The sequence below is a fragment of the Strongylocentrotus purpuratus genome, unplaced genomic scaffold (genome assembly GCF_000002235.5).
Source record: "Strongylocentrotus purpuratus isolate Spur 01 unplaced genomic scaffold, Spur_5.0 spur5_scaffold_20, whole genome shotgun sequence".
Lineage (NCBI taxonomy): Eukaryota > Metazoa > Echinodermata > Echinoidea > Camarodonta > Strongylocentrotidae > Strongylocentrotus > Strongylocentrotus purpuratus.
This window is the reverse complement of record NW_022145606.1, coordinates 49,175,407-49,247,495: the sequence shown is the minus strand read 5'-3', so window position 1 is coordinate 49,247,495 and position 72,089 is coordinate 49,175,407. Positions and strand designations below refer to the sequence as shown.

Sequence of the window (72,089 nt, the reverse complement as noted above, 5' to 3'; positions counted from 1 at the left end):
TGCTCAACATGTTAAAGGACATTATGTTTGTCTGAATATAACGTTCTGAGAACAATTTGAAAAAAAATACCTCATAGCCAAGGATCTAGTATTAAAAAGAAACATTTTTCGCATGCGAATGCAGTATCTAATGCTATGGTCACATTACCCAAAAGTAGACTGCTCGGCGGCCGAGCGGCGAGTTTTTAACCAATTCTGCCCGGCGGCTGCCCGGCCACCGAGCGGCGGCCGCCCAGGCACCGCTCGTTTTTAGGGCATCGCTCGGTCGCCGCTGAAGTTTTAGCGCGGAGTTAAAATTTGGGCGGCGCCTGCTCACTTTTCACTCGCCGCCCAAAATACGCTCGGTGCCTGGGCGGTCGCCGCCCGGGCACCGACCTAATCGCTGGGCGATGCCTAATTCCAGCAGCGACCGAGCAGGCTACTGATCGGTCAGTCGCTGCTCTGATTTGTGACCATAGCTTAAATAAACGTACACAATAACTAAAAGGTCATCAAACTTTAAATAATTTACAGGGTCCTGAAAACGAGGACGTTTTGCGAGTGGTCATGTAGATAAATGTATAGATCTTATGAGTGTACTCGGTTTGGTACCGTACACACCCACACACCCTCCCCAAGATTCGGGATAGCTCGTAGAACATTGCACTTACCCTTTCTTGTATAGATCCTAATTGGTTTCCACTCAAATGATTGATGCATGTGTTTAATGAGGGGTAACTTCATTTGAAGGAAAATAAGTTATTATTATAATGCCTCTAACCCATGATTTTAACATGATACCAAGGGATGAAGGTCTACTACCTTGCTTATCTTACGCAAACTACAAAGGTCCTTCAGAAACGATGCGGGATTGCACGAAATGATATTTACATTTATTTTGATATTCTTTATCAGGTATAACGCAAATATAATCTGCAAATATTTGTGATAATTAAATTATTCATGAACTACAGAGTACAATCACCAATTAAAAATAGACTTGTTTGTTGAGGCGGGATGGAATTATATAAAACAAAGTAATCAAGAAGAACAGGGGTTGAAGGAATGAGGAGGGGGACTCAAACTCCCCTAAAAACTTTGCTTGCATGACATCCGAATATATATAAAAGCCTAATGTTACATCTCAAACATAAAGTTGAGTACTGATTAAGAAAATAAGAACTGATGTGTACTGTGAAGTTTTTTAATAATGAAGAAAAGAAATTAGAATCCATCTCGTTGAAGATCACATGCACTGCTCATCGATAGTGGTATATGAGACTACATTACATGTACACAAGCGTGCCAAGTTTGGTGAAAGCTTTTGAGTTTTGTTATGCCTCCGCCCACCGAAGGTGGCACCGAGGGCAATATTTTCTCGGGTTGTCCGTTTGTACGTCTCTCCGTCCGTCCCGCTTTCGTTATCGTTATATCTCAAAACATGAAGAAAAAATCAGAAGAAAACAAAAGGAAGAAAAAACGAACAAATCAAAAGTAAACCTTTTTGTATTGTTTCGTAAAATTAACGTAATTACGGAAAATGGGTGATTTGAAGAAAAAAAAAGTGAATTAAATGACGAAAGTAAGAACTTTTTTAAAAGGATTTTACAAAGATCCAAATATAGGGCTTAAATGATTGAACGCCCTTTCCCATATTCTGCTGTAACCCGATGCAGTATCTGATAGTGCTTTTGATAGCGGCCTCCTCTCTCTTAACAGACGAGGTTTGTTACAGTGATACATCTTTGTACATAAATTAGTGAAAGGAAATTAATAGCAAATTATGTCTTTGGACTTGGGGTTCAACGATTTACCTTGTCCACGCCGTAACCTTTCCTCTCTCTTTCTCTCGCTCTCTCTTTCTCTCTCTCTCTCTCTCTCTCTCTCTTTCTCTGTTCTCTCTATCATTCTTTTTCTCTGTTTTCTCTTTCACTCTTCCTATCCCTCTCTCTCTCTTTCTCCGTTTCTCTCTATCACTCTCTCTTTCTCTGTCTCTCTCTCTCTCTCTACACACACACACACACACGCACGCACACACACACACACACACACACACCCGTTTAATTTGTTCTTCCCTTCTCTCTCTCTCTCTACTTCCTCAATCAATCTATTTCTCTCTCTCTCTCTTTCTCTCTCACTTATTTAATCTCTCTCACACGCAAAGTCACTCCCTCACTCAATAATGTTCGCCTCTCTCTTTCTTTCTTTTATTCATTCTCAGACTCATTTATTCCATCTCTCTCAATTCGCCTGCTTTCCTTAAACTGGAACATCACCGAGTCAAAAAGTGTTTGAAGTTCCAGGGGAAATGATCTACCAAATGTCCGTGGGTCTACCTATCCAGGGCTGTCAACATACATTACCACCCCCCCCCCACACACACACACACACACACACACTAACATACTCTCACATAGTGTCTGGGTTACGATATTTATGACATCATCATCACGTGCAAAACTGAAACCCATCACAAATATTGACTTGATCCTGTTCGGTTGGACTGGCTGACGATGCATGTTATTTCTTCCTCTTGGACTGCTATAACAAGTGTCTCTTTCGAGCTGAGTATCACAATTTGAGAACTTTTCGAGTTTACTTTCATCATTATATCAAGCAGGCTTATTGAGCACACTAGATGATTAAAATGCAAACGAATCCGGACAATCAACAAATTTCAAAAGACAGGAATTGTTTCTTGAGACTCATGCTCAAATAATTCTCATCATCCTCCCAGTTGGTTCTACTTGAGCCGTAAGCACCGCCGTGTTAAGCAGGGATACTTCTACACGGACTGCCATTACGGACTATATCGTTAGACATGATTATCAGTAGTTTATAGTTCATTTTCCCTCCGTTATTATTACATCGAAACAACTCGTCGTTCCTCTAAACTAAATGCAGCGAATGACGTCATTGATCTGCATTTAAAGGCCTGATATACACAGAACGTGAGTAGTTCATTTACTGTTTCATATTTTAGAAAAATAATTATTTGTATTCAGGATTCATAGAATTAGACTACGGTAAAGTATTTACCTGAACTACCTACAAATAGTAATAATAATGATGATGATAATTATTTACTTATTAGTTCATTCATTTATTTATTGGTATATTAAAACTGACCAGCAGCACCGACTGAAGGGGTCAGTGTACAACTAGAATAATATCACATATACAAAGGGATGTCAACAATAACAATTAGCAGCTTGTCTTAAGGCAGTTGTGAAGGAGATATCTCATTTGAAATTTTCTAATGAATTTCTCCTTCCTTTTTTCACAATGTGCTTAAAGAATCTTTGGTGCTTGCAAGAGTGTGTGGAGTTTGTAACTGATAATATCTCCTCTTAGGCGATTCACCTTTTCCAGAGCATCAATGGTACTATGCCATTGGTGCCTAATCAAATATAAGTCATGGGGGTATTTCACAAAGATCTAAGTTGAACTTATCTCTAAGTTGGACTTAAAAATTATGAAAAGCCGTTAGCATCTTTGAAAATATTTTGTAAAAGTTACTTTGAAAGGCATAAGGTGTTGATTCAAAGCATTCATGTTTTCTATCATCAAGGAGATTTCATGTTCTGGATGTGGAGTTTATAAAAAGTCTAAAATAGTTGAATTTCTGCTTTTGAATATATTTCATTTTAAGGCTCCAATGGCTGTCCATAATGTTTAAGTCCAACTTAGTGTTAAGTTCTACTTAGGATCTTTGTGAAACACCCCCCAGGACGTGGACCGCGACTCCGATCGAGGAGTGAAAACTCTGGAACTCTCTGGTTGGTATATAGTCGTCCTGTATTGATCTGACCTTTTGTTTACATCAAATTCCTTGCTAATTTCTTGGTACCTGTCACGGAGTGATTCCATTGCATATTCGACCCTTTTCCTTATAAGCCCCTGATTCTTAACAATCTCTTAAATCGTTTAGACCCCGTCTGTCTTATACAAATTATCAAAATCTCATGTTATTTCACTAATAACTTTGAACCATTTGGTGCCTATTGCTTTGTGCAAATGTCCACGTGTGGTAAACGAGCGACCTTGTAGAGAGGAAAATAAACCAACCAAAGTGTTACGATAACGGTCTGCGTTGCAGAGGGTATAATACACAGGGAGAAGGAGGGGGTGTATAGAGGGGCCCTTTCCGGCCACTTTATGTACACATTCTATGAATGATTGTACGCTTTCATATTTACATCTATTCGCCGGCAATTCACAAAGGGGATTTGTATTGATCCATAGTTTAATAGTAGACCAGCCAAACACACAACAAAAGACTCTAGAAAAAGATTCCATGGCATCCATGCTAAAACTCGTGCAGAAATACTGAAGAATAAGATAGGTGTGGTTGCTGTACATCACCCAATAATGCCCAACAACACAAAATCACTTTTTGTCTGGTCTACTACATTGTATATACCTTTTAGAATTTTATAGGTGGTAGTAATATTCGTTAATTTACTCATTTACGATTTGTTTGGTCCACTATAAAGATTTATAAAGGAATGTAGACCATGGTCTAAATATAACCGCCTTCGTTAGTTTTGACTAAATAATCAGAATTTTGTAGATAACTTCGTTTGCCCCTTTCCAATCCGCGCATAACCACAAACACACAAACACACACATATGCGTTTCTGGCGTAAATAAAGACTCATTATGTACACATCTGTATGTTATTACATGTTGAGGGACATAATGTTAGTCTGAATATAACATTCTGAGAACGATTTGAAAAATTACTCCATAGCCAAGGATCTAGTAATTCTAAAAACATTTTTGCCTGCGAATGGAGCATGTATTAAAATAAACGTACACGATATAAGTATACATTTCCTCTCTCTCATAAACACAACACATAACACGCACTCGCATAATCTATACCTCATCCGCTCACACAACACATACACAATTTTGTTCTCCCCTCCCCTGAATCAATCTTCTCTATCTCCAACTCACTACAACTAAATCTCTTTCTCGTATACACACATATGAAGAGCTTGCAACAAAAAGGCGCTTAATCCACCCCGGTTAATTTCGAGAAAATCAGTGTTTTTTAATTGCACACATTTGTCTCTGTTTATTTATCAAATCTATACTACAGGTGGAAGAGCTAACGGATTTAGCGCCTTTTGGCAGAATTTTTTTTTTACAGTTAATGTTGAGTTGTTCACTGACATTAGTATATCATATCCAATCCAATCTAATCCAGGTATTTGTATAGCGCCAATATCTAGTTGCCTCATCAAAGGCGCTGATGAGACTGAAAAAAATACCAAAACTGCCTGTTCATGATTCTAACCGAGAAAGACAAAAAAGCAGTGACTAATTGTAAACAATCTGAAATAGGTATGTCTTTAGTTGAGTTCTGAAAGTAGATAACTGGTGACAAGAGCGAAGGATTTGGGAAAGACCATTCCACAATCTTGATGCACAGGCAGTAAATGATCAATCCCCTATAAGAGAGCGTGTTCGATGACTCTCAAGCAGGTATTTATCTATATAGAAAGATCCCATTTGTGTGTAAATGCTCAGAATTGTATATTGACTATACTTAACTATACTTGAAGCATGGTGGCCCCCTCCCCCTCCCCCACTAACACACACACACACACACACACACACACACACATACACACATACACACTTTTTCTTCTTTTCCATATTTTTTCAATATGAGATGTCATTCAAAATAAATCATTACATAAAGAATCAATGTAAATAATTTCATACAAATACAAAACTTAATTTCCTTTTTTTAACACAAATAAATTATTCACAAAACAGTGAGCAAAGAAGGAGAATAATAGAATGAATAGATGACTATAATCCGCTATAAAATCATAAGCGTTTGATACACGCAAGAAACTGATGTGGTCGACGGATGCTCCTAACATGATAAAGACAATATTATTTTTTACTTTTAATTTCAATTTCAATTTCTGGTCAAGATTATTTTTGTATATTAACTTTGCAATTTTTTTTTCAAAATGTGATAAGATTTGCTGCGGTAATTTGAATAATAAAAGCACCTTTCTTGTTTCAAGATACCAATACTTGGATCAAGTGACATAAATCTTTGCTCTAGAAAGAAAAGATTATGTATTGCCTGTATACCATTATTATGTACTTCACAGGAAATGGAGTTGATACTACATAATGTATTCTGTCTATATCATTTATTTTCCACAGCATTATGGAGCCTTTGCAGGAAATCGAGCTGATATCACTAGCTGAAGACATAGGTCCGGGCAAATACTCAAAACTGTGCAACGCCCTGGGGTATACCTATGCAGTTAGTCAATCACACATCGTCAAACATCTGAACAACGTCAATGAAGCTCTGGTGGAGCTCCTCATCAAATGGAATAACAATCAAGCAGACAGCACCCAGACTCGATCCATACTAGCAAGCAAACTCCATGAATTACGACTTCGTGATTTAGGTGATAGACTATCAGAAGGTAAAAACTTGTTTGAATTACACTGGGCTCATAGAAATACATGTTTATATATATATATATAAAGGTCCTATAATACGTTTATTTTGATGTTATCAAAATAAACCCAATTGTAATAGAATGCAATAGTGTAGGCCGGAAATATGCGGCAAGCCGGTGACTACACACGATAGCGCGCCTCTTTTGTAAAATGATTTTGAGGTCAATAACCGAATGTTTCCCAGCAGGTCGGCAAATATCAAACATAGGCGCATCTCTTTGTAACCTACATTGAGGTCACAAAGCCGAATCTTTACCACGCGTGTTTTGTAAATATCAATGATAGGCGCGCTTTTGTAATACATATCGGGGTCGCAAGGCAAGTGTTTCCCACGACGTGTATTTTTACTAATCAATGGGTCATTCTCAGCTAATACTTCGTTTGAGTTGGTCGTGTTTTATTGGACTCAGAATTATACATGCTAATTGTACACAGGTTGTCGCTGTTGAACTGACTGCACCGGTTAGTTTCTATTATCACTGGGTTTCACACCAATACGCTGGATATTCGGAATTGAACAGAGAGACAGCTACACGGGATATAAGGATTAAACGGTGGAAAAGTTACACTGGATATCTGGAATTAAACAGAGGAAGAGTTACACTGGATAATTGGATCTAAAAAGAGAAAATGTTACACTAGATATTTGGAATTGAACAGAGGAGTAATTGTATTGGATAGCTGGAATTAAATATTGGAGGAAGTTACATCGGAGCTCGGATTGCGGCATAGTCGTCTAACTAGCTCGTCTGTATTGTGTGGACGACAAGATGGGGAAGTCTAAGGCGTCTACGGGACGAAAGGGCAAAGGAAAGCGGAGAGAGCCAGCGCTTCAAAACAGTGACCCGATCAGGGGGACAACGCCAGCTCCACATTCTCGAGTGACGAGACGCGGCTCGAGGAGTAACCCAGCCGCTTCGGCAGGGCGGGAGCGCCAAGGAGACCAGACTCCGACGGGGGGGCCAACATCACAGAATCCCTAGAAACGGCGAATCAACCGTCTATTGTCCATCCTCCACCCGGTGAGTTACCTAGCCACAGGCTAGTCTCATCTTCTAATTCCGCAAACATATCATTCCCTAAGGAGATGGGGGAGATGGCGCAGTGAGACATATAAACTTTATGTCCGTTAATAGGTTGGACAAGGTCGGGTTGATTGTAGGCAAAGGAGATAGGGGCCTACATATAAGGTGTGGATATAATTATGGAGAGTTAGTACGATTGCTTACTTTGTTTTCAATAAATTTAACCAGCTCAGTGGGATGTTATTCATTTTCGTATAACCACGCACTTATTTGGGGTTAGTCGTGTTTCGACAAGTGATGTTGTACAATATTTAGTATGTTAAACAAGTTCGGTACGATACTAGAAATGCAATCGTGTCAGAACGATGTGCGTGCAATGACGCCTTGTTTTTACATGTCAAACGAAAGAGCATCTCTCGGACTAGTTACGCAGAGTATGAAGTAGCATTTAATGTCATGCTTGACCGATTTTTAAAAAAAAAGTCCGGCTTCTTGATGCTCTGCACTTGGCCACTTAGAATGTGCCTGTAAAATTTCAAGAAAAATAAAGATCGTTCTGGGGTCCAGAAGCGTGAACCCGATTTGCCCCATAGACAATGCGTGTAATGCATGGGCGGAAAACGTACAGGATCTGTATTATGACCGGACTTTAATTGTTTGTTTTTTCTCTCTCTTTATGTCACTTTATCTGACGTATTTGGTATCATGGGAAAGAGAATTTCATGGTTGTTATTGTAAACAATTTTTTTTTTTTGTTCTATGGTAATCCTATCGAAACACGTGATGTAAAATAGATTTATAGGACAAAATTGCGTCTTCAATGACCCCCTTGACCAATTTTAAAAATCCGGCCAAGAGGTGCCCTGCGTATTGCAACTCGGAATGTCACTGCAAAATTTCAAGGAAAAAAAGGGACGTTTAGGGGGTGAAAAGCAGTCTGAAAAAATGACGCCATAGCCGATACGTGTTATATTATTGGGCGGAAACTCGGCGGAATTCGTATAATGACCCTTGTTCAAATGTGATTTACTCAAAATTTTCTGTGTGAACATATACCATACTTGGTATCATTCGAAAGGGCACTTCATTGCGGTCAGTTTGACACCGTTGTCATCTGCGCGCAGTGTACTGCACGCATTAAAGGCGCTATTACGTAACGCATAGTAAATTCATCATTTTTGGCGATAACTTTGCGCTGACGTATTCGAATTTTACCAAACTTGGCAGACAGTTGTCACGTATATGGATACATGTGTCTGCCAAGTTTCATTGATGTAGGTATAAAGATCGTTATTTTAGAGTAAGTTGAAGTTATTTCGGAATTTTCTCGAAAATGGCGAATTTGGAAGGCAATTTTTCTCAAATTTGGTCAGTGTTAGGGTATATAATTTTGTATATGGCTGGAAAGGACATATCTTCAAGTATCTAAATCCAAAAAAGGGTACGGGTTTGCCAAGCCATTATGAAGATACGGCCACAGAGAGAAAGCCAATTCCTAAAACTTTAGAGGGCGCTATTTATGTTGTGCAAAGCCATTGGAGCGTGAAATTTGGCACGGCTATGTGCAATTATGAGATAAAGATACTGTGAGATTTAAAAACAAAACGGAATTTATATGAGAAAGTTATGGCAGTTTTAGATTGTTTAGGGGTCCATTTTTCAAGAACTTGAGATTTATTGGAGGGCGAGGAGTCGGTTTTAGATTTGAAATTCGAGTATGAAGATGGCATTGTGAAGGTCAAGTCATCCGTCGCAGATGAAAGGACATCTCTCAGACTATCTAGAGGAATTTGTTAAAAGTTTGTAGGATCTAGGATAGTGGGGATGGGAAGGAAGATATAACGGCCTTAAAATGGACCAGAAACGGACAAAATGGCGCCTGGACGGTCATGCATGGGTGATTTCCAAAATCGAAGAAAGTAGTGACCTTGATGAGATGTTAGAGACTATGCCTATGAAATTTGAAAGGAAAAAGACATGAGGAAAGCACCTAACTAGGAATCACAAACACTACGTGCAAAACGAATGCGATTTCCTGACGATAAGGATAAGGGAAAGGAGAATATTAATGGGGCAGAATGTGAGCGAAAACAAGGCAGTGACGAAGGTCGTCATTGCGATAATATGCTATATAGAATTGAATTTGCTTCGCTTATGTAATTATGTTAGAAACCTTTGGTTCTATAAGCCCATAAAAGGTACGCCATACTCGGAAGGAATTTGGTTTTTATCTTTCTCCAAATAGGTGCCCAGGCTCACCGGGTTTGGGTGTGCGGAGACATTCTCGTGAGGCGAGCTGGTGAGCGGGCGTTTACCAGAGGCTGTCGAGACCTGGGAATCGCTGGTTGTGAGGTGGCATGGCACGGGCGAGGAGGGGCGTCGCTATACGCGATTTCCCGCGTCAATTACAGGGCCAAGTGAGGTTCGGTCCTTCTCCATCGGAGCTAATCATCCATGCGGGCTCGAACGACTTGGGGCGTTATTTTGCAAAGGACTGTCGACAAGCGGTGGATGAAGCACTGAATACAGCGCGGTCATTGTTGCCGCAATGCTACATTTCATTTTCAAGCATCTTACTCGCCTGTATTACTATGGTCATGATGTACACGTCACGTCGCAGGTCGTCATCAATGATGTGCGGAAAGGTGTCAACAAGTATGCCAGACGGAGGGTCCGGCGTATGTGTAGTGGATCATTCATAGGCCACAATTTCAATGTCCAAGAACACTGGTATTTTCACAGAGATGGCGTGCATCTGTCTGATGAGGGATGTGATCTTCTCATGGAGAACTTTGCGTCAGCGGTTCGATTTGCTCTTAATCTTTGAAACTTTATTTTGTGCATGCCCTTTGTTTTATTGCGGGCAATCAGGAGTATATTGAAATTTAAAGAGTAGATTACGATTTAAAATGGTTTATTGACAGGCTGACAAAATGTAGGTCACGAGGTTGTTTACATTTTTGAGGGAAATTCACGCGCTAGGAAATGTAATACTTTGTATTACATTGGAAGGAAATGTACAAGCGTATGTACGCTTATCAAGCAAGCGCGGAAAATACCGCCAGCAAATTACAAATAGCACGAAGGGGCTTTCATTCTAGTTATGGCTTTCATTTGAATGGACAAGAAGAAAAATGTACGGAGTCTGAAACATTCCCACCACCTCCCCATTATCTCCACCAATAAAAGTATTTTTAGTATATTAGTGGCATAAATTAAATATTGCTTGGTGGTTCGAAGTAGCCAAGGTATACGTATTAGTACGGAAAGGATTTAGGGTTTCAGGTATGAAAGGTACGGATAGGGTTTATGTAATAAATTGGTCAGTGATTTATGAAGTTAATGCAGAGCCGGGGGCATTTGGCCTGGTCGCACATCAAGCGTCGTGCACAAAGACAGTGGGCCGTAGGGGAATTTTCCCATTGGGTTTCGCCCCTACCCGGTTTTGTATGGGTAAATCACTAATCACATGGTACTGATAAGTTTATTGATCAATAATTGTCATCCAATAATTTTCGACCCCACTCAATTTTTACATGCGAGGGGGTTGCCAATGTATATTCAGTCGAATTTGTTCGCATGTCAATTCTTAGTTTTCCGGCCCCCATTCGATTTGAATGCGGGGGGACCTAGTTGTACCTACACATTTTCAAACTCAGGGTGTCACGCTTTAATCTTAGGCATCATCCGATATTACAGGCGGAGAGGCTGGTATATATATACATCTATTTTCTATAACTTTAGGCATCACTCGATTTTATAGGCGGGGGGCTGATATAATGACTTAATGTATATAAGTTTAGCCTTGGCATCACTCGATTTCATAGACGGGGGGCCTAGCATTTGTAAGCATTTTTTATGATTCAATATATCTGTGTTATTTTGTTATGACACCCAGAAAATCAAAATGTGCAAAATAAGCGTCCATCTCAAAATGTTAATAGAGCCACAAAAATAACGCAAAGTTGATTGTTTGTTATTTTTGTTAGCCGTGCATAAATTTTGCCACATGCCCAGGTTCTATTTCGCTAGGCAAAAAAAAAAAAAAAAAAAAAAAAAATTGGGTTGTTGGGATTTGGAGTTTGTTCTTTTGTTTCGTTCCTGAACTATAATCATTTCCAGTATGCCTCAAGGAGAGGAATGGCCAAGAGCGCCATGAACCGACGGTGGGGACAGGCTGCGATTACCAGATCTTGTGTAGGGAACCAATGGCCCAGGAAACTGGGCCTGCTGGGTAGAGCACCGTCTTCCCAGCTGGTCACGTGACCCGTGACCCTCGGGTTCCCATATTTGTGGAATCGCAGTCTGTCGCCTTCCGCCATTGCAAACAAATAATTATGGAAATGGTTTTGTATGATTTTATATCTATGTTAATAGTATGTCAAGTTGGAAATATGCTACCGCTAAAACTCGAACGGAATTATAGAAATGTTTCTATATGATTTCTTATCTATGTTGATAATATGTCAAGTTGGAAATAAGCCAACTCAAACGGAAGAATTAAAAGTTGAGAAAAAGGCAATAACAGCATTTTCATTGTATTTCTTATTGCAATACGTTTATTTTGATGTTATCAAAATAAACCCAATTGTAATAGAATGCAATAGTGTAGGCCGGAAATATGCGGCAAGCCGGTGACTACACACGATAGCGCGCCTCTTTTGTAAAATGATTTTGAGGTCAATAACCGAATGTTTCCCAGCAGGTCGGCAAATATCAAACATAGGCGCATCTCTTTGTAACCTACATTGAGGTCACAAAGCCGAATCTTTACCACGCGTGTTTTGTAAATATCAATGATAGGCGCGCTTTTGTAATACATATCGGGGTCGCAAGGCAAGTGTTTCCCACGACGTGTATTTTTACTAATCAATGGGTCATTCTCAGCTAATACTTCGTTTGAGTTGGTCGTGTTTTTCCCTCCCTCCCTCCCCTCAATTCCTTGCTGACTTGTGGACGGGCAGGATTAGGCTCATGATTATTGGGTAGGAGGTTGTCAGGGGGAGGGGGCGGTCCTTTATTGAGAAAGTGTATATAGGGAGACCGGAGTGGTACTTGCCCGGACTGGTAGTTCTGCGTATGTCATTGCCTTAGAGTTTGGGCTTGAATAAGTGACACGATGGGGCTGTAGTAGTGGACAAGGTTGATGGTTAATTGGGCTTGTTTTATGATATTGACATCATGTTTGTTTGTTTGTTGTTGTTTTTTTGTTTTTGTTTTCTTTTCTTTCTTTTTTTCCTTCGGTTTCTACATCAGATTTGCTAGGTTGCTTTTTGTTGTTTTGTTTTTCTTTTTTTGGGGGGGGGATTGTCAAATTGATTATGTTTCATTATTGTTCTTTTAATGGTACACAATCTGTTAATCACTGTGTGATTTTGTTCTTTTAAGGCTACAACATTATGGAAATCAATGCAGATTGTGGAAAGAAAAAGAAAAAAAGAAGAAAAAAAAGAAAGAAAGAAAGAAATTGGGCTTGTTGTATTGACATGGTTGGTTGGTTGGGCTTGATTATTGACATGGATGGTTGGTTGGGCTTGTTATTGACTTGGATGGTTGGTTGGGCTTGCTTATTGACATGGATGGTTGGTTGGGCTTGCTTATTAACATGGATGGTTGGTTGGGCTTGCTTATTGACATGGATGGTTGGTTGGGCTCGTTTATTGACATGGATGGTTTGTTGGGCTTGATTATTGTGATGGTTGGTTGGACTACATTATTGACAGGGTCGGCCGGTTTTGGCTTATTGGCTGGAGCTTCTGTTCCGGAAGTCTTAGTATTCCGAAATGAGAGGGTTTTGTTCTTTTGTTTCGTTCCTGAACTATAATCATTTCCAGTATGCCTCAAGGAGAGGAATGGCCAAGAGCGCCATGAACCGACGGTGGGGACAGGCTGCGATTACCAGATCTTGTGTAGGGAACCAATGGCCCAGGAAACTGGGCCTGCTGGGTAGAGCACCGTCTTCCCAGCTGGTCACGTGACCCGTGACCCTCGGGTTCCCATATTTGTGGAATCGCAGTCTGTCGCCTTCCGCCATTGCAAACAAATAATTATGGAAATGGTTTTGTATGATTTTATATCTATGTTAATAGTATGTCAAGTTGGAAATATGCTACCGCTAAAACTCGAACGGAATTATAGAAATGTTTCTATATGATTTCTTATCTATGTTGATAATATGTCAAGTTGGAAATAAGCCAACTCAAACGGAAGAATTAAAAGTTGAGAAAAAGGCAATAACAGCATTTTCATTGTATTTCTTATTGCAATACTGCCAATATTATTATGAGAGGAAAAATGAATCGGGAAAAGTTTCATGCATTGAATCAAGTTGTTGATTATCTTGCTCACATGTTTTCAAAGTGAACGTCTTTTACACGTGATTTTCAATAATACACCATTAACAGCATGGTGCGTATAGTTTACGAGTAACATAATGCATCCCATAAACAACAAATCGAGCCCAAATATCGAGTGAGAAAACTCCCTAAACTCTTCATGGATTGTCGGCCCCTAGCCGCATAAGTCGGGGAAATTATTATGTTGACATGCTACATCATTCCGAAACATTATTTTATAGATACATTAATGACCATATAAAAAGGCTGCCATTCTTACTATTATTACCACGCCTGATTGTTACTACTCCTCTAATACTACTACTACTACTACTACTACTACTACTACTACTACTACTATTACTACTACTACTACTATTACTACTTCTACTACTACTAATCTACTTCTTCTACTACTACTATAAATAGTACTACTACCATAGCTACTATACTAGTAATACCAATACTACTACCACTACTACTACTACTACTACAACTATAATAGTTCTACTACTACTACTACTACTACTACTACTAAAACTATTCTACCACTTCTACTGCAATTGAAACTACAACAAATATACCACTACTACTATATTACTGCTAACTCTACTACTAAATATACTCTACTAGTTATACTACTACTACTACTACTACTAATAGTAGTACTACTACTACTACTATACAACTACTACTACTTCAACTCCAGCTAGTACGCCTACTACTAGTAGTAGTACCACTAAACATACTGCTACTACTACAACCTCTACACTTCTATTACTACTGGTTTCACTGTTATGTACGTGAGTTAAACTCGTGCAGCATTTAATTTGGAAATCATGGGTTTGCTTATAATTAGTTTTGATGCTTTAATTACCACTGGGCTTAAATAAATGGCTTTGAACAGGTCATGTCCCACTAGTGGTACATATTATGGCGGCAACCAGTGTGATTAGGGTTATAAAACGATAACTAAAATCAATATAAACTACCCTTTCTTTTAAAGTGATTATCATCTTACTTAACAATCATTATTCATTTGAGTTGCTTGTCTCCTTCATTGTATAATTGGACCCTAATATAAACTAATTCTTATTGCTAGAGTGTTCCAGCCTATGGTAGCAGAAATTAAAGAATACATTGTGAATCTCTTGCAGGTAAATATCTACCTAACCAGCACGACTCACATGAGCACAAGAAGACTCCAGTGCAGACTAGCCCAGGTATGATTATGTTATGGCGCCATATTTATTATAATTTACTATTTACGTTGGTGTGCTCCTTTTTACTTTCTTCTGGATAAGAGTATATAAAAAAGTCGAACTGTACGATTAACACTTTTGTTGCATACTCTAACTTTCTGTACGGTTGCAAAACGAATAATTATAATTGATAAAGCAAGTCAAATTCAAGGATCGCGTGTATACAATTCAAGTTGTCAGAACGACCATAATTGTACCTAACAACAAGCGACCAAAGCAACCTAACACATTTTGAAAATTTCTACCATTAGCGTTCGGGCATATTTTGGAAATGGGGGCTGACACCTCTTGCCCAAAACCTGTAATAAAGTTCGCTCGGTCGTGAGAAGTCAGAAGAGCCACTTCGTATTGAATTTCGTCATGTCATATATACTGGGTTTAATATAAAAAGATTATTAGGGTACCTTACTGCAAGGATTATCTTCCTTCTAAAAGTTATGACCGAGCAAAGGGAACAGGATAAAACACTTCTTTATAGAATGTTATTTAACCATCAAAATACACTTGATAGGAAAATAATCAGAATCGAACCTCATTCCTTAAAGATATTCTGGCACCTTGTTGCCCCAAAATTAAGTTTCGATTTTGGGGAGCGAGTGCCGCATCCGAGCAAAAAACAACATTTATTATTCTTATCTTTTGCCACAGAGAAAGATACCCAAGGTTTGATTTTATAAGATTTTGGAAATTCCTTTTTAATAATAACAGAATGCTGATGCTAGTATAGTGACCCTCTCCAACAAACACAGTTATATCACACAATTTCTCAAAGCACTATTGCCATTAGTTTTCCATGAGTGAAAGCATTGACCAAAACATTGAATATTGTTTTAAATCATGATTTTGTCATGTGTTGCGTTGAATTATGCATCTCATTTGATATCTTATAGCAAGGTGGCTATAGGGAAATTCGATAAAAATATCCTCTCAGTTACTTTAAATAAGGAGGACATTATGTGACGAAGGCTATCATCAATAATTTGTTGTAGGGAGAGGAAGATGAAAACAAAATTTCGTCTCTTTTCATCGCGATTGACATATCAATAGGAACACTATTGATAAGGAAAAAAGGACCCGAGAGAGGGTCACTTGTCAAAATTAAAAGGGGTCCTTCGTATGAAGCAGCATTTATAAGGTACTTGAACAAATACAGTACGCCCCCTCCTCTGGGAGCCCTGCCTCTGGCAATGCATCACGAAAAATGAAATAATTATTACGTGAAAGGCAGCAATTAGGTTTATTGGCCATTGCCCGGACCGTTTTCGAATTCATGAAATGTCTTGTTTTCTTTGGGATTTTTGTATTATTATTTTTTTTTTAATTTGTAATCTTTTTCTCTCAAAATTACCTTTGTTTCGATTGTCAAGATCCTACTTCTCTGCTTAAACACAACAAAAACACTCAACAACTTCGAAGCCCCAACCCCTGCACCCGCTGAGAAAAAAATATTTGCTACATTACCATGGTGACTGCAGACCTGCTAAATTTACTGTCTAACTATAAAGAGGCTATGTTTATGATGAGTTTCTTACTCTTATTTTAATTTTGTTTATTTTCCCCGTAGGTATGGCGGCACATGGTGGTATTGTCGATGATCTTGTCTTCAAGCTGGCTGAAGACATCGAGACGGGTGAGCAGATACAGGCCTTAGGACGAACACTCGGATTCAAGGTCGCAGCAATCAATAGATACACAGAGACCAACAGGATAGAAGGACGGGTGACTTGTAAGGGAACACGTGAGATGTTGTTTGACTGGAGACAGACTGTGGTGCCTTGCGACCAACATGTCAAACTGAAACAAGCTCTCATTGACGCTAAGCTGGTCATGCTTGGTGATAAACACCTCAAGGGGACACCAAGTTATCAAGGTGGGTCTATATCCGTGTTAGAGTGTTACAACTTACAACCAATTCTTTCAACTGTAAATTGTTTTAAGAACGTAAACTTTAACCCTATAAAGCCCGGGCTATTTTGAAACTGCATAGCCGAGGGAGGTGGGGAGGGGGGGGGGGGGGAGGGGGGCTTCTAAGGCCTCCTAATATCTCGCCGCGAAAATTTGCAAGCATGGGTCAAGTGAAGTGTATAGAATGGTACTACAATGGTAATTTCAATTTTTTGAAAAATTCACTCATTTGCATATTTATGGTAATGTATGCAATCACGTCATGAAATTCACATCTTTACCCATAAATCATATATTTTTCATATTATTTAAAATTCGTTTTCACAATATTTATATTCTTTAGACCATTTTAATTAATATTACAACAACATTTGGAAGAGCCAGGTTTGTTATTTATTGTTTTGACAATTTCGTATGTATTTGATTGTTTTTGTTGTTTTATTTCATTAATCACTATAATTCAACTATTTCGACCCCAAAAACAAGCACCTTAAACTATAAACACGACCATTTAACCAATGTTTTATTTCTTTTTTGAGAAAAAAAAAGATATTTCCATATGTTTTGTACACTGGCAAATCACGAAAAAGGGCGATTTTCGGGCTGACATACAAAGACAAAATGTCACGTGACTTAGGTCACGATAGGTCCGATTTTCGAAAAAATTATTTCACAAGATGCGCAAGACTCGAAAGAAAAAAGTCTTGAAATTTCAGCGCAAGATTTGTTAACAAATTATCGTGAAAAATGTAGAAGGGGTGGGGGCTTTTAATAAGAAGCCCCCCCCCCCCCCCCGGGCTATATAGGGTTAAGGCAAATTCCATTTATAAGTGGCATAGAAAGGGTGCAGGAATCGAGGCGGGGGCACTGGCACCAAATTTGACGATGGCATTGAACGGGGTTGTTTTATGTTATGTTCCTTCATCCTGTGTCTCTCTGTCTCTTTATCTTTTGTTTAAATAGAGGTTCGATTAAAAAAAAGGGACACATAAGAATTTCAACTTTCTAACATTTCAATATCGATTTGGAGACGACTTTTTTCCTGACTGTTCTACGGTCTAATCGAGAAAAAAAAACAGCAGCTTTAAGTTTGTGTCCGGACCTTTACTTTTTTGGAGAGAGGCAAATCTTTGGAACAAATAATTTCAACGAGAATTTTAAAATAAATTACCAAATCCTAAATTACGTCGGAGTGGGAGTGGAAAGGGGCTGATAAATCGTGGGAGTGTTTATAAGACATTTAGTGTAATATTTTTGTATCGTTTCAGATATCTACAGTGAGAAGATCTCGGAATCCTTGACTGTTCAGCAATGTCGCGAAAAATTGGAGAGTAGGTACATAAATCAATTGTGCAAAATTCAAATGAAGCCGTGGGATCACAATGATTATGCTGAGTTTGAAGATATGCACACGGTTGTCACAATGGTGCAGAAGGACGCTCACGGAAAAGACAAGAAAAAGAAAGAAATACTCCAGGGTTCTGTTGCTGACATATTTTCAACGAAAGTAAACGGCAGACTGCCAGCTCGAATCCTCATTTCGGCCCCCGCTGGACGAGGGAAGACCACGGCTGTTGCTAAGATGGCTTACGACTGGGTTCACAGAGAAAGGGGGTCAGCATTAAAACACCTGCCACTTCTGTTTGTTGTAAAATTCCGAAACACAAATCAGCTTACATCGATCGGAGAAGCTATCAAATCCCAGCTGCTGAGTGATGTTGATGATCTCACACCAGAGGGTCTGGAGAGTTTCATCAGAAAGAATCAGGGAATCTGTCACATCATACTAGATGGACTAGATGAGTATGCGGGTATTACTTCTTCAAAGCGAAGCTCAGAGAGCAATATTGTAAGTGTCATCCGCTGGGAGGAATTTCCAGACTGTCGGGTCCTTGTAACAACACGCCCTCACCTAGAAAACTTCTTCAATCAAGCGGAACTTCCAAGGGTGTACACAAAGATGTGGATCGAAGGATTCTCGCAAGGAAGCTCACGAGAGTATATCGACAAGTTCTTTGCTTCGACTTCGAATCCATGTGGTGCAAATGGACATGGTCTGAAGGTTTACCTTGATGACCAACCACTGATTAATGAACTTGCTAAAACACCTCTATTTTGTCTCATGGTGTGTCACTTATGGAGCGAGGGGCTTTTAAACACTGAAATTGCAACTCAAACAGAATTATTAGACAGCGTGAATGATTTTCTGATGCACCATGCCAATGCCCGAGCAACAGCAACAGACAACATAACAGAAGAAGAACTAATCAAAATCATTCTTAAACTGGGTAAGGTTGCTCTAGCTGGTCTGATCGATGACTCTAAAAAAATAGTTTTTACGCCCCATGATTTCCGAAGAGTTCCCGCTATCCTTGATAGGGCATGTGAGCTTGGGATATTATCCAACATGACGATTGCAACGACAAGGCTCCCACGATCCCACAAGACTACATCCACGACCATTGAGTTTTATCACAAACTCGTTCAGGAGCACTCGGCTGGGAAATACCTCGCTGCTAAAACGAAGAAATATATGTTACGACTGAAGATTTCTAAGTTGGACAGACTACTGCACAATATCAAGGCAAACATCGGTGACTATGAGAATCTCATCCGATTCGCTGCTGGCACAGATAACGGCCTTTGCATACGAATAATGGAGGCGCTCCTTTCCAACCGCTTTTTGGATGAGAGCGAGCGATATCGCATTCTTCTTGACTGTTCATCAGAGACCAAGAGTACTGGAGGAAACGTGTCTTCATTGGTTCAACGATGTGTAACTGCACAGAGAATTGTTCTTAAGTCACCAACTGTCTACACCGTCGTTGGGATGCAAAATCTTCCAATGGAACTAAAACACAAGGTATGCACATTTTCATTTCACAAAATATGTTTACAATATAAATAATTTCATAAAGATTGATTAAGTTTCTATCCCTCCGCTATAACTATAAGTCAAATGGGTAAGATTATTTTAATAGATTATTGATTAAAATTGACGGCGTATTTATATTAATGCAAGATAAAATCATCAAGACGTATGATTCATTATCCTAATTTTTCCATCTTTGCCCAATTATGGCCTTGATCAGGGTACTGCATTCTAAACAAATAATCCTAGGGCCTATTCTTATAAGGAAAATGATGATATTCAGCCAATAAAAGCAAGTAGCCTATGTAAAACAAAGGATCTCTAGAGTTAACATGGAATAAAATACATCTATAACTTCTGATATAATGATAATAATGACTTAATGATAATAAAAACAAGACATTAGATAGCTCAGAATCTAGCCGATTTCATTGTAAATATCCTCCTTCACCGCGACTCCCCCTCCCCTTCCTGCTGCAAGCCGAAGATGACGTGATCTTTGGACTTCTACCCCCCCCCCCCCCCCTCCCCCGCGAAAAGGCGGGGTGTATGAACTAGAGATGAAATATATATCTTCATCAACTTATCAATGTTCTGACTATTTGTCTCTATTTCTCTTTCTCTTCACCGCAACCCCCCCCCCCCCCGCCTCTCTCTATCTCCCTCTCTCTCTCTGTCTGAACACCAGGTTAGGACAGTAAAGCTTGAGGGGTCTACTCTAACAACCGACGTGACGAGTGGACTATGGTCCTGCCTCAAAGACTTTTTGATGTTCGATACTCTCATCATCTCAGACTCCTCTCTCAGTTTCCCTCCATCTCCTCCAGAGCTTCGATCATTCACACATCTATCAGCCGAGAGAGTGACGTCACAATCCTACGAAGAAGTGCTCTCATCGATACCTGGAATGAGAGATATCGATGTCTCTATCGATGTTGCAGAGACGAGCAACACTTTTCAGATCACCACTGCATCCAGGCCTAAGAATCAGACTAGGGCTATCATCAACATGGATGAACAGTTCTTTGTTCATATCAGACTACACGCCTTGCCAGCACTCACCGCAGACAGGAAGATTGAATCAGGAGAGTCAATTGGAGGGCTTAGTCTTCTATTTGAAGACCAAACCGAAAACCAACAGCGGCTGCATGTGTCCGGTGTGAGGGACAGAGACGAAGAAGCCTTGGTGGACCTGTTTGTCAAGACTAAACAACTAACGTACTTGAATTCGGGGTAGGTAGTCTAGAGCCTGTCTAGACCATAGGGTATAGGTCTAACGTTAGGCCTACTAGGCCTACCATATTATACTAGATTTACTAGGTCTAGATCTAGGTCTAGATTCTACTAGGTAGATCTAGATATAGACCTAGATCTGTATCACGTATGGTTGTGTGACCATAGTTCGCTATCTCAACAAATCGGTAAGATTTCGAAAGTCTGATATCACTTAGATCTATGCCTGTAATGGAAAGAGAAACCTAAAATTACCGGGAGACGATTTTTTTGTTGTAATGGAATTGGAGGTTAAAGACTCTAGACCTAGATCTAGATCTAAATAGACTAAGCCCAGGCCTAAGCAAAATATTGACATAAGATCGGCAAATTTTGCAGTCTTTTGCGTCCGTTCCGAAAAAAAATATGAACTTGCCGACAAGGGTTTGTAGCCTAAATCTTTATTTTGAGAGCAAATGTCATCAAAATTGTATTAAATAAAAAAAAGTGGTAGCCTACCAACCAGGGGCGGCGATTTATTTTCATGACCGGGGCGACAAAGTGCGAGGGACAAGGGAGCATAGATCTAACGTTAGTGAACGCTGAGAGGGGCGAAGGTGACGGAAGTGACTAGATCTAGACCTAGTCTATATAGTTTTGCTAAAAAATGTAGGCCTAATGTTTTAATCCAAACAAAACTTCAACAAAACTTAATCTTGTAAACATACAGTGTAAACTGTGATTACGTGATACCAACGAAATACAGATGTTCTACAATATTTACTTGTAAATTCGGAAGGACATTATGCGAGGGAGCGTAGCTAGCGACCGAGCGAGAAGATTTTTGCATTTCTATTAGTCTAAACGCTGCACTATTGGGCCCTCCAGGGCCTAACAAAGAAAAAGTGTTGCAGTCTAATAGTAATTAGGCCTAGGGGGCCTATTTGCTACTTTTGTGTGTGTGCACTTTTTCCAATTTTCCGGGGGGGGGGGCGCTCTCCCCCTAAACATCGCCGCCCCTGGTAGTAAGTGATTGTATGATATTTTTCCTTGCAAAATATCCAATTATCTTACATTTGATCGATTGAATTTTTCGATAAATCAGATGTAAACCTCCGTGCACGCGCACGAAGTATTAAGGTCTCGTGGTTTTTATGACTTTTTCGTGAGTTGTAGTAGGCCTATATAGCGCGCACGCCAATCCGACATCGAACTTTAGATCGCGATATCTCCGGAATCCTTTGACGATAATTTTGTTGTAGTTAAACCAATTAGTAGTTAAAAACTTTGCTAATATAGGTTTTCCCGCCCAACTTCGTAAACTTAGCATCCGAATTAACGTTACGTTCATTCAAGTTCGTGCGAAATTGAATGACTATGTAGATCAACATTCAAAAAGCTAATTGCGGCGTTCAATTTGATTTAGTAGCATGCGATTTCATACTCTTGTCACGGAGACGTGCAAAACGAGCATTCAATTTAGAAAAGCATGCAAAGAGCATTCAAATTCGTGCAGGACAGACGGTGGTATGTATTCGAGCGGCCGTATTCGAGCATTCAATTTCGTGATTAGGCATCCATATGTGACATTTGTGCATTGCTTTTTATTTGATGTTAATTTGTCACTTAATATACTTCTGTTTGAATAATTTAATGCTAAGTTTACTCGTATAGGAATGATTATGCGTATTCGTTAGCAGATATCTTTTACACAGGTAACTGTCCCCAGAGAAGGTGCACAATGTGTGACTTCTCTTCTAAGAACAAGCTATATAATTATACACATATCCTAGACAGCTAGAGTTGAGCTTTAGACATGGACGTGATGAAAACAAAATACAATGATGAACAAAGAAAAAGATGTAAAATGAAATGAAAAGAAAGAAAGATTACCTACCCAATCCAGATTGATAAAAAAATAAAATAAAAAATAACCTCATTTATAATTAAAGATATGAAGACATGACTGTATAAAGAAATGTTTCATCAAAAATAAAGATCGACAGAAAGAGAAAATATTGAATGCAAATAAATATATCAGACAAATAAGAAGATTGTATAATGTGAAATCATGTCAGAAAAGATCATAGAGAAAAAGAATAATAATGAACATGAAAAAGTGAATATCCGAATAAACATCGAGCCTCATCCATTATGAGGTCTAGTTTTAATTTGAATGACCCGATTGCGAAAGAGGTTGCCCACAGACGAAAATGAAACCGCAATTCGCCAAAGATTGTCCTCCCACTCAACTTTGGCGAAATTGAATGACGCTAACGCATTTCCAAATTGACTGAACCAAACGTTAATTTTAATGTGCTTGTTTCGAAAATTCGGTGACTCGAAACGAAATTGAATGCAAAAAGTTTAAAAATGAAACAGGGGAGCAACAAGTGGATACAATTTGCTCGAACATGAATGCACGTTAGTGAAATTGATCGCTGCTTTGACGAAATTGGCCGGGAAAAACTATAGTTGAAATAAATAAATTTGTGTAGAATATGAGAAATCATGGATCGAATATCACAGTATCTAATATTTTGAAAAATCTCCGCGAACTTTGGTCACTACAGATGTTTGTGTTTATGTCGCTCCTTAATTTTAAGAAGGCATGAACACCAAATAATGAATTTAAATGGTATAATTGTATTTAATGGATTTTGTCATTATTATTAATATAATTATCATGATTATATTTGTGATTATTATTACCACTTTATTATAATATGGTCATTATCATTAGTGTTATTGTTTGTAATGCTGCTTTCATTCACCTCTTTAATATCGTTTCCTTGAATCACATTCTTTCCCCATTCCTTTTCAAATATTTTTTGTAGGAGTGGAGATGGTTCTCTAAACAAAAAGAACACCGTCCAGGTGAGTGACTTTTGCTATACGGGTGCATGCATTTCGTATTAAAAAAACAGTTGCATTTCTTGTTATTTAAAGAACTCAAATAATTCTCGGAATATGAATGTAAGACTTGTATGTTTAGCTTCACTGACATGGAATTCTATTTGTCCACACGTTTATTCTTAATATTTAAATCGATGTATATAAACGTGACTAGTTTGTCTGCTTGCATTTCATTGCAGAATACTAGGCTTGAGATAAAGCAATGCCAGCTATCTATTGAGATGACCGAAAAGTTGTGGTTCTGTCTCAGATCCTTCACCTCACTGAACCATCTCACCATCTCAGACTCCTCTCTCAGTTTCCCTCCATCTCCCCTTGAGCTTCCATCCGTCACAAAGCTATCAGCTGAGAGTGTGACGTCACAAAGCTATGAAGGTCTGCTCTCATCTCTTCCTGGCTTGGGAGATATCGATATCACTATCGATGATGCAGAGAGAGACATACCTCAGATCACGGCTTGTCTTCGTCGGACCGGAGGACAGCAGCTCACACACATCAACCTTACAACACCGTCATCACTCCCATCAGAGAAGAGGAGTGTATCGAGAGAGACGATGAGAGGACTGGGTCTTCTGATCAGAGAACACACCAAGAACCTACAGTGGCTTTGTCTATCCAGAGTAAAGGGCACAGACGAGGAAGACTTGGTTGAACTTATCGAGTGTTGCAAGCATGTGAAGACCATGAATCATCTAATGTGAGTTTATTGTACACATCTTTAGTCAGTGAATAATATTAATAATAATAATAATAATCATCATGTTGGTAGCCCTAAAAATAATAATGATAATTGATAACAATAAATATAAAATTAACAATAATAGTTATAATACCTGCAATAACCATTGATGATAACCTGATTTTAATGCTAACAGTATCAAACATCTTGAACTTCAGATGGTATTTTTGCTTTAGTTTTAAAATGGACAATCGACACATAGCCTTTAACTAAAGGCGCTTAATTTGTACTTTTGTTGTGAATTTATTTTAAATATATCTGTTTTATTGGATGTTTACTATCGGATTTAATAACTTCGTTCATGATTTCAAGAATAGATTGAGAGTCTGTCAGCTGGAAAGTAGCAATTTCGCCAACCTCTTCATGACAGGGTATACATGAAGATGACATGAATTGCTGAAAGCTAGCAAGGGGGCTGAATGCCGTCATGTTTAGTACAAACATGTATGTGTATCATTTTCACGAACAAAATTGGCTGGAAATATACCAACAAAAATTCTCAACGATCATCTTGCATGTCTTGCATCTTGCGTCTTGCATGTGTTCAGCTGGTTTGTTTTGTTTCTGTTCATCACATAAGGCCCTATACTCTTTGTTCTGATCTATTTAAATGACCTACTAAATTCCTCCATAAATTTATTGTTTGCAGCTGAATTGACCACTCTTTTCCACTTGGAAAATCTTGTCTTGATTTAGTAGTAATAACTGAGGATATCTCAATAATCTCAATAATATAATTGTCAACATTAAGAAAAAAAAATGTATTAGTATGAAGTCAAAACGGATGTCTGTTACTGTCGAAGGTCAGTCTATATGAACGATCATATTTTTGAAAGAAGTGCATGTTTCCTCCTGCGTTGGGATTCGTATTCATATGCATTTCACTTAGGTCGATCATGTCAACTCTGCGTGTATTGTACCCTGCATAGAAATAGAAAATCTGTACGGAGTGCGACATTTTGTTCTGATCAGGCTACTTATGTTACTACATCATTCATTTATTAAAACATACATGTCTATATCACATGGTCTTTGAGTGTATGAGTGAACGTTTTGTTACAAGCATAAATCATGTGTTATGCAAACACATAACGAATTAGAAAGGAAAATGGGCATCTGTCAAAGTAAAATGATCACTTATCAGATCTCAAAATGGGTATTTCTCATACCTAGAAATCGGCACTCATTACGGATGATAAGGGGCACTTCGTAGAAAGGAAAGGGACACATGCCATAGTATATAACAGGGACACTCTATATCGCACTAGAAAGTGGCATTTATTACTAAGGAAAATGGGTATTTCGTCAAAGCATAAGGGTCAACTATCAGATTAGAATAGGGATAATTATCACAGGTGATAAGAGCATTTATGCGAACGGGAACGGGGCACTTATTGGAAAGAAAACTGGGGAATTGTCTGTATAAAAATTGAAAAAGAAAGGGCACTTACAAAAAATAAGGGGGCTCTTTTAAGGTACTCGAAGAAAAGGGACACCGGCTGGAGTGCCGCCTCTGTTGCCTGTTTAAAAAAACAATTTAAACAACCAATGCAAAGCGTTGCATCCCCTCGCGAGGTACAATGGCTTATATACGTAAGAGCAAGTTACCTCCATTATACAATACTATATATACTGCAGCTTTTTCTCATGTACATAATTATCCCTTTTTGCATATTTAATGAGGTGTGACCTTTGGCCTTTGACGTACATATGTAAACAAATCTTTGAATGAACGATTGTTACTTACCACTAGTAGAACTGGAGGTTACTTGTAGATGCCGAAAAGCAGGAGTAGTCTACTAGTGGAAACAGTGTAGGTTGACTGGACAAATAAAACTCGACACTTCTACTAAAGTAGGGTAGCTCAGCTAAAGTGTTCGAAAATGCAGTAATGTCCCCATGCAATTGTATAAAATGATATCAGAAATCCTAATTAACTAGATGACTTGAACTAACGAAAGGAGAATAACTAACACGTAAGTTGCTCGTAAGTATCCGTGACGACTCGTTACAAATCGTGGAACTTTGCCTTAATACATCGCGATAACTCGTAACAACTCTTAAATCGGTCGTAATGTAGACCTACATAGTGGCCAAATCTCAAGGATCCGTGAAAGATCCGTGAATTTGTGCGACCCGTAAGGACTCGTAAGAAAAATCCGTGTATGTGAAGGGGGTGTAAGTTATACCTCGTGGTTGCAGAAGAATAGGGCACGCATTAGCCTCTTGTCGATGGCCCTCGCTTTGTTGGAGTCCGTAAATTCTGGCGAGCGAAGCTAGAGAAGCTAGAGAAATCGAGCGCGAGCCTCGCTCGCGCTCGGTTTCTCTGGCTCGCTTCGCTCGCCAGAATTTACGGACCCAACAAAGCGAGGGCCATCGACAAGAGGCTAGGCACGCATGGAACCGAAGACCAAATTCGGTCTCGTGGGCGGCCTATTTATGTTGCCACCTATTTCTTCATACTTCATACCGTTAACCCAAATAATGCCAGGTCATTTATTTTCGTGTTGATTTTATACAAATAATATTCAGGTGATCGGTACACTTCAACCGTACATGCACTCATCTACAAATGGGTGCAATTAACATCTTCTTTCCATTCCTCTTTTTATACGCAATTTACACTTCATTTATATGTTGCAGGCTTCTTGGCTGTGGGACAAAGTCAGACGGTAGACTAAGACATCACATCACTGGTCTTAACAAGTCAGAGAAGTCTCTCAGGGTGATTGCCTTGCATGTAAGTTACATACTAAGTATCATCTGGGTACACTTCAACCGTACATGCACTCATCTACAAATGGGTGCAATTAACATCTTCTTTCCATTCCTCTTTTTATACGCAATTTACACTTCATTTATATGTTGCAGGCTTCTTGGCTTTTGGACAAAGTCAGACGGTAGACTAAGACATCACATCACTGGTCTTAACAAGTCAGAGAAGTCTCTCAGGGTGATTGCCTTGCATGTAAGTTACATACTAAGAGTCATCTGGAGTTGGATCCCTCAAGTGTGGTGAATTGCTTGTATCAGACAGTAAAGGGAAAGCAACTGCACTGAACGACCAATTCCAATCAGTTTTCACACTGGAGGAATACTCGAACATTCCAGATCGTAGACAACCCGTGTTTCCTTCAATGGATCGCATTGAAATCTCTGTGGAAGGCATTGTCAAGCTACTGAAAGCTATAAATGTAAGCAAAGCCACAGGACCAGATGGCATACCAGGAAGGATCTTGAAGTTCTTTGCTGAAGACATTGCACCGATCCTGACCTTTATCTTTCAACAATCTCTAGATACAGGAACAGTACCATCTGACTGGCGTCTTGCAAACATCTCACCAATTTTCAAGAAAGGAGACAGGAGCAAGGCCTCCAACTACCGCCCTGTATCAATCACGTCCATCTGCAGTAAACTGCTTGAACATGTCATTTTCAGCAATATCATGGATCACTATGACGAAAATAATATTCTCAATGATGTTCAGCATGGCTTTCGTCCTGGCCATTTATGTGAGACCCAGTTGATCATTACATCTCAAGATGTTGCACACTCTCTAGACCAGAAAGAGCAAGTTGATGCAGTTGCATTAGACTTCTCCAAAGCCTTTGACCGTGTACCCCATAACCGCCTCCTCCATAAGCTTCATCACTATGGGATCCATGACAACCTTATCAGATGGATCAGGGTGTTCCTAACTAAAAGGTTACAACGTGTTGTTGTAGATGGAGAGTCATCTGAATGTGTTACAGTCACCTCTGGGGTACCGCAGGGCACAGTTCTCGGCCCACTTCTGTTTATATCCTTCATCAATGACATAGTAGATGGGATCTCTTCCAAAATCCGACTCTTTGCTGATGATTGTCTTCTATACCGTCCGATCACTGATGTCACTGATAGCCAAGCCCTACAACAAGATCTCAACAGGTTGCATTCATGGGCTAACACATGGCAGATGAAATTCAACACCGAGAAATGCTACCACATCACATTCTCCCTACGTCGGAAAGCCATCACCACGACATACACGCTAGGAGACACTCCTCTTGCGTTGGTAACAGATCTCCGGTATCTAGGACTGATTTTCTCATCCAACTTGTCCTGGCAAGGCCACATGAACAACATCACATCCCGAGCCAATCGGATGCTGGGACTAGTCAGCAGAAATCTCCGCAAAACCTCACAAAAGATCCGCCAACAAGCCTACTTCTCTCTTGTTAGACCTCATCTGGAATACTGTTGCTCGGTCTGGAACCCTCACACAAACAAGCATATATCCAAAATCGAGGCAGTACAAAGGCGAGCAGTAAGATTCACCCTCCAGAGATATCGTCGTATGGCCAGTGTCTCGGCCATGATTCAAGATCTGAAATGGGAGAGCCTGGAGAGGAGAAGAAATGGTGCAAGCCTCCACCTCATGTACAAGATCCAAAACGACACAGTAGCCATCAATGCACACCATTACACAGCCCCCATGATTGCCAGCAACACACGACAGTATCACTCAAAGAAGTTGCTGACTATCCCATCCAGAACCCAGAACTCATTTTTCCCTCGGACAGTAACTGCGTGGAATGCACTTTCAAAGATCACCCTTGACGCTACTTCACTGGAGGGCTTCAAGGGAGCGCTTCCACCAAGCATCTAGACCAAGAACTAGATAGTTTATTCCTCAGCACTACATCCTGACTTATGGATCCTGCTGAGTATCGTCGTAGAAGTAGAAGTAGAAGTATATCGATTGCTACATGAATACAAGGGTTCTAGGACAATTACCCCCTGGACAATCACCCACCTCCCTCCCCCTGGCAAATTCCCAACTGGACAATTACCCCACCCTGAAAATAACCCCCTTGGACAATCACATATCATTAGACAGTGTAACATAAATGTATTTAAATGGATATCATGTGTATAGCGTGTTTGTAAAAATATATTGGCATCCTGTTTATTGTTATATTTTATACAACACCTACGTGGATCCTTGTCATTTGATTGGACGATTGTTGGTCACATGATATTCAATAGATGGTATATTGCACGGTCGTGCATTTTTGGTTATATGCAGACTGCGTACCTCTCTGCTGCATGTGCGCGTATCCCTGCGTGTATCTGACGCGAAGGCAATCTGCATGTAATCGTGAAGGCTTGACTCGAACTTTAATTTATTTTTATAAGGAGTAAAGCATAATTTGTTGATTAACGTTCTATTAGGTCTTCTTCGATGTTGTATAAAAAAAATAATGAATGTTTTTCATTCGTTTAATAGTGCAAATATCTTCATTCGTTGAAAGATTAACGTTAATTCTATTCAACTCGACTGACGCCTCGTTGAATAGAATGTTAATCTTGCAACTCATGAACATATTCGCACTATTGAACCCATAACCATTCATTATTTGTATAATATTGGATGTAGGTGCTGCATGTACATGTTAACTACAAGATTATAAGATTATGCTTCCGATGACCCTACATTTACAAAAGCTTGAAAATAAAATTGAAATTAACATTAACACAAACCGTGAATGACCGGTATGTTTGGAGCCATTCACCAACCCACCGGTCCGTCATATCATGCAATTAAAGAGACAGGTTGACGGTCCAAATGAAAATCAGCCATTCGCAGATCAGATTCACATGTATGCAAAACAAAGAGATTGATTTATTGGCCATATATATGTATATTATCTGTACCGTTTTATTTTAAGCAGGCTTACCTCTAATACAAACTGCTATCCCTGAGCGCCCTACACAATAAAAACAACGTATATACAATATCTATGGACTTGATAAGTACATATTGAACTCATAATTGCATAACAAACAAAGATAAGGAAAACAAAGGTTAATAACATAAGAAAGACATAAAATTAATATAAATTTGTAAAGTGTTACTAATTTTCAGCATAGTATGATCAAAACATACAGTTGATACATTATCTAATACTGTCCAAACACTAATTACAGCCGTTGAAAGCAAAATGAGGTAATATACTGGAGAATGTTAAATTGAGATAGATTGAGTGAGAGCAAATAAAGCTGGTAAAGATAGAGCGAGAGGGGAGGAGAGAGAAAGAGAGGGAGAGGGGGAGGGAGAACAATGGAGTACCAGGGTATTACAGGAAACATGAGTCAGCAAACATTGTTCCCCCTAGAAAAGTGTACATGTACGCTACAGAATACACGGGGAAAATGGGAGAGAGGTAGAAAAGGAAGAGGAGGAGAAGGAGGATGGAAGTGAGAAGGAATGAGAGACAGACAGAGGCGGAGATAGACAGACAGAGAAAGACAGAGAAAGACAGAAAGAGATAGATAGAGAGAGAGAGATCATATATTCCTGGACATGTATTGATATAGTAATCATTTACTTTGCAATGTCTCCAGATAATTATGTGGGAGCCGCCACTTAATTCCTCTTAAATTTTAATTCACATGGTAGTACTAATGTAATTCCGTACGTAACAATGGAATCACTTAAATGCCGAGCACAGATTACTCCCATCACTCAAATGTTTTAAAACAACTGTTTGTATGGGTGTAGGACAAAGTACGCCCGAGAACAACCACCCTCCTGAAAATTACCCCCTGTGTTTAGTATGTAAGGATCGAGAACTGGCATAAGGACTCAAAGGGGTGAATGGATTAAGAAAACATTGAAGAAATTATAAAAAGACGACCCGTTTCTTCAAGAGAGAGAGAGAGGGGGGGGGGGTGGGATTCAGTGATATTTTTGTTGACAGGTACAGCAATATACAGTAGATTTGCGGGTGCACCATGTGAGAGAGAGAGAGACGACGGATAGTCAACCTGTTCGAAACGTCGAGCCACTCATCCTCTCCAAGCGCTATAGTTCTCCTGAGAACTATACGTTAAGAAAGATAACAAACAGTCCTTTTCAGGACTACCACACCCCCAAGAAAGATTACTGAGTCAGAGTCCTTTTCAGGACTCCTCAACACTCTCTCTCTCTCTCTCTCTCTCTCTCAAATGGTGCACCCGCAAATCTACTGTATATCTACATCACCATGCAAGCCGACACCTACAAGCAGCATCTAGGTACATGTACAGCAATATTTTAAGAGAATATAAATAATACAAATGTTTCTGTTTTTGCTTCTGAATTATAATGTCAACTTCATAAAGCACGGGGCCTTCCTTAAATGCTACCCATTTTCAATATTTGTTGTTTATTATATGGCTAACATATCAAATTACTTTCTAATTCCAGGATAATGGTCAACTCCTCGTAGAGAAATGCCAGCTATCTACCGAGATGACTGCCATATTATGGTCCTGTCTAAGATCCTTCACCTCACTGAACCATCTCAGCATTTCAGACTCCTCTCTCAGTTTCCCTCCATCTCTTCGTGAGCTTTCATCCGTCACAAAGCTATCAGCTGAGAGTGTGACGTCACAAAGCTATGAAAGTCTGCTCTCATCGCTTCCTGGCTTGGGAGATATCGATATCACTATCGATGATGCAGAGAGAGACATACCTCAGATCACGGCTTGTCTTCGTCGGACCGGAGGACAGCAGCTCACACACATCACCATTACAGCACCGTCATCACTCCCATCCGAGAAGAGGAGTGTATCGAGAGAGACGATGAGAGGATTGGGTCTTCTGATCAGAGAACAAACCAAGAACCTACAGTGGCTGCGTCTATCCAGAGTGAAGGGCACGGACGAGGGAGACTTGGTTAAACTCGTTGAGTGTTGCAAACATGTGGAGACGATGAATCATCTAATGTGAGTTTATTGTACACATCTTTAGTCAGTGAATAATATTAATTATACTAATAATAATCATAATGTTGGTACCCCCCCCCCCAAAAAAAAAAAAAAAAAATAATAATAATAATAATAATAATAAATAAATAAATTTAAAAAAAAATAAATAAAAAAAAAATAATGAGTATTGATAACATAGATGATATAATTAACATTAATAGTACCTGTAATAATCATTGATGATAACCTCATTTTAATGCTAACAGTATCAAACATCTTGAACTTCAGATGGTGTTTTTGCTTTAGTTTACATAGGGCAATTGACACATAGCCTCTAAATAAAGGCGCTTAATTTTGTTTTTGTTGTGAATTTATTTTAAATATACCTGTTTTATTGGATGTTTACTATTGATTTAATAACTTCGTTCATGGTTCAAACAATAGATTGAGAGTCTGTCAGCTGGAAAGTAGCAAATTCACCAACCAGATGACGTGAATTTCTCAAAGCTAGCAAGGGGTCTGAATGCCATTATGTTCAGTACAAAACATATATGTGTATCATTATCCGGAACAAATAGGCTATAAATATACCGAAACAAATCATCTTGCTGTCTTGCATGTAAGTGTTCAACGGTTTTATTTTGTTTCTGTTATCACATAAGGCCCTACTCGTTGTTATGATGTATGACCTATACATGTACTAAATTCCTCAATTAAAGATTGTTTGCAGCTTAATTGACCACTTTTTTCCACCTGGAAAATCTTGTCTTAAATAAGTAGTAATAACTGAGAATATCTCAATAATCTCAATAATATAATTGTCAACATTAAGAAAAAATAATTTATTAATATGATGCCAAAACGCATGTTTGTTACTGTCGAAGGTCAGTCTATATGAACGATCATATTTTTGAAAGAAGTGCATGTTTCCTCGTGCGTTGGGATTCGTATTGATATGTATTTCACTTCGGTCGATCATGTCAACTCTGCGTGTGTTGTACCCCGCATAGAAATAGAAAATCTGTACGGAGTGCGACATTTTGTTCTGATCAGGCTACTTATGTTACTATATCATTCATTTATTAAAACATACATGTATATATCACATGGTCTTTGAGTGTATGAATGAACATTTTGTTACAAGCATAAATTATGTGTTATGCAAACACATAACGAATTAGAAAGGAAGATGGGCATCTGTCAAAGTAAAATGAACACTTATCAGATCTCAAAATGGGTATTTCTCATACCTAGAAATCGGCACTCATTACGGAGGATAAGGGGCACTTCATAGAATGGAAAGAAACACGTGCCACAGGGTTCTTGTTAATAGCCGGCAACCGGCTATTTTTTCCGGCTGTCGGAACCATAACAAAAAAAAAAAAAAAAAAAAAAATCGTAGCCGACAGAGACTGATGGACTAGAAGTTGAAACCCACAGTGCTGCAGCTCAGAATGATGACAAGCCGACGACAGTCACCAGGCAAAGTGAAGAAGGTGCCAGTGGGCAAGATGAAGCTGAAGACCAGGAGGTGAAGTCCACCCTTGACATCCTAGGTCTGGATGAGGATCTTCTTAGCCAGTCCTCAGATTCAGAAATGGAATGATCATTCACTATGTAATTATTGCAAAAAGTTTCAGGCTCAGGTACATGAATATTAAACATGTGTCACATTACATTTCAATATGCGAGAAAAGTTTAATACATTCTGATTGAATTGACAAGATTTTTCCTTCTAAGGTCTCTAGAATCTGAATGGGAGATCTTGAAATGCTAGGGGCTTGCCTTCAGGGGAGACTCCCCTCCAGACTGAGGCACTGCACCTGGACCCTGCTGGGGGCGTAACACCCCCAGACCCCTGTGACAGCTGTCACATACCTGCAAACCATTTACCAATCCAATTTTGTCATATTTTTTTTATGTGTGTTCCAATTTTTTTAATTTTTTATCGCAAACGATTTTCTTCACTGACAAGGTCCTGTAAACGTCAGTTAACCGTTTTTGCCCAGGACTACCTTGTATCATTATCATGTAATTCAAAATTGTAGATTCATCACAAATATGATTGATTTATCAGAAACAATAATGGAGCATTTTCATTTCATATTGTATATCATATGAAAAGTAAGTTATTCAGCCAAAATATTCATGATCTTTATCATTAAACTATGGCTCATACAGTGTGGTCATATCTTTAAAAATAAAGCTAAGATAGCACCAGAGAGCATCTAAAACCCTAAAGCTTCCAGGGCCCTTGGGCGGGCCCTGGACCCCGGCCGCAAGGGACTTCGCGCTTCGCGCTCGTGATGTGCTATGGCACTGTGCCATAGTATATAACATGGACACTTTATATCGCACTAGAAAGTGGCATTTATTACTAAGGAAAATGGGTATTTCGTCAAAGCAAAAGGGTCAACTATCAGATTAGAATAGGGATACTTATCACAGGTGATAAGAGCATTTATGTGAACGGAAACGGGGCACTTATTGGAAAGAAAACTGGGGAATTGTCTGTATAAAAAGTGAAAAAGAAAGGGCACTTACAAAAAATAAGATGGGCTCTTTTAAGGTACTCGAAGAAAAGGGACACCGGCTGGAGTGCCGCCTCTGTTGCCTGTTTAAAAAAACAATTTAAACAACCAATGCAAAGCGTTGCATCCCCTCGCCGGGTATAATGGCCTATATACGTCAGAGCAAGTTACCTCCATTATACAATACTATATTTACTGCAGCTTTTTCTCATGTACATAATTATCCCTTTTTGCATATTTAATGAGGTGTGACCTTTGGCCTTTGACGTACATATGTAAACAAATCTTTGAATGAACGATTGTTACTTACCACTAGTAGAACTGGAGGTTTCTTGTAGATGCCGAAAAGCAGGAGTAGTCTACTAGTGGAAACAGTGTTGGTTGACTGGACATATAAAACTCGACACTTCTACTAAAATAGGGTAGCTCAGCTAAAGTGTTCGAAAATGCAGTAATGTCCCCATACAATTATGTACACAAATGCTATCAGAAATCCTAATTAACTAGATGACTTGTACTAACGAAAGGAGAATAACTAACACGTAAGTTGCTCGTAAGTATCCGTGACAACTCGTGACAAATCGTGGAACTTTGCCTTTATACATCACGATAACTCGTAACAACTCTTAAATCGGTCGTAATGTAGACCTACATAGTGGCCAAATCTCAAGGATCCGTGAAAGATCCGTGAATTTGTGCGACCCGTAAGGACTCGTAAGAAAAATCCGTTTATGTGAAGGGGGTGTAAGTTATATCTTGTGGTTGCAGAAGAATAGGGCACGCAAGGAACCGAAGACCGAATTCGGTCTCGTGCGCGGCCTTTTTATGTTGCCACCTATTTCTTCATACTTCATACCGTTAACCCAAATAATGCCAGGTCATTTATTTTCGTGTTGATTTTATACATTCTAGCTGCACACAAATAATATTCAGGTGATCGGTACACTTCAACCGTACATGCACTCATCTACAAATGGGTGCAATTAACATCTTCTTTCCATTCCTCTTTTTTATACGCAATTTAAAAATTCATGTATAATATGTTGCAGGCTTCTTGGCTGTGGGACAAAGTCAGACGGTAGACTAAGACATCTCATCACTTATCTTAACAAGTTAGAGAAGTCACTCAGGGTGATTGCCTTGCATGTAAGTTACCTACTAAGTATATCGATTGCTACATGAATACAAGGGTTCGAGGACAATTACCCCCTGGACAATCACCCACCTCCCTCCCCCTGGCAAATTACCAACGGGACAATTACCCCACCCTGAAAATAACCCCCTTGGACAATCACATATCATTAGACAATGTATTTAAATGTATATAATGTGTATAGCGTGTTTGTAAAAATATAGTGGCATTCTGTTTATTGTTATATTATATTGGATGTTGGTGCTGCATGTACATGTTAACTACAAGATTATAAGATTATGCTTCCGATGACCCTACATTTACAAAAGCTTGAAAATAGAATCGAAATTAACATTAACACAAACCGTAAATGACCAGTATGTTTGGAGCCATTCACCAACCCACCGGTCCGTCATTTCATGCAATGACAGGTTGACGGTCTAAATGAAAATCAGCCATTCGCAGATCAGATTCACATATATGCAAAACAAAGTGATTGATTTATTGGCCATATATATGTATATTATCTGTACCGTTTTATTTAAAGCAGGCTTACCTCTTCAGTTTACAAACTGCTATCCGTGAGCGCCCTGCACAATAAAAACAACGTATATACAATATCTATGGACTTGATAAGTACATATTAAACTCATAATTGCAGGAGGATGGAAGTGAGAAGGAGAGAGAGACAGACATAGGCGGAGACAGAAAGACAGAGAAAGAAAGAGAAAGACAGAGAGAGAGAGAGAGAGAGAAAGTGAGTGAGAGAGAGAGAGAGAGAGAGAGAGAGAATAATATTCCTGCACATGTATTGATATAGTAATCATTTACTTTGCAATGTCTCCAGGTAAGTATGTGGGAGCCGCCACTTAATTCCTCTTAAATTTTAATTCACATGGTGGTACTAATGTATTTCCGTACGTAACAATTGAATCACTTAAATGCCGAGAACATATTTCTCCCATCATTCAAATGTTTTAAAGCAACTGTTGTATGGGTGTAGGACAAAGTACGCCCGAGAACAACCACCCTCCTGAAAATTACCCCCTGTGTTTAGTATGTATGTAAGGATCGAGATCTAACATAAGGATTCAAAGGGGTGAATGGATTAGGAAAACATTGGAGAAATTATAAAAAGACGACCCGTTTCTTGAAGAGAGAGAGAGAGAGAGAGAGAGGGGGGGGGGGGGGAGGGGGGGGGGGGGCAATGACATTTTTCTTGACAGGTACAGCAATATTTTAAGAGAATATAAATAATACAAACGTTTTTGTTTTTGCTTCTGAATTATAATGTCAACTTCATAAAGCACGGTGCCTTCCCTTCAATTCTTCCCATTTCAAATATTTGTTGTTTATTATATGTCTAACATATCAAATTACTTTCTCATTCCAGGATAATGGTCAACTCCTCGTAGAGAAATGCCAGCTATCTACCGAGATGACTGCCAGATTATTGTCCTGTCTCAGATCCTACATCTCACTGAACCATCTCAGCATTTCAGACTCCTCTCTCAGTTTCCCTCCATCTCCTCCTGAGCTTCCATCCGTCACAAAGCTATCAGCTAAGAGTGTGACGTCACAAAGCTATGAAGGTCTGCTCTCATCGCTTCCTGGCTTGAGAGAGATCGATATCCGTATCGATGATGCAGAGGGAGACATATCCCAGTTCACGGCTGGTCTTCGTCGGACCGGAGGACAGCAGCTCACACGCATCACCATTACAGCACCGTCATGGCTCCCATCAGAGAAGAAGAGTGTATCGAGAGAGACGATGAGAGGACTGGGTCTTGTGATCAGAGAACAAACCAAGAACCTGCAGGTGCTAGGTCTGTATGGAGTGGAGGGCACAGACGAGGAAGACTTGGTTTACCTCGTCGTGTGCTGCAGACATTTCAAGACGATGTCAGAGCTGTGGTAGGTTCTTGTTTAAATCTTGTATAAAATAGATTAAAATCCTACTAGACGATCCTGTTTAGTTAGTCTGCCGTGAAAAAGCATAATGGTACGAATGCTTGAAGGGATGCAAAGGTTAAAACATGGGTGTAACTTCCAAGTGTTTGACTGAAAGTTAGGATGGGTTTTCTTTGTTTGATTATCGCTCTCAATTGTTATTTTAGAATTTTAATGTACAATCGCAATGAATAGATTGAATTTGAATACCTGTATTGAAAATCCAAAATTTTGATATACAGTTACATGTATTATTATAAACCGTCGGAAGGTAAAATAATGTAAGTCCATTTTGACTTTAAAAAAAATCATATCCTGATTAAATTAATTATCATTATCATAAATTGTCATTATTATTATTATTATTAATATTATTAGGTCTATTATTATTGTTATTTTGCCACTACTATTATCATTATCATCATTTATTATTATTGCGTTTACTACTATTAATATCATCATCATGTTATCATTGTCACTATCTGATTAATTATCATCAGTATCAATATTTTGGGTTGCAAGTACGTGTTTGATTTTTTAGGCAGAATGGCGAATCACCGAATACCGGCAGCGAATTAAAAGGTTTTGTGCTCTAGCTGCAATGAACCGTTAAAGGCAAACTGTCCTTTTTAAAATTATTCTACATCTTTTGTTTGATGCATCGTCTAAAGAACATCAAGTTCCATGAGGTTGCAGGTATGCCCCCCCCCCCCTGCCAACGTCAGCTCTTACTCTTCGACTCAGAATTTGTGAATTTTGAAGCTTAAGCAATGCCAAGATAGGGGAAATGACTCATTTTCCCCTTTTCTCCCCCCTGGAGGGTTTTTCATCAACTACAATCAATTTCGATTTAAAAAATCAACTTTTAAGGCTGAATCACTTTTGGCTTAAAACTAATGCTCGTGAGCTGTTTTATCGACTCAAATTTAAACTAGAATTGATTTTAATAAATATTAGGTTAAATGTAAAAGGGCTCTGTAATAAAGGCTAGTCGGTGTTGGGTCAATCAACCACAACATTGCGTCGCTACACTACTGCAAGAAAGGTCCTCGAAAAGTAGGTAAATTCCGTTCTGTTGATACAAAAATTGTTATTTTGGTAGAAGGAAAGTATTCCTCTCATTTGTAACCGAACGTTATTTGGAATAAATATCAACTGAAAGCATTCTCCAACTGAGCGAAACTTAAGTTAACTCTTCGAATTGCACCGGTTCGTGCATTTCCGTCCAATTCATATAGCCTACATTCATGCATGTTTAACTGTAGCCTAGTTCTACTTGTCTAACGATGTTGAATATTTGGTTAGGACATGTAAGAAATATAGTTTATTCTTTCATTTGATAACAAAATAGGTCTACCACGGCTTTAGGAATCATCGTGTTGTATGGTTTCGTCGATAAGTCTAGTGCTTAAAATTTAGATTTAGTCTAGGCTTAGATTCCAAATCTAGGCCTAGATCCAGGCTATACTACTTTGTTTTGTTGCCGGTAGGCAGTGCGGTCGCCATTGTTTTGTGTTAATAATAACAATTAACGAGATCATTGCTTTAACTTCAACATTTTATGCTAGAAAATACGACTCTACGGTATCAGACCGAAGACCAGGTTAGATCTTGATTAAGATCTTGATGTATCATTTAGTCTACATGATACCAGATCTAGGATAGATGTAGACCTAGTCTTCACACTGCACCCTTTGTGCAGGACTAACTTAGATAAGTTAGGAGTTAGAGTTAGTCCCTGAGTCATAGATGTAGTTGACTACTTGTATTTTTGTGACATCTAAATTAACAGGAGTTAGATCTAGTCTACGTCTAACAGTAAAAAGTTAGATTTTAGACTAGATGTAGAATGTTATGTAGGTCTAGTATTAGGCTCATGTATCAAGCTCTCCTGTTTTGTTTTTCTTTCAGAGTCAGAGATGGAGTGGACCTGGCCATTTGAGTCATATCCAAGAAATAGACCTCTAGTCTAAAACTTCTCTCTCATCGTGTCTTCAACGTCTTGGACTAACTTCTCATCCTACCTTGGCCCGAGGAAAGGGTTTGGATCTGCATAATGTAATCCAGTTCAAGGTACTGCAGATTCTACTGTGCTAAGTGGCCTTTTGATGTGATTTTCTTAGCAAAGTTTGAACACCGACATTAAAACGGTGAGGGTTTTTTTTTTTCTTCTTCTAGACCTGCATAGATATGAATTACTAACTTGTTGTTGAGTTTATAGTCTTGATATTCATTTATGATAAAGGGTTAAGATACCGGATATTGGATTTTACAATAACAAACTGAAAATTATGTGTTCTTAATTTAAGAAGAAGCCAACCATGACAGGTAAAAAGAAACATAGATAAATTACTAGATCAGCCAGATTCTGATCAATAGTGTATAGCATAGGGCAGCAATTAAAGTATAAAGATGTGGTTGAACAAACTCTATGCATGATGTAAGTTTCAACCTGTTTGTTATATACCAGTTTAGGTATTTCTTTCTCTTCTATTCACCAGAGGGTATTTTTATCAATTCTCTGTACAATAGGGTTTGGTTCAAGATCAGATTATCTAAGATTAAGATTAGACTGCTGTAGAGTCAGATAACAAATGAAAGCTACAGTTTAAGATTAGCACATTCAAGTTCAATATTTTAAAATAATGTTCGGGATCAAAATCAAAATCAAGATGAATCAAAAATGTGTATTATTCAAAAAAAAGTTCCACGTACCAAATATCACATTTTCAAAAACTTTAAATGTGGTTAGTTACGTGACATAGTGGTTTGACCCAAATACATTTAAATTACAATTGATCAGTGATGAAAATGTACTTTTGTTCAGTTGAACACATTAAAGTGACAACTATTTTTTCTGTGAAATATATTTGCTCTCTTTATGGTATATGTATATCTCTGTTTTAAATCTTAGGTTGCAAAGTAAAGATCTGTGGTATCTACATGAACTGCAAACTCATGGCATCTGGACTTTCATACCTAAGGTGTTTTCCATCTCTTCAAGTTGAAAAGGTGAGCGGTATCAGTTAAAATAATTGATCTTATCAGTATGTTTTGTGCCTGTCATCATTGCCCCTAGAGCAATCAAGAAAAACAATTTTAAGCAAGTACAGTTATCATAGTCCTTGTTAGAGGTCTAATTACGATTTTACCCAAACTATTGTATAAAACATACACAAAATGATTATGAAAAGATTCTTTTTTGTTTCCAAAGCCTTAAATAAATTATTTATTATCTTTTCTAACTAAAACTGCTTTCGTATCAATATTTAAAAAAATATGTTCATTATCCTTCTTCTTGATGTATTTTCCAATAAAAGAAATTGACATGACTAGAAATACAAAATTTGTATAGTCTATAGATTGAAAAATTACACTAGTATTTATTAATATTTGTATTACATAACTTTCAATTTCAAATTCTAGACTGCAGAGCTTGAATCCCCTGCAACATTATTCTTCATATGGAACATCAGGCAGCCTACATATTCAAGCTCCCTTTTCCAGCTCTAAGCAAGAGGGACCACAATGCTAAACAGATCGTGGAATAGTCGCTTTCTCATTAATTACGACTTCCGGTGAAACAGATTTTCAAATAAATTCATCTGAAGATATTAAAAGTGCTCCAGTCTGTGTACTACAATTTGCCATCGAGTATGGAATCATTGGTTTGACAATATTTCATCAAGTAATGTTTTAAAGGAAGTAAACAAATTAATGATACTTCCAACAATTCTATTCTTTTAAATAGAATCGTAGAATCTTGGAAAAGAAAGAAGAAAACAACTATTTACAGTTGAAAGATAAAACTAAAGTAATAATCCATATTAAGTTTAATAGCTCTGCAATTTAAGCCTGCACTTTCGAGAAATATCTCGCTAAGTGTTGTTGCTGATCTAAAAAGCTATGATTCTTTCATGGAGGCTGTTGTTTCTAAACTTACATTACCTAGATAAATCCGTTAATGGCGATGAATCTTAAAATATCAAATTGGAAATTTTAAAGTAGCAATTCATAGGGGGCAGCAGTGGGCCAATTTGAGGGCCTATTTGGAACTCTTAGTAGAGTTTGTGTTGGCAAGAATTTGTGTCGATAATTACCTGTTGATACCTGAATTGGATATTCTTAGCAATTGCACAAGAACAAATACAAAATAAATAACCGAACATTGTAATTGCAGTGAAAACAGATTTGTCCGGTAGGAAATAATATATCAACTCGGATTCATGTTGTCCTTAAAAAATTCTCAAAGCTGATAGAAAAAAAAATGATGATTAACTTTGTATAGACAAACTGTTGTATCAAGAAAAACCCATTTTCATCAACTGCATGACCTTACATGGCAATGTGTATTACCCTTATATTAACAACCATATTAGTTATAGCAATCATTACGACAAATCTTACTCTTTTAATCTCCACTAATGTACCGTACATGTACCTCGACTAGACAGTGGCAGATATTAGCTGCAATAGTTTTAACAACCGGTTGTCACTTAAAGAGCAGTACTTTCATTTGTGTCATTGGAAATGTTCTTATTGTATCCCTTGAAATTAATTGCTATTGCTCATCATTTATAAAATGTAGATTTTCATGCATTAAAGCATAAGAATAGCTATAAGACTTTAAAGCTTGAAAAATGTATGTAAATGTTATTTTGTATTTGAGTAATTTATCGTTTGTCATGTAATACGAAAAAAATGAATGGATGAGATTATGCGATAACACATAACTAGTAATTATGAAATGATGATAAAGGGCAATGATATATGATTCAATGATGGTGTGTTTGTTTGATCAGATAACCTAGCAATAATTTTGTTAGAAGCCAGTGGTAAATATTTGGATTTTTTACTTTATTTATGTATTATTATTATTATTATTATAACTGTTTTGTTATGGGGGGGGGGATGTAAAAGAACAAAACAATCACTTTGAAAGGGACAGAAAGCAAAGAGTTGTGATAGCAGTGTGGTTGTGTGTTAATGAGAGAGAGAGAGAGAGAGAGTATGTGAATGGAGTAAGGGCACAAATTTATAAACAAATAGATAATTAATGGCACAAAATTAGCCTTTAATTTTGTACAAAATTCTCGATTCTCTGATACATAAAAAAGTTGTTAGCCTTCATTTACGGCATTTACGCCTTACAAGCAAATCAGTGCTTGAACATATCGAATTAATAATGGGATGATTTTTGTTTTAATTCGTTTTATTTCAAGAGGGTTACTTTCTCAGTAAAAAAAACTGTTTCATTGAGAAACCCTCTATTAATACACTGAGAGGAAATTGAACAACGTTTAAATACATATCACATATCATATCATGGATTCTTTTTCTTAATGTTTTTTTTTTTATACACCAGAATATAAACACGAACAAAATTATAGAATATAATATAATTCCTTTCAAATAAAAAAATTAATGCAGGAAAGCTGAAATACTCGTTCGGTTTCTTTATTTATTTACCGAAATAAACAGTCTCTGGGATAAAAAAAGAAAAAAAAAAAAAAAAAAAAAAAAAAAGGAGATGAAATTGATCTTATAATGTATATGGATCACTTCCCATGTCCCTTTTGCAGCCAACATCAAATTCTGTAGAACTTTGCAGGAATTATGAATATGTCATATATGTCCTATTTGTGAGATTTAAACGTAGCAGTGTCCTAATATTCAAATTATGCACGGAAACCCGTTTACTTGCTAGACTTCACTGTCAGACATGCACTATTGAGTGACTGACCGGCTTTTTTCATCTTTGGTAATAACATAACATGAACTGTAAAGGGTACATGAGGAATCGTCTACATCAATAACCCACTGCTTGTAATGGCCAAAATTTAACTGATTAGGTCAGCGGCCTAAGTTAAGCCTGGCCTAACTAAACCGCGGACTAAGTTAGGCCAGGTTTAACTTAGGCCGCTTTCGAGAATACCACCCTAAGAGTATCATATTTTACGCATTCTCTGTCTGTTTCTCTTTCTTAATTTCTCTGTTCTTTGTGTGTCTCGATCTCTACTCTATGTTGTTGTTGTTTGGTATTATCGGCGTTTCATTCTTTTTTAGAATATTTACGCCTTTCTCCTTTTTTGTAATACTATTTGTAAATTCGTACTCTTCTCTTTTTTTTGGATAATATAATCTCAGATCTACTGGTCCATGAAAACCCCTCACCGCAATTGGCACCTTCCTTCCTGCCAGAACGGCGAGGTACATTGCGCAATCTTCTCGGCCATCATTGGCCTAGGCAACTCTGGTGCCGGTGAGAGGATTCTGGGGTATATCTTCAGAGTATCTTAATTGTTTGGGGTTTACCTTCCTCAATCCGTCTTTACTCTTTCTTTCCTTTTCTCTTCTAGTATTTTTCTATTTTGTAAAACCTTATTTTTCTATCAAAGTAGGTATCAACATCTTTGAGCATTTGGTTGTCATGCGATATGTGCAAAAAAAATAAAAAATTCTAGTAGGGACACTCAAAACGCCTCGTTCTACGAACGAAGCGGATCAATGCTCTCTGTGTCACACTTTTTGTTGATTTTAGGAGTTTCATTATTTCGTTTGGGCTCGTTATATCACTTTCCATTATCAGCATTGCTCTTTCTATTGTATATTTTGGACATTCCATCAGATAGTTTGATGAAACAAACTGTGAGTGCAATTGGTCTATACGATGATACTTTATGTGGTTCTTTGTTAGGTGTTTTGATTGGGACAATAATTGAGTGTTTACATTGCCTTGGTATTTGCCCCGAGCTCCAAATTTGATTTATCAAATTTAGCATGGTCTGTTTTGCTGATTTCGTGAGTTTTTGGTATATTAAATATTTAATATTATCGTGTCCGGGGGTAAGAGGAGGAATTTTGACGTTCGATTGCTGCTTCTAATTCTGATAGTGTGAAATTGTCGTTTAGGACTGAGGGAAAATTTTCTCTATATTATTTGCTACGTGAGTGTACAGTTGGGAGCTAAGGTCAACTTTGTGTTTAGTTACGTAAGTATAATCTTCAGCTATCTTATTGACCTTTTCCTGATCGGTAATATATTCTATATTATTTTCTTTTAGTGTTGGTAAGCATTCTTTTTTTTTGGTATGATATTGTTGTATCTTTTTATCATTTTCCAAATTTCTGAAGTCGGAGTGAATCTCTTATCGTGCCACAGGGCTTTTCCCCATTGTGCCAGGTTGTTTTGGAGATAATCTGATTAACGCGATGGTTCTATGAATGGCGAGTGCAAAACACACAGCACAGCCCAATGAGCATGAACAATAACTGCTATTACAAAAGCGCCCTTGCACGCACATGGCACTCAATAGGTAGCGTGCATGCAGCCTCATGGCAGGCTATGGGTTAAGCCTGGAGCAGTATTTGTTCCAATGTTGTCTTTTTGCTTCTCTTATTGTTTTCTGTGTAAGGGCTTTCTTATTTAGGTATTCGTAGAGATAATCTTTCGTCATGTATTTGAGGGCTTTATTTTTGGCTATGTTTCGTTCTTTAATTCTCTTTTGGCAGTCTTCATTCCACCATGGATTGTGTGGTTTATGGTTTTTAGTTACTGTTGGTATGGTTTCCTTCATAATTTTCTTTGTGACGTGTATGAATTCGTTGTAGTATTCTTATGTGTTTTCATTTGGAGTTATATTGGACAGTTCTATGTCGCATAATTGTTCAAATGCTTTCCAGTCTGCTTTTTTGTAACTAAGATATGGTTCGTTTCGTTTTGTATATTCTCTTTCATGTATTTCTTCTACAGGATGTAGATTGATTTGTATTTCTATAGGGAAGTGATCACTTTCTAACTGATCTTGCTTTACATTCCACTGACATCTATAAGCTATGGAGGGTGTTGCTAAGCTTAGGTCTAGACAGGATAATTTTTCCGTATGGTGATCCATTCTCGTACCTGATCCATCGTTTAGTATGATAATATTTATTCTTCTATGATGCGGCCATTTACATCGGTAGTGTTACTGCCCCATAATGAGTTATGGCTGTTAAAGTCTCCTAGGATTAGCAGGTACTTTGGGATAGCATATTCTGGAATGATGGCCTTAAGGGTATCTATGTCTAATCGCTGACATGGATTGTAATAATTTACTACTGTCATGCAGGAATTTTTGAGGTGCAGTTGAATAGTTTGCAATTCAAAGGTATTATGAAGTGTTATATTTTTGAAATATACAGAGTTGTGTACGTAAATGGCGCATCCGCCTCTCACTCCGGTTTTTCTGTTGCGTGGTATACATGTATAATTTGGTATTTATAATATATTATTTTCTGTCAACCACGTTTCTTGAATGCACAATATATGGTAAGGGTTATTCCTGCGTGACAGTAGCAATTGAACTAGTTCGTCCCCGTGCCCCCCTTGGAGACCTTGGGCATTCCATAGTAGTATGGAAAGTGCCGCCATGAAAAGGAGAATTTTAATTATGTTCTCCATGGTGTTTCATTATTTCTAGCTCTTCAGGTAATATATTGAGACAATGCTGGGCTTCTGCGAGAAATTTGTTCATCTGTTGTGTTCGTGGGATGTCTTGTTGCATTATTTCTATGACACGGAAAAAAAACATTAGGAGATCCAGGGAGATGTGACTTCTCTCTGGGAGATCAGTGTTCTTGGCTGTGGTAATGATGTTGGGTTTACCACCACTGTTGGAATGTTGCATTCTCCACTGTTTTACATATACGGAAGGGGTAATCAAACTTTCGCTTTGATTGGTTTCTATTTCAATGTATTGTGTATATTTTGTATTTGGTCTGCTTTGTGTGGGAATTTGTTTACTCTTTGTTTCTTTCTTTTCTTTGCTTGTGGGTACTTTATTATTGCCGTTTGTGCTCGATTCCTTAGAGTTAGTTTTTTCCTCTACTTTTGTTGCCTCTTTGAAATGTTTCGTGGCTTCGGCATAACTTATTTTCTTTTCCAAGCGGATTTCTTGGACAATTCTTGCGTTTTTGGCTTCGATGCACCCTTTGAATGCTGCTGAGTGGTTTCCTTTGCAGTTAACACAGAAGGGATTGGATTTTCTGGGACATTGGTCGAAAGGGTGGTCTTCTTCACACCTGACTGAGTCGTTGCGATTTTTAGGGGACCCAACACACAAAAAAGGGGTCCTCTTACCCCCCACCCCCCCCCCTACCCCGCTTATTCAGCGACCTGCCGAGTCGTTCGATTTTTTGGGGACCAAAAAAAAATTAAAAATGTGTCCTCTTACCCCCCCCCCCCCCCCCCCCCCCGCCATATCAGGCGGACTTTGGGAATGGGTGTTGCTCCTAAGTTAATTCTGTTGGTTAATGTAGCATACAGTGCAGTGCAGAAAAATGCCCGAAAATATTGCGTACCTCTTGCTGGCAATCCCAATACACAAAAACAATTCAAATACTATACGGAGTTGGGTCGGAAAGAGATAATTGGTTTCCTTTCACTGAGACCAATCGCTTGTTCACGTGATATATTTCGCGCCAAATACAAAATTGAGCGTGGTTTCCGACAATCAGAGAAACAATTTTGATATTTTCCACAAATTAAATTCCGAAGAGTAGTATGATGAATTCACAACATGTATATTCCAGAAAGACTGGGGTTGGCAATCCAAAAAGAAAATTGAGTACATTTAGTGTCAATTGAAGATTCAATTCAATTCGATCGAACACCGGAGCTCGGAGGAGGCACGTCCGTAGCAGACGGTCTGAGAAACGGTAGTATTCCTCTCTGTTTATATATATATATATATATATATATATATGACCCCCCCCCCTCCCTTATCGCTCTCTCTCTCTCTTTCTCTAATTCTTTTTCGTTAGTCTAACACCTTACCCCATCACTCTGTTTTCTGAACATAGGTTACAGTGTTGTGGAACTAGAGAGGGCGGCAGAGTGGAATCTCATCTCAAAGGTCTTCAAGCATCATCATCTGGCGACCTCTCTGTGCATATTCATCATGTAAGTATCGTTCCACGTTGTGTGCACTGTACACTTTCACTATTTCTTATTTTCATCTGTATAATGACCGCTATTATGCAAATATTGTTCTGTATTATCGTTTTTAATATTCAATTTCTAAATTTTCTTTCCATTTTTGGCCCATTTTCTTTGTTAACGTTTCCTTAGTGTTATTTTTTTTTCTTGTAAAATCATCCCCTTCTGCTTCGTAAGTTTTTTAAACTGTTTTATATTTTGAGTTTCCTGGCTTGGGAGATATTGATATCACTATCGATGATGCAGAGAGAGAGACATAGCTCAAATCGCGGCTGGTCTTCGTCAGACGGGGACTCTTTTGTCTCTGTCCCGGGTCTCTGTATTTAGTGTTGTTGATGATTGTTATCCCATTTCCTAGACTCCAAATGCTCAGAAGAATATCAAAACGTTGCTAAATGAAATAATTTATATGTTCTCTCTCCCATGTGTTCCTATTACGTTTTTTACACGTAATTCACTTTGTTTCCTCTGTCTGGATTTGCACTTCAACATTCTATCAGATATTTAATCAAATATATCTTTGTTTTGGGTGTTGTTTCGATGGTACGATTATAAGTATGATTTATTATCTTTATTCCTTGCATGAAATTGAGAAGTTTATTTGTTCAATCACTTCATTGTTGGCTCTTTTTTGGGGGGGGGGGGGGGGGGGCGGGGTGCTACTCACGTTATAACTGGAGCCCATTCATTATTTTCAGTTGTGCTACCACTCTTAAGCCATTTCTTAATTGTACCATTGATTATGTCTGTGTTTAATGTTGTATACTTTTTAATTCTGCCCCCCCCCCCCCCCATGTTGCTCTCCGGTTGTCTCTTTCTCTCTTTTTGGGGCGTTCTTTATCTGCATCAGAGTCGGCGCTCATGGGGAGGGGGCACAATGCCCCCCTGTTTCTTTTCTTCTTCAAGTACACCAGAAGCGCTTGCTTTTACGATAGAAAAGTTTTCATTTTTATTGTGCCGCTGTTTTTTCCTCAATAAGTGTCCCTTCCCCTTTTTTATGTCCCCTCATCAAATTTGCAAGGTGCCTTTTACTTTGACAAATGACCTTTTCCTTTTTTATGAATTCCCTTTTCCTGTTTTTCTAACTGCCTATTTTCATCTCTGATGTATGCACTTTTGTACAACTGAATGATTGACTAATAGGTTTATTGAGAACATTCCATGATATTTCATTCCTTTGACTTAGCCAATGGGTTAACAAAATATTTCCAAATTGTAAAAAAAAGATATATATAGACCATGTCAATTTTTCAGTATTAATGAGAAATAGAAGAAGCGAAAGGCAGAGGAGAGAAGAGATGTAGAAGAGTAGAGAACAAGGCTAAGCAGAGCGACCGAGGAAGGAAACAAGTTTGGAGAGCCAGAGAGGTAGAAGAGGGTTGATAGGAGAGGGGAGGTACACCATAGGTTAATACTTTGGCCATAGCTCTTATAGATCACATATCTGTCTTTAATTTACACGGAATATATATACATGTATATAACAGGTGACGTACTGCAACACTTAATCAATACTGAACAGGAAAGAAATGAACATAATAGGGTGAAGGAAGAACAGGAATGATAAAAGCGGAAAGAGGGAAACTGGCAAAGGAATAGAATGAGACCAAGAAGAAAGCGACGGGGGAGATACATCTAGAGCGAGAGAAAGAGAGAGAGAGAGAGAAAAAAAGTTGTAGGTAAGAAGTATTGGTATATCATAGGAATAAATAGTTCGCTATGTCATTGATATTATTCATTCATAATTTTGTTTCATACAGAGAATATATAAACAAGATATTTCAATGTAAAATAATTTCACGTACTGTATCATTGAATTATTAAATAAATAGATAGGTAGAAGGAGAGGAGGAGGAGAGAAAAAATAAGAAAGGGGAGAGAGGGAAGGACAAAACTAGCAGATCAATATGATGAGATTTAGAAGGATACAGAGGGAGAGGGAGAGGTATAGGAAGGAGAGGGAAAGAGGGGGGGGGGAGGGGTTTAGGAAAGTTCGAATGTTAGGAAAGTTCGACATGGTGGCTTTCTATGAATAATGATACGATTCGACTGCAATCCATATAACTATTTATTTACTTGTACAGAAAATATTGAGCAACTGTTACAAAATACATTTTATAATCCTCTACAACAATTGCGCAACCGCGCAGAGAGAGAGAGAGAGAGGGGGTAGGGGGAGACAGACGAAAAGAGAGAGGAGAGGTGTACAGTGTATACGGAAACGGACTTTGGATCACACGGTTCGCGGTTCGAATCCCGCAGTAATCTACATCTGTCACTCTCCACCTAGGTGTTGATGGGTACCCGGGCAAGCCCGTATAGAGCGAATGTGAATGTGGTTGGAGCTTGTGTGAGCTTGTAAAATGGCGCCTGAGCTAGAATTCTCTCCATGGAGCGGAACGTGTGCACTTTCATGTGCAGATTAGCAATTGAATACAATGATGGGCTAATTATAATTACAGTGTAAATTATAAATGTTTATAAAAAGTTAAAAACGATTATAAATGTTGTATTAAGCGCTACAAGTTTGACTATTATTATCATCATTATTATTATTATTATTATTATTATTATTATTATCATTGTTATTAAAAACACAGAGGGTGAGATGTAGATAGATGGTAACATAATTATATGTATCAAATACAATCGTATCAATTTCTATCGAAATAAAAAGAGATTTGTTTCCCAGTGTGTATTAATTACGATATATCGATCTCACCAGATATGGTAGGACACTACTGCTGAATCTTTCATTTCTATACTTAGCATATTGTTGTGTCGGACTAGGCGCGGATCAAGGGGGGGGGGGGGGCTAGCGGGCCTTGGCCACCACCCCCCCCCCCCCCCCCCCCCCTCTGGCAAAACAAAAGACAGGCCTCCAACCCTGGCAACAAAATAGTGCTCGCTACCCCCACCCCCCCCCCCTCCACTGAGCGAAATATCAAATTTCCGGGGGCAAACAAGAAAACAAATAGTGCTCCCCCCCCCCCCCCCTCCCTACTGAGCGAAATAACGGCCGGCGCGATTTTCATATTTTCCGGGGGCAAAAAAAGAAAACAAAAAAGTGTTAGGACACTACTGCTGAATCTTTCATTTTTACAGTTACACTCTCTTAGCCTATTGTTGTGTCGCAGTAGGCGCGGATCAAGGGGGGGGGGGCGCACCTTGTCCCCCCCCCCCCCCCCCCCACTGAGCGAAATATCGGCCGGCGCGATTTTCAAATTTTCCGGGGGCAAAAATGAAAACAAATTTGAAGTGCTCACTACCCCTCCTCCCCCCCCCCCCCCCTATACAAAATCTTGGATCTACCACTGCTGCTGGTCACCATTACATACCAATATTTGGCTCGCATGATTTCAAATTATCATTTATATGTAAAATCCAATGAATATGTAAACAATGCACTGCTATGTCGTTGAATATTATTCTTCTTATCGTAATTCATTATGTTTTCTCTTTCAGAATAATTTATTTAGAAAGGTGTTCTTCATTACCCATACTGATTGAGCCACAGTGCAGCTGTACCTGACATCATTTGTTTGTTCTCACGTTGGATGAGTTCCAGTGATGACTACACACTACCCGGTCAAGTTGAAATGCTGCATTGTCTCATACCTGATGTATACCTGATCTACTTCCTGGTATTTATTAACCCATTTCCTACTGGAACCGGGCTAGTTTTGTATTCAAATTATGGGGAATATGTTATTAAAATCAGTAGTCAACATGTTAACTTCCAGGAGAAATGAAGTTAAATTGATTTCATCTTCATTTCTAGATAATGTAGGCCCCTGCTAACCAGCTTTATGCATTGTCATTGGTAATTATGTTATTGAATGTAAATCTTGCCTCATTTCCATCATCGTACTTGGACTAATAGCACTCCTTATTACAGTTTTTTTTCTCAAATTATCTTAGCAGCATGTTGTTAAGATTTAGAAACACTTATGTACACATACGTTGTTTGCACTGTTTTATGAATCAAATGTAATGATGATCTACGATGTAGATTCATAAAAACTCAGCTGTTTTGGGAAATGTTGTGAACATATTTGAAAAGGATTAATGTCCTCTGTTAAGACATTGATCTACATTTGCCACACTAAACCCAGGTGATGTATATGGGTACCTGGCAGGAATTATTTCCTTGAAATGCTAGAGCGCCGGGGTAATAATTGTGGAGCGCCAAGAGTGTCAAATCTGACAGACATGAGCGCTATGCAATATACAATATACATATATTTTTGTTTGCCTTTTCAAAAAATTGGAAAGCTATTTGAATTTTGAAAATAATTAAAATCTGCAATTGGACTATTTCCCTAATCTTTGTACAAACATAATACTTGTATATGGGATGATCTTGATGGCGAAATACTGCAGAAAATGCATGCTTACAGCTATTGTGGATCTTTAAACACACTTATTTACACGCCCTCAACACCGAGTACATCACACCCCCCCCCCTTTTTTTCGATTGGGGGAGAGATGAAGGAAAAGGAAACAGAACGTGAAATAATACATGTAGTATATTTTCGGGCAACAGGCCCTCCCGGTTTTGTCTCATTTTACCCGGTTTTGTTCGATGAGGATAAAAATCATGATACAACATTTTATTTGTTAATGGCCTTTTCTTACGTTTTGTATCATTCATTATATTTTCGTAGCATTTATATCAAAATAATGCAATTTATGTCAGTACTTCACGTCACCATTTAAATATGAGACATATACCCAATGAGTCCCATGTAATGCATAAAGCTAATTAATGACTTGTTGTAAAAATGTGCATATCTTTATTCTGTACCAACTTTTGTATTATATGTACTTTATATGTATAAATGTATATACATACACACATTATATTATTCATTATTTCGACAACTACACCTTGGATTTATATTATAATAGCACTATTTATTGTATTGTAAATAGGTTTGTGTGACGAAAGAATTCACGAAGTCCATACAAAAGATGCATGTTGTGTTGGAAGATTAAGTAATCTTGAAGTGATAATTCCATCGTGTTAATCTTTACAGCTGCCTTAGGTAACTTTATTACTTTTCATTATTTCATTCTGTATTGATATGCATTTTACACAAAATATGTGGTTGATCATTGTTGGAGTGTATACCAGTTGTTTCTATCATATATTTATGATGGCACTTGTATCATGTATGGGGATTGCCCTATAGATGAAGTAGAATGTTTCATTTGTTATTCACACAAATACAGTACACATCTTACTCATTTAATGATTTAAATATGATATGATGTTGATTTTTATGGGGCGTAACAACGATACAAAAAAGGAAGAAAAAAGGGTGATGCTAGAAAGAAATGGTTCTTTAATAGTGGTGGTTTAAAGGAAAAATTGTTATGAATACAAATGTGTATGGGAATAGAAAACAAAAATAGCAAAGACATAAAGATACAATGCATATAGTATCATTGGTTTTATTACAACTCTACGACAGTTAAAACTTACATGTATGATATATGTACAAGAAGATGTATATAAACATTGAGTTATCAGGTTGTGGCAAGTGATCAATCTTGATCTTGATTCCTGAAATTGTGGTAAAAGCGAACATGAATGTTACCACAGATGTCCGAACAATAAATATTGATGACTCTTTCATTATGAAGGGATGCGTTGTTCTAGCGCCACCTTGTGACTGCTTTAGTAATAAACCACTTAAACTATATCTGATTGATACACGTCTGTAAAAACCCAATACACACACACACACACACACACACACACTTGAAAAACTGTGCAATCTACCCAGGAGACAACGTGTAACTGGTGCATTTCTTATCGCGGTCTTATCTTCCCTAAGGTGTCACAGCTATAAAATGTTGAGAGTTGTGATCACTACACTTAAAGGAAATTCAAATTGGCCACACCGGTAATGTCACTGTGATGTAGTGGCGAATAATATTCCCATTTGATCCAACAATTATATACAGCAGAAAAACTTTTTTTTCTTGTTGTAATAACATGACACATAATGCATTAAGTAAATAATTAAGTAATATTGACTGCCTTCTGGGCAATACGACATATATCGCCCGAACCGAAGGTGAGGGTGATAATGACAAGTCGTATTGCCCTGAATTAGGCAGTCAATATTACTATTATTAACCACATCAGACATCTAGAGCAAACAAGAAACTCTTACTATCTTATACTCTTAAATTATGTAGGCTATACAGGGTTTCCTAGCAATAGAAGTTGCAAAAACATTGTCAAACCAGCACTGTTCATCCAGTGTTTGACAGATTTTCGATACACTGCACACAGTTTGCCTTGGGTTTGATTGTTACGTCACAATGGAGTTCGCGCAAAGTGCGCATTTTCTTATACACGATGCGCGATGTAGATTACAGTAGCTGATGCGCGATGTAAATTACAACTGGATCTACATTATTGCGCACTAGTTTAACACGCATTTTGCCATTGACTTTTCTGAGCGGGCTAAAATATTTTTCCATTGGTTTACTGTATAACCTATATTGCCCGCCAAATTACACACAAATCCCATTGACTCTTCTGAGCGGGGTAAAATATTTGTCCATTGGTTTTCTGTATAACCTATATTGCCCGCCAAATTACACACAAAATCCCATTGACTTTTCTGAGCTGGCTTACTTATTGTAATTTTGTTGACTTATCCATCAAACCTTGAGGGCAATAACATTTAAAAATTACCCTGCTCAGATGTCTGATACGGTTTATAATATAATGTATCATTATACATCCGGATATTTATATGTATAAAACCTGTTTGTAATATAGCAGTTTTCTTAATAAATTATAACTCATACTATAACAAATAGGTAAATGAGGTACATGAAATGCAATAGATTATCGTTTCGTCTAAAATAATGACGTAATAGTACTTATACATAATGTATGCGCCTTACTGTAAAATCCAATCAAAAACATGAGACATTCAAAGGCCCGAATTCACAACAGTGGTACAAAACCCCCCGGGGGTTTAAACCCCCTCCTAGGTTTTTGAAACCATGGTTTAAACCCCCGGGGGGTTTAAACCTCTCTCTGATTCACCAACGATGGTTTCATTTGTACCATGGTACAATCCAATTGTACTATGGTACAATCCGTTGTACAAAAGAAACCGTGGTTAAACCGCGGTTTCTTTCTACTGCGCATGCTCAGTAGATCAGATACTGTCTGCTACATCCAAAATGGAGGCCTGGGGCGGGTGTTTCATCAACTAAAATTACGATACTAAAAATCTATTTTAAGGCCGAATCAGCTTTTAGCTTAAAACCGATAATTGTGAAGTGTTTCATCGAATCGATTTTAAGCTAAATGAGATTTGTAGGGCTCTACATACAATCAATGCTAGTCAATTTGGGGGTAATACGATCACAAAATAAATGGCATCACTGAACGTCTGTCTACAAAAAGGGCAAGACTGCCAAGAGAGGTTTGAAAGGTAAGTAAATTACGTTTTTCTTTGAAAATATTAATTCTGTTGATAAAAAAATATGTTATCTTGGAAGAAGAAAAATGTCCCTCTCATTTTTTATGGAAGTACATTTTGTTTAACCGAACGATATTTTAGATAAAAATCAATTCACACACTCCTCAACTGGGCTAAAGTTGGACGAATTGCACCGGTTCATTCATTTCAGTCCCATCCATATAAATTCATGTAGATCTAGATCTAGGTCCAACTTATTTTTTTTTAGCCGATGTTTACTATTCGGTTAGGACAGGTACAAATTCATTAATTTAGTTTATTTTTGCAGTTGATAACAATATAGGTCCACCACGGCCGTAGGAATTACCACGTTGCACGGGTCTTGTGCTTGTTGTAGATTTGGAATTGGGCTTGGAATAGATGATCTTGTTATCATCACCTCTGTCTAGACTACTTCAATTTCTGGCATTTTGCCGGGTATGCAGTATGTCGTTGTAATAGTGGTATCCCTTCCTTTTACCTTGGCCCTTGTCTTGTTTAAATCTGACCTAGATAGTAGAGGTAGATTCAGAGTCTAGTCTACATAATTGATAGATCTAGGGTAGATGTAGACCTACTCAGTAGTCTCTAGCCTACTGCAGCTCTATTCTGCAGGACTAGTCATAGATGTGGACCTAGAATTTAGGTCTAGACTACAGTATTTTGTAAGATCTAAATTAAGGAGTTAGGTCTTGTCGGTACCTAGTCCGAATTTTCCGTCTCTTTCGTTCGTTAGCCTCTTATTGGGGTAGGCTAACGAACGAAAGAGACGGAAAATTTGGTCTAGTCGGTACCTAGACCGAAAATTTCTGTCTCTTTTGTTTGTTAGCCTTTTTTAATATGGGTAGGGTCGGCTCCCAAATAACAGGCTAACGAACGAAAGAAATTTTCGGTCTAGTCTGTACCTAACAGTAACAAGTTGGATTCTAGACTAGATGTATAATTTGTATCAGTAGTAGCCGTAGCAGTGGCGGATCTAGGGGGGGGGGGGCCGGCCCCCCACCCTGGAAAAAAAATGTGCAAAAACATGTAAATTTTACCTTTTGGGGGAGATGGCCCCCCCCCCCTCCCTGGCGCTCAAGGGGGGGGGGGGGTGGTGCAAATTTTCAAGGGCCCCCCAAAAAAATGTGCTTCCCCCCCCCCCCCCCTGGATCCGTGCTTGAGCCATAGGCACGTGTATTAAAACTATTGAGCTCTATTATTATATTTTCTTAATTTCATTTATCTTTTGACAGAGTCGGACTGAAAGATGGAGTGGACCTCCAGTCCTATCTACCGAATAGACCTTTAGTAGAAGACTCGAAAGTTCTTTCCTGCCATGTCTCTACACTACAGTCTTGGACTTCTCATCCTACCTTAGCCTCAAGGAAAGGTTTTGGATAATTATGCAGAATGTACTCAAGCTCAATGTCTGGGCGTAAAGCTATAGATCAAGTTGAAAAGGTAAGCATTATTAATTTCCATAATTTATCCCATCAGTAATTTCCATAACTTATCTTATCAGTATGTTCTGTGCCTGCCATTGTTGTCATACCCGTACAGCAGTTATTACAAATAAAAACATAAGTCAGTGCATTTTTCATAATTCTTGTAAGAAGTCTAATATCCATCTCACCTAGTCTGTTGTATAAAACGTACAAAAATGGTTATGAAATAATTCATTTCTTCAAAAGTAAACAAATTAATTATTTATCTTTTGTAACTAAAATTGCTTTTGTCTCAAATCTTTTGAAGAATACTTTTTATTCTTCTACTTTATTTATTTTGCAATCAAAGTATTTGAAAACATCATAAATACGAAAATTTTAGATAGATTAAAAAATTACACTTGTAATTATTAATTGATTCATTTATTACATAACTTTAAATTCTGATTCTAGACTGCAGACCCTGAATTACCTGCAACGTGATGCTTCATATGGAACATCAACCGGCCAACAGATAGAAGCTCCCTTTTCCAGCTTTAGGAAAGAGGGACCACAATCACGAGATACAGATCTTGGTATCATGGACTGGTTGCTTTCTTTTACAAACACCACTTCTTTTAATATAAGATTCCTCTGAAGCTAATGAAAATGCTCTAGTTAAGGTTCTAAAATGTTGCCATCGAGTATTAGATATTTGGTTTGATAAAATGTTTACATAAAATATTGTAAAGGAAGTAAAATTGTCAATGATATTTCCAAGATTTCCTGTATTTTAAACAGAATCTTAGAATCTTGCAGAAAAAAGAAAAGAACTAGTTACAGTTAGAGGATCAAACCAAAGTCATAATCCATAGCTCTGTAATTTAGGCCTGCCCTTTCTAGAAATTTCATTTTAAATCTTACAAATTATGATTCTGTCATGGAGGTTAATACCAAACTCACATTACATAGATAATTCTGTTCATGGTAATAATTCTTAAAATATCAAATTGGAAATTTCAAAGATAATTTGAGCAGTAAACCAATTTGATGACCTATATGGAACTCTTCCTGGAGGCACTTCTTGCATGACTATGTATCGATAATTACATGTTGATGCTTAAAGTGCTATGTAGCAATTACACAATAACAATTACAAAAGAAACAACATAACATTCTGATTGCAGTGAAAACAGATTTTTTTTTCCTGCAGGAAATATATGAACTTTGACTTATGTTGTCCTTAAATACTTTTTTGTCAAAGCTGATAGAAGAGAATTGATGGTTAATTTCATACAGACAAATTATTGTATTAAAAAAAAATCACATTCTCACTGACAGCATGACCTTACATGACAATGTATATCACCTTTTAGATTAACAACCATCTGAGTAACAGCAATCCTTGTGCCAAGTATTACTCTTTTAATCTCCATAAAAGTACCTCGAAAAGACAGTGGCAGATATCAAGCTGCAAAAGTTTTAACAAATGGTTGATAATTTAATAGAAGTACTTTCATTTGTGTAATTTCAAGTATTGTTATTGTATCCCTTGAAGGTATTTGCTATGCTCATCATTTACAAAATGTAGATTTCATTCATTAAACCATAATCATATTGATTAGACATTAAAATTTGTGTTAAATATATTTTGTATGTACAGTATAGTTTGTCTTTTAACAAGAATAAAGAATTTAATTGAAGAAAAAAAAAGATTAATGGGGGGGGGGGGATCAAAACAAATGAATGGATGAGATTGTAAGCTAGCTCATGGTAGTAATTATAAAATGATGATAAAGGGCAATGATGTGATTCAACGATGGTGTTTGTTTGATGGCGAGTATTTTTATTGTTTTTTTTAATTTTTTTACTTTATTTATTTTTCGTGGGGGAAGGGGGGGGCGGGCATTCATGAAGGAATAAAATCACTTTGAAGGGGGCGGCAAGCAAAGTGTTGTGATGAGAGAGAGTATATGAATGGAATAATGGCACATAAATGTAAGCACATAAGGTAAGAAAAATATAGAACAGGGGGCACATAACAAATTTCTAAAAAGGGGCACTCTTAATAACAAGAGAAACTTAAAAACAAAGTTAAAACAGGACAAATCACATAAAGGGAAAGTGCATTTGTAATAAATAAAAGGGAACTTAAGGAAAAAGCAGGCCACACATGTATACTTGGAAGAAAAAAAATTGGCCATTTTGCCTACCCTATTTTTTCTCTCCTCATATTTTTATTTTGGTTCTAAGACAATCTCCCCCCCCCCCCAAAAAAAAAAAAAAGAATCAACAACAACAACAAAACATTTTTTTTTTTTTAAAGGGTGGGGGTAATATTCCATGTTTGCTTCCACGGAGGTAATTTTCCGTGGGGGGGGGGGGGGTTTCAGGGGGCTATTTTTTTCGAGGGGGGGGGGGGTCGACGATTATCCCAATACTTTTTCTTCCTTCCTCTCACTCTCTCTAAATTTAAAACGTTACGAGTACACACTCCTTTTCCTCAACCTCTGCTTTCCTGTGTGTACATTTGTATGTCAATTTCTCGTTATTGTATCCCACCCCCTTCTCTCTCTCATTCACTCCTTTATTTTGTTTCTCTCACGCTCATTCTCTGTCTTCTTTTACATCAAACAGGATTGTCAAAATATCCATTCTTTCTCAAGTTTTTTATCAGCATACTAAATATAATGAGACAGTCAATAAACATTACATGCATCAGCTCTTTGATATTTGCAAAAGATCTCTATTCAATTCAAATTTCTGTCACTTTGCTATATAGATATAAAACAATATATATTTTTCTCATTCACAGTAAAATAAATCAAATGGTATTACAATGGGATCAGTCATATTGAATGATTTTTAAAACTGCCACCCTATTTATGCACTTTGATTACAAGGCTCATATCAATCAGTGGCAGATCCATGAGAAGCATGGGCCTGACACCCCCTCCCGTTTTTGTTTTGATTCATGTCATGTAAAACTTGGGTGTAATTAGAGTCAGTTGAAATAGACAAGTAAAGTACATCATGCACAAATAAGGATTAGACTTTATCATTTATTTTACTTTTACAAACGCCGATTTCCAGACATCAGTTAAACGTAAAGGAAACAATGATCTATGAAAACTAAATGAACTTCCTGAATAGCATTACAAGGGTCAAGTTTTCTGAATGAAATTTTACTTGAAGTGTATAATTAAGCGATTTGTTAAAGGGAAAGTCCACCCCCAAAATAAGTTTGTTTCGATAGAGGCAGAATAATAAGAAAATCAGGTGAGTGAAAGTTTGAGCAAATTCTGAATGAAAATAAGAAAGTTATGAATTATTGAAGTTGTGATCAATCAAATACAAATTGGCAACTCTGTGACTTATTATACGAGCTCTCCTTCATTTGCTTTGTGCATAATATTCCATAAAATCATGTTTTCTTCGTTATTGATGACGGAATATATATTTGTTCCTTGCAGGGGGAGTATAGAAACATATTTGCAATTATTATATTTAGGGTGCATGTATGGTTGAAATTTTTCTTGAGGGAAAATGAAAATTTTAGATTTTTTTAGTACTGAGCAAATGGAAGTTGAGCTCGCATGATACGTCATAGAGTTGCCAATTTGTGTTTGATTGATCACAACTTCAAAAATCCTAACTTCCTTATTTTTAATCGAAATTTGCTCAAACTTTCACTGACTTGTTTCTCTCATTTTTCTACTCCTATTAAAACTAACTTAATTTCAGGGTGGACTTTCCCTTTAAGGTACGGCAGTTTAATAATAAATTGTTTACATTCCCACACCCAAAAAGAGGGGGAGAGGAAAAGAGGTGCAGTAAAATGACAAATGACATTCTGTCAGTTCATCAGTAGCACATTAAGGCTTAAAGGTATTTTTATTTCTGAAAACATCCAGAATCTCTTGGAATTCATGAGAAAACCATCCAGTTTCTTCTCCACGTTCTTCACCTATAAGGGCTGTCATTAACTTGCCAATGGGCAGGAGATGCATCTGATTTCTATCTTCACCTTCTTTCTTGGAATCCATGTAACTAAAAGGAAGAACAAATTTATTTAATTAACTTCCTTTTTTCCTCCATCAATATTACCTGAAGTCTAAGACCTTGCTGAAAGATATCACTTTGAAAAATTATTTGTTGAATTGCTCCATTATTACACCTCACATTATACCCGATGAAGAGGCATAAATAATTATATAACAGTACCTTAAGCATAAATTGCTGTCATTTAATTTTCTGTGACAGCCACAGGGATGTATTGCTGAACAAGTGAGCAAGAAAGAGAAACAATAACATAAAGAGAGGGAGAAAGCTATAGATTGAGCAAGGCAACGGGACAGTAACATCAATGCAATGAATTAAAAACATTTATGGGACATTTTGTCAGAAAAGTAACTGAACCATAATATTGAGATATAAAAACAAGCATAAGCAAGAATAATGATTAAAAAGTTGATAGTGAAAGCAAACTAAATCTTACCTTTCAATGTACAGTGCCATCTGCACCCTGCCACCCTCCCATAGCAATGTCAGCAGCATCATTCAGCACATACACATCTTTTGGTCAGACATATTCTCCACCTTCTGTGGAAGTCAAAACAAGGAACAAGAATGTAATGAAGTTAGTAATGGCTGAATATCATTCTGGCATAATTGAATAACAAATACTTTTATTATACCGGTAGTCTTTTTTCATTTCAATGTTCCTTTGTACATTATTTTATTATCATCATTCTCTTATCATTATTGTTGATTGATTTTCTTTTTTAATAATTAAAAATGTATATTTTTTTAAGTCAAGTTCAGGCTGCTGTTCAATTTTCAATGACCTGTACGAACCCTATAAAAACAGTGTACATTTATACACAAATTTAGTTTAAGAAAACAAAACAAAACCCACCAACGGCATAGAAACAAAGAGCCGTCAAAACCTGGAGATAAAAGAAAAAAACAATTTAATCCAACCTCTCTCACTCTCTGGATGCAGGGAAGGTGATGGAGATAGGCCATGTTTCTTTCTTGTTCAGCAGTTGTTTACTGTCTGTGGAACAATAATGAAATGAAATTGTTAGGAGTCTGAATTACTAAAGGCAACATCTATATTTAAAAAAATGCATTTATTTCATACATTACCATTGAAGTAAAACTAAAACACAAGCAAATTAACTAACCAAAGTCTATAGATCTAGATCGTATAGATTCTAGACTCTACTCTCTAGATCTAGACTAGACTAGATCTAGTCTAGAATCTACTGTTCAAGAAAAACAAAATCGCAACCTTGCCAGACGACTCACCCTGCCGCCTAACTCCAGGGAGCTCTGCATAGGAAAAACAATTCAATTACGGTAGCCCTAACTAGGTCACTAGATAAAGCCGGTATTTTGGGAGTTCTTAGACTTAAGACTAGTCTAGAGCGGGGTACTAGATCTACTACTATTGCCTTATTGGCTTCCAGTAAGTTCCACCCCCCCCCCCCCTCCCACCACTCCTGATAATTTGAAGTCAACATTTCTTTCCATACCATGCAGCACTGATTAAGCAATGATTATTACTAGGAAGTAGATCTAGACTAGATCTAGTCTAGACCTATGTGAGTAGAGACTAGAATAGAGTCTAGATCTAGAATAGATTCTACACATGACTAGAGTCTAGACTATTCCAATTTCCAGGTCTTCATTTCTAGATCTACTAGTCTGGGGCCTACTAGACTAGGCCTACTCCATTATTCATAGATCACTCGGTATTCCCAGATTTTAACTCTCATATTCTATGAATCACTTTCGCGTTGATCAAATGCTAGATCTAGTCTGGTAGACTAGACCCCGGGCCCTAGACTAGATCTACGGCTACGCGAACTTGATTCATAGAATAGATCTACGAGAGTTAAAATCCGGGAATCGTGAGTGATCTCCGAATAAAGGAGGAAGAAGAAACAAGTGGGAGGTCGAGGACTAGATTACTAGGTCTAGATCTATCTAGACCTAGGTCTACTATCTAGTCACTAGGCCCCCGCCTGAGTGGGCGCACACCAGCAAATGAAAGCATAGGGTCCTGCTGTCCCACGGCCACCGGCACCAGTCGTAAGTTGTAGCGGGAAACTCCCGCCACCACACCAAACGTGTAAAATGAACCAGCGTAGGCCTACTCGTATCATATGGGGGGGGGGGGGGGTAGTGAGCACTTTGATTTTTCTTACTCAACACCCCCCCCCCCCCCTTCCCTGTTTTAAATTTTGTTAAGCTCCCAAAAAATTGCATGAATGATCTCCCTCGAAGCAGTTCCCCAAAGTTGACAGCCCTGTCAAATGCACACAATCATGCCGATGCGACCGGCTGTAACTTGTAAGTAGATTTTATAAGTTTGACAGTGGTCTAGACCTAGATCTAGGCTAGATCATGAGATCTAGACCCTAGTCGTACTCGTAGACTCACGATTTTAATTTTTCTATTCTTTCTAACATTTGTTGGTGAGTTGAAAAACTTGTATTTTACTGCTATTTAGGTGCATTCAATTGTCACTAAAGTACCAATTTTGAGTGAAATCAGTTTAGTTTTGTACAGTTGTGTTTGAAATGTTGAGAATCAATAATAAAACAGGTTTTAATTATACGCAGCCAGCGCCAGGATAGTAATGCAGCGCAGGCAGCTATGTCATGTGTCGGGCGCGGCGCTGCACTGGGCCGGCCGAAAATAACGGCTCAGCCAACACAAAAATGAACAAATGGGACTGTATAAAAACAACTCTTGCGATAAAACCCAAGTGGAAAACAACAGTGGCAGGTCTGATTACGAGTGGAATTTATATATTCATCAAATGAACGAGAAATAAATTGAACAAACACATTTGATAACTAGTAAATGAATGTTACCGACGGAAATACATCGATTTACTTACGATTCGTGTTTTCAATTCTGCCGCACACGATATGATTGACATAAAATTTCAATAATGTCGTCTGTGATTTTTGTTCAACAATTTCAGCGCCAATTTCAAGAAGAGCAGACGAGGTGGTGTTTGCGCACGCGCGGGGGATTGTACCACTGATTGTACCACACCTAAGGGTAGTACAAAATCTAGACCAAATTATGACGTAGTTAAAACCCCCGGGGGTTTAAACTTGCTTTGTGAATACCAAAATCAGAGGTTTAAACCTCCGAGGGGGGTTTTGTACCACACCCATGGTACAATCCCTCTTTGTACCACTGTTGTGAATTCGGGCCAATTTGTGTTTACTTTGTTGTTACAAAGTATCTAAAAGTTATCTCTCACTGCAATCATGTTTTTGGTGAACGAAGAGAAAATATCTATTACATCTTTATTGTCTAATCTCATTATATATATATGAATTTTTCTTGACATTCCAAGTATCTCAATAATAGGCTTTCTACGATGCATTTTTTAGGAGTACCTCAAGGGAGAGGACATGATGGGATAACAAAAAATGAAGAAGTTATATTTTGTACACGACAAACGGGACAGTTGTCCTTAACTACGTCACAATCCACTGGCAAAAGTGCCGACTTGGGAAACGCATATATCATATTTCAAACTGTCATAACTCTGTTATTATGGGTTAGATTTATTTCAAACTTTCGTCATTCAGATTGGCTTATTTTTCTACTTTCATATACAACTGAGGATTGGATTGCCCCCACCCCCCCCCCCCCCCATCCCTTGCCCATATTGGATGGATGACGTAATAAATACAGTTTATCCAGAGTGTGATGGGGGGGGGGGGGGAGGCATTTCCAGTCTGTAGATACTATCTGCGCATGAGTAGAAAAATGTTATTAGTACCAAACGCGTAGAGATGGCAACTGATATGTGGTCATACAAGTTATGTAATCATTATTAATAGAGGTCAGGAGTGGTTCTAGAAGAATACATATATTGGGATGGGGCGGGGGTGGGGGCTTGAAGAAACTGATTATTCGGAAGTGCACAAAGGGTGACTTCTTAATGTTTAAATGATCTTTTGAAAGGATCAAAACCATCTATACACAGAGTTTGGCCAACTTGGTAGGTCACGACATGGCTTATATTATTTTGTTTTGTGCTAGCCCAACAAAATAATATTCTTAATATTCGGCCCGACTCGATCCGGTTGGCCAAACGGTCCTATAATCAACGGCACTAAAAAGGGATTATTGTCGAGCGCCCTCTTACTATGTTCCTCGCTTTCGAAAGATTGGGCTAAGATTAGGTTTTCAAAAAGAAAAGACATGTGACCAGGCACTACACAACCACGAAAATGACACATTGTGAGATTTTAAGCTAGAACTCATTAAAGATATGTGTTGTTAGCGTGGTCAAGTTTCAGTTTTTAGCTCTTCCTGAAGAATTATACTTTCTTCAATATTATTTAAACATTTTGAAGCTGCATACACCTACAAATGGTACTCTTACAGTGTTCTGTAGGCTATGTTTGTTTGATCTTGGATTTGTTATACTATTTTTTTTTCTTCTTTATGACCCTGTCAAAGAGAGAGAAAAAAAGAGGGAGAGAGAGGGAGAGGGGGAGAGAGAGAGTGAGAGAGAGGGGAGAGAGAGAGCGGGTACGGAAGGAGAGAGGGTAGGGAAGAGAAAGAGAGGGAGAGAACGATATAGATAGAGAGGGGGAGAGGAAAGAGAGAAAGTGAGAGAGAGAGAGAGAGAGTGGGGGGGGGGAGAGGTTAGAGACTAGAAAGAGTGAGAGAGTGACGGGAAGGGTATAGAGCAGAGACACAGGGGGGGGGGGGGTAGTGAGCAATTGTTTTATTATTTTTTTTGTCTCCGAAACCGAAAATTAAAGAAAAAAATTAACCATCCCCCCCCCCCCTTGGGCGCCAGGGGAGGGGGCCCATCTTCTTCTTCTTCTTCTTCTTCTTCTTTTTTTTTTTTACATAAAAGGGTGTTTTCATCTGTTTTTTCTATTGGAGGGGGCCCCCGCCCCCTTCCCCCCTACCCCCCCCCCCCTTGATCCGCCACTGCACTCCCCCCTCCCCCCTCAGATCATGTTCGCGGCATTGGAAACAAACACAAAATCAGCAAATTGTAAGTCGACTACACTTCATCGATATGGGATAGGCCTATACAAATTCCAACATTACTATATGCATCATAAACTCAGCATAATATTTGAATGTATGGATCATAATTATATTCGCCCCAACTCCGGCCGTGGATGGGGTTATATAAGGTTAGGATATACTGTGGAGGTTCTCTATATAATATATACAGTGGCGTATAGTCAGCCCATTTAGTGGGCAGTTGAATGATGGGAGGGGGGGGGGGGGTCCTGCAGGTCTTACTCGGAAAATGAAATGATATTTAAAAGGCTGCTGATTAAGTTGGTTAGATAGAATATAGCTATAGTGGGTCACATGGCGGGCGGGGGGTTTGGCGTCCCTCTCAATTTGCAGTCCTTATTAACAAACAAAGAAAAACAAAAGAAGATGACATTTGCCCGAGTATAATTAACGTGTTTTTCAAAAATCCTTCTAAAAATGTACGCTTGTTTCATTACATTAACTTTCACTTCATTTTGTAACCCCCCCCCCCCCCTCTTTGTACCACCCCGATAACAATGTATAAAGATGAAATGGACGGTGGTAGTATGAAGGTAATCTAGAGGCTGAGTGGTCAACAGAGCTCTTCTGGTTGGTTGCAAGCTACCGTACCTTACATCAGAGCTGCCACGGTACGAACGTGTTACAAGTGTCCGACCTTTCTTAGAAAGTTACTTCAATAATACTATTCATCCAGTAATGTGAACATCAATAACCCTTTTATAAATCAACTACCGAAAGTAATTTATATATTATATTTCTGCAATGATTCGTCAGTTTTTTCAAAATAAATAAAATCATAATTGCTGGCATAAGATTTTGACTATTCTCATCTGAAAAATCTTCTTCAATGAAATAGCATGTTAATAAATGTTTTAAACGTAATGCAGCGTGGTTTATTTGTATTTTTTGTCAGTACGTTGTCAAAGATGATAGTCATACATTTCAAGATTAAAGTGAAAAGTTTATTTTTTAGCCCTTTGAAAATGCCCAATTGTACATGTTTTGATAAGACGCAGATGATATCAAGTGGATTCATTAAAAAGAATAAATAATATGACAGCATTCGATACAGATTTGGATATTTAGATCGGCAAAGTGCTTATCCTCTACGTGTATTGAGCCTCTCTACACTGATCTTCTTCATACTGCTCTCCACGATACAATCCTCTCTACTCTGTCACTCAGTATTCATATCAAACACATTTTCTCCCTCCTGTTCTCGTTTTGATATACAGTTTGAGTTCCAAGGTATAGTTGTTAATGGGAACCGAAGTGATATTGGATTAGATGATCTGAACCCTGTATCAGGAACATGTGATGGTAATAATGCCATGTTCGTACATGAAGTGACACAGCACTTAAAATTAATACCGCTTGCCAAACACAGTAACAAGTAATGAATTGAGATTAAATACCAATTATCGTAAATCATTTATGAATAAAAAGTCAATGAAATAAATCGTCACTAGGTACCCAAGAAAGAAGCATCCATAAATTTGAATTAACATGCCTACCAAACGTTTACTGCAACAAAATTGTTTGAATATTGTCATACACTTCCATGCCAAGATTTGTTATATTTTGGTTCTTGGTAAATGTGAGTGTATAACTCTTACTAACACTCAATTATGCCTATAAACCCATGTAAAGCTCCTGTCAACCCAGCTCCAAATTAGGAGAAAAATTAATAAACCTGACTAATCATTCTGATATTACTCTGCAGTTACTCCACCTACGGCAAGGGTTGAACTCCCCATCACATCACCCATAATGCCTTTATCTGCCTTTATCATTTTGTAACGATTTTACTCTAAATAGAGACATTCACAACTATCCAACCAGACACTCTTCTGATTTCCATTTGTTTACACCATAAAGCGAATTAGCCCAAAGATCAATTAGATATGTAGGTCCTGACATTTGGAACACTTTGCCACCTGAAATACGAGCTTGTAAAACCACTATGTTATTTAAAAAGAAAATGAAGGAACTATTTCTCTTAAAATATAATTATTAACTTTTGAGGTACATTTTGTATAGTGCTAGTTATGTCAAGAAGAGGTAATGTGTATTTCATTGTTTTTGCTTGTTATTCAAATACGTTAAATGGCATGATTTTTTTATTTTTTTTAATTTTTTGTAATGAATGTCTTATTTAAGGCCATGTTCTACTTTTACCTAATAATTATCAACTATGTTACTAAGGGACGTTGCGCTTCAAACATTTTTTGTTTATGCATTGTTCCTACTATGTATTATATATCAATGTAACCCACTGTATTCAATTATCTGTAAACAGTTATTTTACATGGTGAATAAATAAAACAAACAAATAAGAAATGCCTTTTACACCTGGGTGGAGAGTGGCAAATGTGGATTAAAGGGAGTGTAGCATGACAAGACTATGTGTCTTTCCGTGGCCATATTCAGGGCCAATCGGGTATATTACGACTACAGACGACGCGACCACAGCATTCACGCGCGTGTAACATACGCGAAACCGAAGCGTGTGGAGAACTTCGGTCTGTTTTGCGAACGCTAGCGCGCGCTGACCATGCAGAGATTATGTCGCTGACTACCGTTAATCAAGTTCATTCGTTTACGTGCAGTTGTCCAAAAGAAGACGTAGATGGCGTTATAATCAGTGTGTGCCGTGCTACATTCCCTTTTATGTTCATGCCCGAAAAACGTCAATGTTGGGTTAGGATTCGAACCCGGAACTCATTGGTTGAGATTCAAGTGAATGATGCTATAGAGTCCCGAAGCTGTGACGTCATAAAAATCAATTTTGAGAATTTCTCATTTTTTTCTTCATTTTCCGAAAGAGCATAACAAAAAATGTCCAAATGTCGAAAACCGATTGAATATGAGTATTGCCTGAGATATGACTATCTGAATGAATATATATGAACTCAGTGTTAATCGCTCTGGCTCCTAATCATTAGGAGCCAGAGCAAAATAAACACGGAGTTCCTTTAAAAATTAGAAATTCTCAAAATAGATTTTTTGATGACGTCACACTTTACCACTCTTATATCAATATATAATAGTGACATTGATCTTGATCTTGACATTGTAAGATGGCTCAAGGGCAGTCCTTGCTTACATTCCATTGTCCATCCTTATTAAAATCATTTGCTTACATGTAAACGAATCTGATAGGGGCATGTCCCCGAAATAAAGACGAAAGGGAAGACTTCATCGAGAGCCTACCAACTTGAAATTGACACCGACTACAATCAGTTACTCCCCATCTCGTTGCCAACGTCACCACAAATCTCATCCTCATTGGATGATGACCCACCCATTACTACCCATGCCCTGGATAACCATGCCGCATCACTAACATTCATCCTCATTGGATGATGACCCACCCATTACTACCCAGGCCCTGCATTACCATGCCGCATCACTAACATTCATCCTCATTGGATGATGACCCACCCATTACTACCCAGGCCCTGGATTACCATGCCGCATCACTAACATTCATCCTCATTGGATGATGACCCACCCATTACTACCCATGCCCTGGATTACCATGCCGCATCACTAACATTCATCCTCATTGGATGATGACCCACCCATTACTACCCAGGCCCTTGATTACCATGCCGCATCACTAACATTCATCCTCATTGGATGATGACCCACCCATTACTACCCAGGCCCTGGATAACCATGCCGCATCACTAACATTCATCCTCATTGGATGATGACCCACCCATTACTACCCAGGCCCTGGATTACCATGCCGCATCACTAACATTCATCCTCATTGGATGATGACCCACCCATTACTACCCAGGCCCTGGATTACCATGCCGCATCACTAACATTCATCCTCATTGGATGATGACCCACCCATTACTACCCAGGCCCTGGATAACCATGCCGCATCACTAACATTCATCCTCATTGGATGATGACCCACCCATTACTACCCAGGCCCTGGATTACCATGCCGCATCACTAACATTCATCCTCATTGGATGATGACCCACCCATTACTACCCAGGCCCTGCATTACCATGCCGCATCACTAACATTCATCCTCATTGGATGATGACCCACCCATTACTACCTAGGCCCTGGACATGGGTGTCGATCCCGGGGAGGGGGGGGGGGGGGGATGGGGGGATATATCCCCCCCCCCCCCAATATTTCAGGTGGGGGGGGGGGATGGCCTGTACAATCATCCCCCCAATAATTCACCATCAAAAAAAAAAAAAAAAAATGAAGAGAAAAATTAAGGATGAGAGCCCGATGAGAGTAGTTAATGGTTATTACTCGCCAGATGACCATCATTATTCACATTTTGCTATCTCATTTTCATAATACATACATATATACGATATATACAGGCCATCCCCCCTACTTCAAGCCAGGGGGGATGCAGCCCCCCCCCCCCCCAGTATGTATATCCTATCTGTGAAATGTAAACGTTAGCAGTGTCCTTATATTAAAGTAATGCAAGGAAACCCGTTTGCTTTCTAGACTTCACTGTCAGACAGTGACTGACTGACTTTGCTTCCTTAGGTAATAACATATAGAAATGAGCTGAAAGGGGTACATGAGCATTTGTCTACATTCAACTGATTGATTCTTTACAAAACACAAAACGTACGACGATTCAGTACAAGGGTCTGGAAATCAGACTATTACGAACTTGACTGCAATCACTTAAGTCAATTCGACAACTATTGGTCATTATTTTCCCACTTGAAGACATTTTCAAGCCCTTTTTTTAAGGGAAGTTCTGAATTAGAATAACCTTTCAAATGCCGTTGGAATTTAACCTGTTCACTTTTTTTGGCCTGCAAATTGCACATAATACTGTTTAAATACACTATACAATGGTGTTTTAATACATAAAATAACATTATTATTATTATTATTATTAAATTATCAGTACTGTGCCTTTTCTTTTAAAATTATTTTGATCTTTACTTCTTAAATATCACTGAACTAGAACTATAAAATAACAAGAGACCACAAAAAGGAGGCGGGCGCTTAGGGAACCGAAGTATGACGTCATACTGGCGCAGTTGTCAAGGTGCTGGATCCAAGCAATGTTGTGCCAAACAATGGCGTGGTGATCACCCAGGCGCCAACCACTGAATTTGCCCCCTTCCTACGGTGAACCTCATACACATGCTCTGTTGTAAGGAACCAGTAACCTGGACGACGAGCGAATATGACGTTAACACTATCAATAGTACTTTATACTCAGTACTATTGATGACCATGGAAACCATATTCATACTAATCTATTCACAAAGAACGACGGAGCACACCTTTTATCAACGCTCATGCATTGTGTGTGATTGTGGGGGGGAAGGGTTCTCTACTGGATATATCCATCCACTGTATGCATGCGTGCGTGACAATTTCTCATAAATTGATGAGCCAATCAATGGCAAGTGAGCATCAGTTTGACGTGGGACGGCATACAACTAGACGCCATCTTGATATGCACCTAATACATATACTACAAAGAGGTTGGATGAATAGTTCTCTTTCAGATGAAGTATGATTTATGATAGGAGCATCTAGATGATCAACTCTCTTTATTTCATATTACAAAAGTTAATATTGCAAGAAACCGGTATTAAGGTAAGCTGTACATTGTATGTATTTTATTTTGCTGTGAACAAGGTTGGTGTCATAGAAGAAAGTGGATGACAAATAGGAAATTGTGCAATAAAATGAGAAACCGGTGTATGCATGTGGGATGGCGTATGTTTGTCTTATCTGGAGGAAGAAAGATGAGAATAAAAAGTAACAATCCAATATGAAAGTTTTCACATAGATCAGGTCCTACAATATGAAAAGAAATGTGATCAATATCTCTTTATAGATGTCTCTTTCTTTCTTTCTCTATTCCTCACTGGCCGAATTTTATCCTGATTCGGTCAACATGGCGCCCGAATATCACCTGATTTAGGGTACTGTACTGTATACTGAAATATGTTTCCATTCGTTCGCCTTGCTTCTCGCTAAATTGATAAACCAGGATGATTCCTGTTAACGAGTTGTTTG

At 38.2% G+C, this 72,089-nt stretch overlaps 1 protein-coding gene and 1 long non-coding RNA gene across 2 annotated transcripts; one reads left to right on the top strand and one right to left on the bottom strand.

The window, feature by feature from the left end:
- The first annotated feature begins 32,169 nt into the window (after positions 1–32,169).
- LOC100889208 lies at positions 32,170–52,208 on the top strand. Its single transcript, XM_030993546.1, has 5 exons — positions 32,170–32,502; positions 36,065–36,161; positions 37,541–38,061; positions 47,941–48,040; positions 51,542–52,208. Exons 1-5 carry the CDS (start codon positions 32,360–32,362, stop codon positions 51,584–51,586), a joined length of 906 nt encoding a protein of 301 aa, XP_030849406.1. The 5' UTR covers positions 32,170–32,359; the 3' UTR covers positions 51,587–52,208.
- Positions 52,209–60,742: 8,534 nt separating this feature from the next.
- On the bottom strand, positions 60,743–61,938 carry LOC105439473. The gene is made up of 3 exons (XR_971302.2): positions 61,897–61,938; positions 61,477–61,580; positions 60,743–61,028 (listed from the first exon to the last, which is right to left on the bottom strand). It is a non-coding gene; the product is annotated as an uncharacterized LOC105439473 (long non-coding RNA).
- Between the last annotated feature and the right edge of the window lie 10,151 nt (positions 61,939–72,089).

Bases quoted from the DNA above. Each gene is read 5' to 3' on its own strand.
- LOC100889208 (XM_030993546.1), top strand. From the start codon at position 32,360: ATGAGAGGATTGGGTCTTCTGATCAGAGAACAAACCAAGAACCTACAG. The intron at 32,503-36,064 runs GTGAGTTTATTG...AATATGTTGCAG, and splicing joins GAGACGATGAATCATCTAAT to GCTTCTTGGCTGTGGGACAA. The intron at 36,162-37,540 runs GTAAGTTACCTA...TTCTCATTCCAG, and splicing joins TCAGGGTGATTGCCTTGCAT to GATAATGGTCAACTCCTCGT.